The sequence below is a fragment of the Nomascus leucogenys genome, chromosome 8, assembly GCF_006542625.1.
Source record: "Nomascus leucogenys isolate Asia chromosome 8, Asia_NLE_v1, whole genome shotgun sequence".
NCBI classification, from domain to species: domain Eukaryota; kingdom Metazoa; phylum Chordata; class Mammalia; order Primates; family Hylobatidae; genus Nomascus; species Nomascus leucogenys.
Window position 1 is genome coordinate 898,972 of NC_044388.1, and position 51,427 is coordinate 950,398.

The 51,427-nt window shown below is 47.0% G+C and overlaps 2 protein-coding genes across 3 annotated transcripts; one reads left to right on the plus strand and one right to left on the minus strand.

Moving 5' to 3' along the window:
- The first annotated feature begins 8,346 nt into the window (after window positions 1-8,346).
- Window positions 8,347-33,361, plus strand: SMAGP (small cell adhesion glycoprotein). The gene is made up of 4 exons (XM_012508401.2): window positions 8,347-8,992; window positions 9,936-10,007; window positions 31,884-31,964; window positions 32,590-33,361. Exons 2-4 carry the CDS (start codon window positions 9,974-9,976, stop codon window positions 32,766-32,768), a joined length of 294 nt encoding a protein of 97 aa, XP_012363855.1. The 5' UTR covers window positions 8,347-8,992; window positions 9,936-9,973; the 3' UTR covers window positions 32,769-33,361.
- Window positions 33,362-34,920: 1,559 nt separating this feature from the next.
- On the minus strand, window positions 34,921-40,568 carry DAZAP2 (DAZ associated protein 2). Of its 2 annotated transcripts, none has more exons than XM_012508399.2 (4): window positions 39,952-40,568; window positions 38,411-38,529; window positions 37,833-38,001; window positions 34,921-36,380 (listed from the first exon to the last, which is right to left on the minus strand). In XM_012508399.2, the coding sequence occupies exons 1-4, from the start codon at window positions 39,962-39,964 to the stop codon at window positions 36,058-36,060; spliced, it is 624 nt and encodes a 207-aa protein (XP_012363853.1). In that variant the 5' UTR covers window positions 39,965-40,568; the 3' UTR covers window positions 34,921-36,057. The 2 variants fall into 2 exon arrangements, with proteins under 2 accessions (XP_012363853.1, XP_004088659.1); XM_004088611.3 differs by having other exon boundaries at window positions 37,756-38,001.
- Window positions 40,569-51,427: the final 10,859 nt, after the last annotated feature.

Genomic DNA, 51,427 nt, shown 5'->3' on the forward strand with positions numbered 1-51,427 from the left:
AGTAGAGACGGGGTTTCACCGTGGTCTCGATCTCCTGACCTCATGATCCGCCCGCCTCGGCCTCCCAAAGTGCTGGGATTACAAGCGTGAGCCACCGCACCCGGCCCTTCTTATTTTTAAAAAAAATTTTAAAGGCTGGATGTGGTGGCTCACACCTTTAATCCCAGCACTTTGGGAGGCTGAGGCGGGAGGATAACTTGAGCCCAGGAGTTTTACACCAGCCTGGGCAACATAGACCCCCATCTCTACAAAAAATTTAAAAACTAGGCCAGGCATGGTAGAGCGCACCTATACTCCCAGCCACTTAGGAGGCCGAGGAGGGAGGGTCACTTCAGCCTGGGAGATTGAGTCTGCAAGGAGCAACGATCATACCACTGCACGCCAACCTGAGTGACAGAGGGAGACTCTGTCTTCAAAATAAAAATTAAAAAAAGGCCAGGCACGGTGGCTTACACCTGTAATCCTAGCACTTTGGGAGGCCGAGGCGGGTGAATCACAAGGTCAGGAGTTCAAGACCAGCCTGGCCAACATGGTGAAACCCCGTCTCTACTAAAAATACAAAATTAGCCGAGCGTGGTAGCGCACACTTGTAGTCCCAGCTACTCAGGAAGCTGAGGCAGGAGTATTGCCTGAACCCGGGAGGCGGAGGTTGCAGTGAGCCAAGATTGCACAGCCTGGGTGACAAAGCAAGACACTGTCTCAAAAAAAAAAAAAATTAAAAGAAGTCTTGGATTCAAGTCCTATCATTACTTTATATGAAAATATTTGTGACAACATTTTCAAAATAGCTCTGAAGTCCTACCACCTTGATAAATGCCACATAAATGCCAAAACCCTTCCATCCTTGCTCTTGTTTTTAGAGGTGATGATATCACCATTCGTTCAGTCATTCTGCAAGCATTTACTGAGCATCAACCGTCTACCAAGCACTGAGTACTAGTACTAGGAACGAGGGAAACAATGATGAGGGGGGTTAAAAATAAGATATTTAACAAGACAGAATATTGAGCAGGGAGCAGAATGGGCAAGATTTAGTGATGGGCTAGAAGGGGACACATGATGAAAAGTGAGGTGTTTTTGTTTTGTTTTGTTTGAGATGGAGTCTCGCTCTGTTGCCCAGGCTGGAGTGCAATAGTGCAATCTCTGCTCACTTCAACCTCCGCCTCCCTGGTTCATGTGATTCCCTGCCTAAGCCTCCAAGTAGCTGGGATTACAGGCACACACCACCACGCCCTGCTAACTGTTTGTATTTTTAGTAGAGATGGGGTTTCACCATGTTGGCCAGGCTGGTCTCGAACTCCTGACCTCAGGTGATCCATCCGCCACGGCCTCCCAAAGTGCTAGGATTACAGGTGTGAGCCATTGCACCTGGCCAGGAATTATTCTAAGTTAGGCTTGAGAGACTAGAACTTGGTGGTGTCTTTCCCTTTAACACTGACTGCAGAAAGATGTTTATGTGTGTTCTCTGGTTGCAACCAACAAACTGACAAAATTAAGCAATAAAGGATATGTTGGGGCTAAGCGTGGTGGCTCTCACCTGTAATCCCAGCACTTTGGGAAGCAGACGCTGGAGGACTGCTTGAGTTCAAGAGTTCAAGTCCAGCCTGGGTAACATAGTGAGACCCCATCTCTACAAAAAATTAGCCAGGCCTGGTGGCATGTACCTGTGGTCCCAGCTACTTGGGAGGCTGAGATGGGAGGATCGCTTGAGCCTGGAAGGCGGAGGTTGCAGTGAGCCATGGTTGCACCACTGCACTCCAGCCTGGGCAACAGAGCGAGACTCTGTCTGAAAGAAAAGGATATGTTGGGGCAGGGCACAGTGGCTCATGCCTGTAATCCCAGCACTTTGGGAGACCGAGATGGGCAGATGGCTTCTGATCTCATGGCAAAGCCCAGGAGTTTGAGACCAGCCTGGGCAACACGATGAAACCCCGTCTGTACCAAAAAATAACAAAAATTAGCTGGGCATGGTGTCGTGAGCCTGTAGTCAGCTAATTTGGAGGCTGAGGCACTGAGAATTGCTTGAATCTGGGAGCCAGAGGTTGCAGTGAGCTGAGATTGCATCACTGCACTCTAGCCTGGGCAACAGAGTGAGACCCTGACTCAAAAAAAAAATTTAAAAAGGATAAGAGGATATGTTGATATTAGACAGCTCATAGAGCCAAAAGAAGAACCAGGCTGTGGGAAGGACAAGAGCCAGCCCCTGGATGTCTGCAGCAGGAATGTGTGGACAGCCCCTCCAGCAGCTGCCACCTTCTGCCACTGTGTTCTCTCCAGATCCACATTCCCTAGAGAAAATTCAACTGGCCCAATTTGCATGATGTGTCCATCCTATGGCCAGGGAAATGGCGAACTGTGATTGGCACTATTACCAGACATGTTAGTGCCTATGACGGGAAGAAGACCAGTGATAGGAGGGGATCATGGTAAGGAGGGTGAATTTTTTATTTTTTTTTATTTTTTTTGAGACGGAGTCTCACTCTGTTGCCCAGGCTGGAATGGTACTATCTCGGCTCACTGCAACCTCCGCCTCCTGGGTTCAAGCGATTCTCCTGCTTCAGCCTCCCGAGTAGCTGGGATCACAGGCATGCGCCATCATGCCCGGCTGATTTTGTAGTTTTAGTAGAGATGGTGTTTCTCCGTGTTGATCAGGCTGTTCTCGAACTCCCGACCTCAGGTGATCCACCCGCCTCGGCCTCCCAAAGTGCTGGGATTACAAGCGTGAGCCACCGCGCCCGGCCAGAAATGTTCTTAATTTTAATTATGGTGATAGTTTTATGGGTATATACATGTGTCAAAGCTTATCAAATTGTATATTTTATGTGCAATTTACTGTGCATCAATTATGCCTTGATTAAGCTATAAAACAAACTCTAGGTGTCCCCTACAAGCATTGGATGCAAGGAATTTGTAGTCCTTGCAGGATGTTCCAGTAGATATGTTCGTTAAGGAGCTGGAAATACATGTTTATATTTGGGAGTCATTTTTTCTAAAATCTAATCCTGTTACTCCTTTTTCTTTTTTCTTTTCTTTTCTTTTTTATTTTTGAGACGAGGGCTCATTCTTGCCCAGACTGGAGTGCAGTGGCACCATCTCAGGCTCACTGCAACCTCTGCTTCCTGAGCTCAAGTGATTCTCCCACCTCAGCCTCCTGAGTAGCTGGGGCTACAGGTACGTGCTACCATGCCCGGCTAATTTTTGCGTTTTTTGTAGAGATGGGATTTCGCCATGACGGCCAGGCTGATGTTACTCTTTAAAAAGCATCATCTGGCCAGGCACAGTGGCTCACGCCTGTAATCCCAGCACGTTGGGAAGCTGAGGCAGGCAGATCACAAGGTCAGGAGTTCAAGACCAGCCTGACCAACATAGTGAAACCCCGCTTCTACTAAAAATACAAAAAATTAACTGAGTGTGGTGGCACATGCCTGTAGTCTCAGCTACTCGGGAGGCTGAGGCAGGAGAATTGCTTCAACCCAGGAGGCGGAGGTTGCAGTGAGCCGAGATCGCGCCTGACCAAGCAAGACTCCATCTCAAAAATAAATAAATAAGATAAAATAAAAGATGTTCCTCTCCCTTGGCATTCAGAATCACTGCTGGGAGTGATACAGGGAAAATGCTGGGAACAGAGGCCCCTAGCTGCACAAGGCCCTCAACCCTTTTCTCCAGGGCTTTCCCTCCTCTCCTCAGGAGACTGATCCTCTTTGGCGTGAGCCAGAGACTTCTAGGCACTTACAGTCTGGTGAGGCAGACAAGCAGTAACTGCTGCAATAGAGGCACACCTGAAGTGGAAAATTTTACTGAATTGTGAAGTTGGCACTTTGTTTGCATAGAACCCTACTGAGAGCTCCAAGGAGACAGGGGAAAGTGCCCATATGCTTACCTACGGTGAATAGTGCCATTTGGGGAACAGCTTGTTTACCCTAACTGACAAAATGGTAATGTTCCGGGGAAAGACTGCCATCCTGGCAGCAGCACAAGGTGGGGCTGAAGGCCAATAAAATTGGGTGGAGATGAATGTCTCCTGTCCCCTCCCCTAAGGCCTCTGGAGGTCTGTTGATCCTTGGAGAACACTGGTAGTTTACTACCACCAGGCTTCATTCATCATCTATCTGTATGCCTCTCTACATAGAATTAATTGCAAGAACATCCTCCAGTCTCTGCCCGCCAGCAGTTTGAAGGATATACTGACAGACTAGGTAAGACATGCAGAGAGCTCGAGACATGACATATCCAGATAAACAGCACACACACCAGAGAGCATAATACGCACACTGCTTACAATAGTATTTATTTTACACCAAACTGGGTGCTGAGCCTGTGCATACTGGATCTATTTTTCTAAATGACTACACTTTTAAAATGAAGTATGTTGGCCGGGAGCAGTGGCTCACGCCTGTAATCCCAGCACTTTGGGAGGCCGAGGCGGGTGGATCACTCAAGGTCAGGAGTTTGAGACCAGCCTGGCCAACATGGTGAAACCCTGTCTCTACTAAAAATACAAAAGTTAGCCAGGCATGGTGGTGCGGACCTGTAATCCCAGCTACTCCGGAGGCTGAGGCATGAGAATCACTTGAACCCGCGAGGTAGAGGCTGCAGTGAGCTGAGATGGAGCCACCGCACTCCAACCTGGATGACAGAGTGAGACTCCACCTCAAAAAATAAAATGAGCTATGTGACTACATAAAAAAAATAAATAAATAATGTATCAAGCCAGGCGTGGTGGCTCATGCCTGTAATCCCAGCACTTTGGGAGGCTGAGGCGAGTGGATCACCTGAGGTCAGGAGTTCGAGACTAGCCTGGCCAACATGGCAAAACTCCGTCTCTACTAAAATACAAAAGATTATCCGGGCCTGATGGCAGATGGATGTAGTCCCAGCTACTTGGGAGGCTGAGGCAGAAGAATTGCTTGAACCTGGGAGGCAGAGGTTGCAGTGAGCCGATATCACGCCATTGCACTCCAGCCTGGGTGATAGAGCAAGACTCTGTCTCAAACAAACAAACAAACAAAAAATCAAGTATCAGCAAACCTTCCAAGGTTACATTTTATTTATTTTTATTATTATTTTTTTTATTTTGAGACAGTCTCACCCTGTTGCCAGGCTGGAGTGCAGTGGCGCGGTCTCTGCTCACTGAAACCTCCGCCTCACAGGTTTAAGCGATTCTCCTGCCTCAGCATCCTGAGCAGCTGGGATAACAGGCATGTGCCACCATGCTCGACTAATTTTTGTATTTTTATTAGAGTTGGGGTTTCACCATGTTGGCCAGGATGGTCTCAATCTCTCAACCTTGTGATCTGCTCGCCTTGGCCTCCCAAAGTGCTGGGATTACAGGCGTGAGCCACTGCGCCTGGCCTATTTTTATTTTTTTAATGTTTAGTTTTTGTGGGTTCATAGGAGGTATATAAATCTATGGGGTACATGAGATTTTTTTTTTTTTTTTTTGAGACACAGTCTTGCTCTGTTTCCCAGGCTGGAGTGCAGTGGTGCAGTCTCGGCTCACTGCAAGCTCTGCCTCCCGGGTTCATGCCATTCTCCTGCCTCAGCCTCCGGAGTAGCTGGGACTACAGGTGCCTGCCACCACGCCCGCCTAATTTTTTGTATTTTTAGTAGAGACGGGGTTTCACCGTGTTAGCCAGGATGGTCTTGATCTCCTGACCTTGTGATCCGTCCGCCAAAGTGCTGGGATTATAGGCGTGAGCCACCACGCCGGCCTCATGAGATGTTTTGAAACAAGCATGCAATGCATAATAAAATCATATCACGGAGAATGGAGTAATCCCCTTAAGCATTTATCTTTTGTGTTAAAAACAATCCAATTATACTATTTTAGTTATTTTTAAATGTACAATTAAGTTATTATTTATAGTCACCCTGTTGTGCTACCAAATAGTAGGTCTTAAAGTCTTATTCATTTTTTTTTTGTACCCATTAATCATCCCCACCTCCCTCCCTAAGGTTACTTTTTTTTGGTTGAGGGGAAAGGGTCTTGCTATATCTCCCAGGCTGGAGTGCAGCCTTCACCCCCAGGGCTCAAGTGATCCTCCCACCTCAGCGTCCCGACTGGCTGGGACCACAGGTGCATGCTACGACTCCTGACTAACTTTTTTTGTATTTTGTAGAGACAGGGTTTCAACATGTTGCCCAGGCTGGTCTCAAACTCCTAGGCTTAAGTGATCTGCCCACCTTGGCCTCCCAAAGTGCTGGGATTATAGGTGTAAGGTTACTTTTTTTTTTTTTTTTTGAGTCAGAGTCTCACTCTGTTGCCCAGGCTGGAGTGCGTTGGTGCGATCTCAGCTCACTGCAACCTCCACCTCCAGGGTGCAAAGGGTTCTCCTGCCTCAGACTCCCAAGTAGCTGGGATTACAGGCGCCCACCACCACACTCGGTTAATTTTTGTATTTTTAGTAGAGACGTGGTTTTGCCATGTTGGCCAGGCTGATCTCAAACTCCTGACCTCAGGTGATCTGCCTGCCTTGACCTCCCAAAGTGCTGAGACTACAGGCATGAGCCACTGCGCCCTGCCAGTTACATTTTAAAGAGAAAAAAAAGATGCTTATTGAGAGAACATTATTAACAACTGTCGAAATTGTGAAAGTGACAGTAAATCAGTAGAGTCAGTCAGTTGAGCCAGATAGCCTCTGAGTCTGTAGTTCTTTTTTTTTTTTTTTTTTTTGTCACCCAGGCTGGAGTGCAGTGGCACAATCTCGGCTCACCGCAACCTCTGCCCTCCAGGTTCAAGCGATTCTCCTGCCTCAGCCTCCCCAGTAGCTCGGATTACGGGCGCCTGCCACCACATCCAGCTAATTTTTGTATTTTTAGTAGAGACAGGGTTTCACTGTGTTGGCCAAGCTAGTCTCGAACTCCTGAGCTTGTGATCCACCCGCCTCGGCCTCCCAAAGTGTTGGGATTACAAGTGTGAGCTGAGTCTGTAGGTCTAAACAATCTTCAACACATAATAGAAAATGTGAAAGAGACAGACCCACGTACAAGAATGATCTGAACTTCTCCTGGAATTCATGATCAAGGTGGACAGCTAGAGTATGTCAATGCCAGCAATTGTCCTCCTTTGGATTTAGCCCTCTAGGATTTTAATTTCCTTTTCTCTTGGATATTCTCTTATCTAAGGACAAGCCAGGCTCACCTTTCTTTTATTAAGTTACAAATGCATAGCTGGCATGTCACTTTCTTTGCCTTTCTTGGTTGGATTGGCATTTTCCCATGCATATATTTACATATATTTCTCACAATATATTTACATAAAATGAATTTCATCACTTTTTTATTGTTTGTTTTCCTCCTGTTTTTGTTTTGTTTTTCTTTTGAGACGGAGTTTTGCTGTTGTTGCTCAGGCTGGAGTGCAATGGTGTGATCTCACCTCACTGCAACCTCTGCCTCCCAGGTTCAAGCAATTCTCGTGCCTCAGCCTCCAGAGTAGCTGCGATTACAGGTGTGCGCCACCACGCCCAGCGGATTTTGTATTTTTAGTAGAGACAGGGTTTCACCTTGTTGGCCAGACTGGTCTCAAACTACTGACCACAAGTGATCCACCCGCCTCCCGAAGTGCTGGGATTACAAGCGTGAGCCACAGTGCCCTGCCCTCTGGTTTCTTTTATAACGAACACTTTAGGAATAAAAGCAACTACTCTTGCTTTGCTTATGACTTTGTTTTGTTTTCTCCCTTTATGACTCTTTCCTCTGAGACCTTCCCTTTCAGTCCGTTTCCGGATTAACTGCACAATCTGATGATGCCTGTCTTTCTATAGAAAGTATTTCTGTATAAATACTGGTTTACAAACCTACAGAACGCACAGGAGTGCGAAGTAAGCACAGAAGTCTATCACTGGGAGGGAAAGAATAATCACAAGGGTTCCAATCCTAAACGGGAAGCCAAGGTAACAAGAGCTAGCGTTTATTGAGCACTTACTACGTGCCAGGCAAGGTTCTAATGCCTTACAGTACATATTTACTAACTTATTTCGTCCCAACAGTCACTCTATCAGACAGGTATTGCCCCAGATAAGAGAAACGAAACAAGCAACTTGTCCAAGATCACACAGCAGAGCTGATTCCAGTGCCTGAGTTATACACTATTACATCCTCTTAGTCACTGAATTCTTCTGATTAATTTGGGAACATTTCCTGCCACAAACGAGTGAGTCAAGAGGCAGCTAAAGCATGGCACTGATTATTCAAATTGAGGTGCTCACCATGCTCTAGAACCATGGATATGAGATGGCTTTACAGGCAGGATCACTTTCAGCCCCGCATTTTAGGAATGAGGAAACAGATTTTCGAGATGTTAATTTGCCCAAAGTCACCCAGCTAGCAAGCAGAGGAGCTAGGGCTGTTTGAATCCAAAGTCCACGACACTCCTAACCGCTGCCCAACGCTGCCCCACAAGAACGTCCAGCTGGCAAGACCCGGGTGGGGCTCGTTGCTCTCCCCGCTTCCCCTCCCTGCTTCACGGCCGGGGGTGTGCTGGCTAAGTTCGCTCATCTGCCAAGCTTCGGGACACAGACCTATGTGGGCAAGCGATAAACAAATGCAAATAAATGTAACTTTCCACATTAGCTAAAAATTCAGAGAACTTCAAGCCCAGGGAAATGGGACGGATCCCAGTTAGCCCGCGGCTCCAATCTGGTCCCCCCACCTACCCCGCCAACCCCGAGCCTCGGGGCGAGAGAGGAAGCGGCTCCGGATGGAGAGTAAAGTGACAATCGGAGAAGGGCAGGCTGCCTTTCCTCCCGGGGGAGCCGAGGGGACCTGCAGAGGGCGGTTTCTCTCCGCTTTTCCTGTCCCACCCCGTCGGCCTGCCCCCCCACCCCCTCCGGCCTCTGCGCCAACCCCGCGCGCCACCCGCGGCTTCCTCCGCTCGGGGTCCTCGTTCGGCCTCTGCCGGCCTCGGCGACTCCGCGGTGCCCGCCCCCGTTGAGTTCAAAAGGACGCGCGGAGCCGCGCCGGCCCTTCCCCTGCAGCCCGTCGGACTGGAAAGGTGAGCACGAGGGGAGGGCGGGGGCGCCGGAGAGCCGGGTCGCCCACACTCGCCGCAGCCACCTCGGCCGCGGCAGGAACCGAAACCCGGAGCGGCCGAAGCTCAGCGCTCCGCTGGGGCAGAGGGTCGCGGTGGCTGGGAACGCGGCTTTCCGACGCACCGGCCGCCCCCAGCGCAGCGCGCTCCGCCGAGTGCTGGTAACGCGGGGGGCTCGGGGCGGGGGCGGGGGCGGGGACGGGGCCGCGGGGCGAGAACCAACCCAGCCCGCCGCGTCCACCCCGCGTTCGCAGGGGCGTCGAGGGTCTCCCGGGCGCGGGGCGCGGGCTGGGGCCCAGTGAGGCTTGGCAGGCTGTGCGCGGACCGCGCGCTGGACGGCGAAGGCAGGCCCGGAGGGGGCGGCCAGTCCGGCGTCCCAGCGTCCGAGGCGGGCCAGAAGGCGGCCCACGGCCCTCGCCTCCCGGTCCTGGCCCGGCTGCCGCGCCGCGCCCACTCCGCTCCGGAGCCTGGGCGCGGGTCCTGACCTTCCCGGCCCTCTCCTGACACCTGGTGGATGGCGTCACCAGAACTCCCAGCTGTGGAACCCTAGGGTACCTGTTACCGCGCTTTGGCGAAACTGGGTTCGCTGCTGATTTGCGAACCTTTGCCTGACCTTCTCAGGCCTTGAGAAATCTCCTAAGTAAATGTGGTGGCCCGTTGAAAGGATCGGGAGAGAGCGTATGAAGGTAACACCCCGTCAAACTGCATGCGACCTCAGACCTGCTCCTGTGGAGAGCTTTTGGTACCTGGAGCCTGAGGGAGATACTCAGGGAAACCAGAAGAGGACAAGAGGAAAAGGGGAAGGAACTTGGGAGAACCTGGCACCAGAGGCTTTCCTGGGACTTCCAGGACTCGAAGCCCCAGGGACCCACCCGCTACATTCCTGTCTTTGCCCCTCTTCCTACAGGTCTGCCTCTTCTCCAAGGAACTCAACCACTAGTGACAATGACCAGCCTCCTGACCACTCCTTCTCCAAGAGGTAGGTGAAGGCCTTTCCTAATCCCAGTGAGAAAGAATTGTTCAACATCCCCTTCCCCAGACCAGTCGTGGAAGCCTCAGCCCAGGTGGGAAGACTCCCACCTCTCTCTGCCTGCCTCACACGGGAAGGGCCTGGGAGGAAGCAGGAACTAGAGTGTGCCCCTTAGTACGGTTTTAATCTGAAGTCACATGGACATGGTGACTTCACAAAGCTTTGTAACCTTGGTTTATCAAATGATTTTATGTCAGTAATCCCAGGACTTTGGGAGACCGAGACGGGGATCTCCTGAGGCTAGGTGTCTGAGACCTGCCTGGGCAACATAGTGAGACCATATTTATAATTCAAAAGAAAGAAAGAGGCCGGGCGTGGTGGCTCATGCCTGTAATGCCAGCAGTTTGGGAGGTCGAGGTGGGCGGATCATCTGAGGTCAGGAGTTTGAGACCAGCCTGGCCAACATGGTGAAACCCCATCTCTACTAGAAATACAAAAAAAATTAGCCAGGCATGGTGGTGCACGCCTGTAATCCCAGCTACTCAGGAGGCTGAGGCATGGGAATCGCTTGAACCTGGGAAGCACAGGTGAGCCGAGATTGTGCCATTGCACTCCAGCCTGGGCAACAAAGTGAGACCCGTCTCAAAAAATAGGAAGGGAGGGAGGAAAGGAAGGGAAGGAAGGAAGGTTGATTATTTTATAAGCCTAAAGGAAGGGCTTTACATTCATCTGTCTAATAATTTATAGCTATGGCAAAGAATGTAGCAGAAACCCTTATAGTTAAATGTGGAAAAGGAATCTTCAAAGATAACAGGGAAATAGTTTCTTAAAAACCTGCTAAAGATAGTATTTCTAACCTCTAAGCTCCAGTTTCATCATTCACAAAATAGGGAAAACAGTACCTATCTTATGATTTATGAAGATTAAATGAGACAACCCATATAAAACACCTAGAAGAGTGTGTAGTATCTCGTAAGCACTCAGTCACATTGGTTATTAGCACTGAGTGCTTGTTAGAAACCCATCTTTCCCTTGAAAGGGATTTTGCTGGCTTTTTTTTTTTTTTTTTTGAGACGGAGTCTCGCTCTGTCGCCCAGGCTGCAGTACAGTGGCGCGATCTCGGCTCACTGCGAGCTCTGCCTCCCGGGTTCATGCCATTCTCCTGCCTCAGCCTCCCGAGTAGCTGGGACTACAGGCCCCCGCCACCACACCCAGCTAATTTTTTGTATTTTAGTAGAGACGGGGTTTCACCGTGTTAGCCAGGATGGTCTCGATCTCCTGACCTCGTGATCCACCCACCTCGGCCTCGGAAAGTGCTGGGATTACAGGTGTGAGCCACCGCGCCCGGCCTAAGGGATTTTGCTGGCTTTCTAATTCCACTCCTCTGATGATACAGACCCAGCATCAAAACCCCATTGTTCCCTGAAGGTGTGCGGAGGCCGGGCACTACTGCTCAGCACTCTGAGAATGGATGCCCACCTTTTAGTTCATCATCAGGCTGGGCCGGACAAACTATCAGTTATTTATTGACTGTTTTCAGCATGTGCTAGTCAGGGAGAGAGAGGAACAAACCCTTGGTTGGTCTATACACCTTTGTCTTCCTATACACAGTCACATTTGTCGTTAGGACAGGCATTCCCTGCTTTTACTGATGTGGAAACAGGTGAGTGACACCACCAGCGGAAGTCTAAGACAGTGTCCCCTGTGACTGCTGGTGAGAAGAGATAAAAGAGAAATGGCCGGGTACGGTGGCTCACGCCTGTAATTCCAGCACTTTGGGAGGTTGAGGCAGGTAGTTTGAGCTCAGGAGTTCGAGATCAGCCTGGGCAACATGGCGAAACCCCGTCTCTACAAAAAAATTAAAAAATTAGCCGGGCTTGGTGGTAGACACCTGTGGTTCCAGCTACTCCAAAGGCTAAGGTGGGAGGATCCCTTGAGCCCAGGAGATGGAGGTTGCAATGAGCCGAGATCATGCCACTGCACTCCGGCCTGGGTGACAGAGCAAGACCCTGTCTTAAAAAAAAAAAAGAGTTGGGGGGCACAGAGTAGGAGGGAGAAATGGGTCAGCAAAGGCTTCATGGGTGGGTGAGGAAGGGGATCTGAGTCTTGCCCTTGAAAGACAGGCAAGGTTCATACAGGCAAAGGGGTGCAGCAGGTATCTTAAAGAAAGGTAGAATACCTTTTTCATGTGTACCTGCTCTAGATAAAGGTAGAATACCTCATACCATGTGTGAAGCTACAGAGACGATTTACCCTGGAGGATGTTCAGGAAGTGGGCGGGCAAAGGACCTCCAGAATAAGCCTGCCCACAAGGGAAAAAAGGCGATACCTTGGCAGCTAGCTGAGGGATTAGAACCTCGGCAAGGGGGAGCTGTTTACATTTTTAAAATTTTATTATTTATTATTGTTATTATTTTTGAGACCAAATCTTGCTGTGTCACCCAGGCTGGAGTGCAGTGGCTTAATCTCAGTTCACTGCAACCTCCGCCCCCTGGGGTCAAGCAATTCTCCCGCATTAGTCTCCCTAGTAGCTGGAATTGCAGGCGTGCGCTACCACACCCGACTGATTTGGGTACTTTTAGTAGAGATGGGGTTTCGCCGTGTTGGCCAGGCTGGTCTTGAACTCCTGGCCTCAAGTGATCTGCCCGCCTCGGCCTCCCAAAGTGCTGGGATTACAGGCATGAGCCACCGTGCCCGGCCATTTTTTCTTTTTTAAAATTTGTGGTAAAATAAACATAGTACAGGTATTACCATTTTAGCCGTTTTTTCACAGACAATTCAGTGGTAGCGTAGTCCCCGCTTATCCACAGGGGATTCATTCCAAAAGCCCCAGTGGATGCCTGAAATCTCAGATAGTACTGAACGCCATCTATACTGTTTTTTCCTGTACATACATATGATAAAGCTTAACTTGTAAATTAGGCACAGTAAGAGATTAATAATAATAAAATAGAACAACTATAACAATATACTGTAGTAAGAGTTATGTGAAAATGGTCTCTCACTTAAAATGTCTTATTTACTATAGATCTTAGAAACCTCAGTACACAGTTCTTTTTTTTTTCTTTATTAAGTCAAGAACTTTCACCTTTTCACTTAAAGGAAGCACTTCTTGTTGGCATGTCCAAATTGCATCACTATTCTTGTGCTTTGGGGCCACTGTCATGTAAAATAAGGGTTACTTGAACACAAGCACTGTGATACTGTGACAGCCATCTACTAAGCATTTATAGCATGGACACAAAAGGATGATTCACTTTCCAGGCAGGATGGAGCAGGGTGTGAGATTTCATCACGCTACTCAGAACGGCACATAATTTAAAATGTATGAATTGTTCCTTTCTGGAATTTTCTTTTTCTATTAAATTTCTATTTAATGTTTTCGGACTGCAGTTGACCACGGGTAACTGAAACCTGGGAAAGCAAAACCACAGATAAGGGGGGACTCCGGTTTTTTTTTTTTTTTTTTTGAGACGGAGTCTCGCTCTGTCACCCAGGCTGGAGTGCAGTGGCGCGATCTCAGCTCACTGCAAGCTCCGCCTCATGGGTTCATGCCATTCTCCTGCCTTAGCTTCCCAAGTAGCTGGGACTACGGGCACCCACCACCACGCCCGGCTAATTTTTTGTATTTTTAGTAGAGACGAGGTTTCACCATGTTAGCCAGGATGGTCTTGATCTCCTGACCTCGTGATCTGCCCACCTCGGCCTCCCAAAGTGCTGGGATTACAGGCGAGCGCCTGGCCTGGGGGGACTACTGTATTAAGTAATTCATGTTCCTCACCACCATCCATCTCCAGAACTTTACCTTCCCAAACTGAAACTTGACACCCATTAAACACTGATTCCCCATTCCCCTGGCAAACACCGTTCTATTTTCTGTCTATGTGAATTTGACTGCTCTAGGTACTTCATGTAAATAGAATCGTACAATAGTCTTTCTGTGTCTGGCTAACTTCACTTAGCATAATATTCTCAAGTTTCATCCATATTGTAGCATGTCACAATTTCCTACCTTCTCAAGGCTGAATAATATGGTTGTATGTGTATATTACATTTTGTTTATCCATTCATCTGTGATGGACAGTTGAGGTGCTTACACCTTTTGGCTATTGTGACTGATGCTGCCATAAACATGGGTATAGAAATATCTTCTTGAGACCCTGCTTTCAGTTGTTTGGGATGTGTGCTCAGAAGTGGAATTGCTATATCATGTGGTAATTCTGTGTTTAAGTTTTTTGAGGATCCACCATATAGGTTTGCACAGCGGCTGCACCATTTTATATTCCTACCAGCAATGCATAAAGGTTTCAGTTTCTCTACAACCTTGCCAACACTTGTTACTTTCTGTTAATAGTAGTCATCATATTGTGTGTGAAGTGGTATCTCATTGTGGTTTTGATTGGCATTTCCCTAGTGATGGTGACGTGGAGCATCTTTTCATTTTTTTTTGAGACGGAGTCTCGCTCTGTCCCCCAGGCTGGAGTGCAGTGGCACGATCTCAGCTCACTGCAGACTCTGCCTCCTGGGTTGAAGCGATTCTCCTGCCTCAGCCTCCCGTGCCCAGCTAATTTTTGTATTTTTTAGTAGAGACGGGGTTTCACCATGTTGGCCAGGCTGGTCTCGAACTCCTGACCTCATGATCCACCCACCTCAGCCTCCCAAAGTGCTAGGATTACAGGCCTGAGCCACCACGCCCGGCCAACATGGAGCATCTTTTCATGTACTTATTGACCGTTTGTATATCTTTGGAGAAATGTCTGTTCAAGTCTTGTCCCATTTTTTAGTTGAGTCGTTTTGTTCTTGTTCAGTTGTATATTTATATCCTTAAAAAAATTTTTTTTAAAAAATTGATTGTTGAGTCAGCCCTCTCTCTCTCTCTTTTTTTTTTTTTTGGAGACACAGTCTTGCCCTGTCACCCAGGCTGGAGTGCAGTGTCGCCATCTCGGCTCACTGCAACCCCCACCTCCTGGGTTCAAGCAATTCTCCTGCCTCAACCTCCGGAGTAGCTGGGATTACAGGTGCACGCTGCCACGCCTGGCTAATTTTTTGTATTTTAGTAGAGACGGGGTTTCACCTTGTTGCCCAGGCTGGTCTCAAACTCCTGAGCTCAGGCAGTCCACCTGCCTTGGCCTCCCAAAGTGCTAGGATTACAGGCATGAGCCACTGTGCCTGGCCATTTTTTTTTTTTTTTTAAGAGATGGGATCTTACTCTGTTGCCCAGGCTGGAGTGCAGTGGCACAATCCTAGCTCACTACAGACCCAAACATCTGGGCTTGAGGGATCCTCCCACCTCAGACTCCTGAGCAGCTGGGACTGCAGGCATGCACCATCACGCCCAGCTAATTTTAAAATTTTTTGTAGAGATAGGGTCTTGCTATGTTGCTCAGGCAACTCTCCTGGCCTGAAGCCATGCTCCTTCCTCTGCCCCGAGTTGTTGAGATTATAGGCGCAAGCCCCGTCACCTGGCTGCATCCTTGATCCAGTGAGTGACATGAGTGAAGTAGTGTTTTAGGACAGTCTCCTATCCACTGGGTCCAAGCAAATGTAAGTTCAGAGACAGCAATGGACAAAAGAATAGAAATCACAGATAGGAAGAAAGCTTATACTTTAAATGATGGGATCACTAAGGGTCAGCTCTTCTCTTCTACCCCGTCTTGCATTTCTCTTCCCCCACCTTCCCACCTGTTCCTCCCTCACAGTCTGTAAAGACTTCCTAGAGGAGATGGCCTCCAGGAGCCTTGAAAGGAAGGGCCACATGATGACTTTCCTGAGCCCTGGGCACTTTTGTCTTCGTGGGCTCCTCCTTCACTTAAAAAAATATTAAAAATCATATTTTACAACCGCATCAGTGTAAGGAAGAATATGATGATACAATTAATATTTATAATTGGTAATTGAATGGTATAACAACCTTAATATTTCTTTGACCTAAAATTTTGTTTCTTTTCCTTCTAATTATAAAAGAAATGAAAATCATTTAAAACATTTTCGTGGGCCTTTCGAAGCATTGTGGGCCCAGGGCACTGTGCCTGTTGTGCCTAGTGCGTAAGTCAGCCCTATCGGAAGTAGGGCAGAGTGGAACTGTGCCTTGTGGGCTTTGCCCACCCTGCCAGGTAAAGCTCATCTCTTGCCCCCAAATGATCACACCAGCTACCGCGTAGGTTGTCCTCACCCTGTATTAGACACTTAGTATTTTTCTTTATTTTATTTTTAAAATAATTTTTTGTAGAAATAAGGTCTTACTATGTTGCCCAGGCTGGTCTCAAACTCCTGGCCTCAAGTGATCCTCCCATCTCAGCCTCCCAAAGCAGCATTTTTCATTGCACTTATTCCTCACCACAACCCAATGAAACAGGTTTTAGTCTCATTTTACAGAAGGAAAAACTGAAGTTCAGGGAAGTTAAGGAATTTTTTTTTTTTTTTTTTTTTTGAGATGGAGTTTTCCACCTGTCACCCAGGCTGGAGTGCAGTGGCACAATCTCGGCTCACTGCAACCTCCGCCTCCCGGGTTCAAGCAGTTTTCCTGCCTCAGCCTCCCGAGTAGCTGGGACTATAGGCACCCACCACTATGCCCAGCTAATTTTTGTATTTTTAGTAGAGACGGGGTTTCACCATGTTGGCCAGACTGGTCTCGAACTCCTGATCTCAAGTGATTCACTCACCCCAACCTCCCAAAGTGCTCGGATTACAGGCATAAGCCGCCGTTAAATTTTCAAAGATTAAAAAAACTTCCCAAGGTCACGCATCTAGTAATGGCAGAGGCAGGATTTTGCGCCATGTCTGATTTACTGCAAGCCTGTGTTCTTTCTGTCATGGTGTACTGCTCGCTCCCAAGGTCTCACTCCACCCACCTGGCTGGTGCACATGAAAGAGAAGGCAGAAGAAAGGGGGCCGAGTTCCAGGGTGGCTTCCCATGGAAAGAACTCGGGGAGCCGCCCTTTGTTGGGCAGGTCTAGAGCAAATAAGTAGGCTGGCAGACTCAGGTGGCAAAAGATCTGATGCCTCAGTGATAAGAGATTTAGCTCAGCCTGGGAACAAGGACCACAAAGAAGCCAGCCAGTATCTGGGTTAACAAAAAAAAGAGGAAGTGAACAGAATAGATCTTGAAGGTCATTTGCTATTGGTTAGGACTTGGGTGGGGCCTTCAATCTTATGAACCTGAGCAGGGAAGGTTTGGAAAGACTGTAGTGCTGTTTAATAATTATTCCTTTGTTTGGACAAAAAAATGGGGTAGAAACGGGAGAGAATGGGGGAAAAGCTATAAGCCATTTCCTCCTTTTATGCCAGCTTTCCTGAACTTAGTGTATTTTGTTGTTGTTTGTCCTTTTTTCTTTTTTTGAGACTGGGCCTCAGTTTCACCCAGGCTGTAGTGCAGTGTGGCTCAATCACAGCTCACTGCAGCCTCGACCTTCCCAGACTCAGGTGATCCTCCCACCTCAGCCTCCCAATAGCTGGGACCACAGGTGTGTGCCACCATGCCCAGTTAATTTTTGTATTTTTTGTAGAGACAGGGTTTTGCCATGTTGCCCAGGCTGGTCTTGAACTCCTGGACTGAAGTGATCCTCTGGCCTCAGCCTCCCAAATTGCTGGGATTATAGGTGTAAGCCACCTTGCCAAGCATGTTCTTTTATTTGAAAGGTAATACATGCCCCTCAGAGAATAGCTTTCTAGACCTTTTCTATGTACAAACATATATATGCATATTTATAGGGATTTTTAAAGTTACTTAAAAAAAAATATACAGAGAGACAGGGGTCTCGCTATGTTGCCCAGGCTGGACTCAAACTTCTGGCCTCAAGCAATCCTCCCACCTCAGCCTCCCAAAGTGCTGGGATTATGGGTGTGAGCCACTGCACCCTGCCAATTTACTTTTTTTTTTTTTTTTTTTTTTTAGCAAAGATGCAGTCCTACTACATACACCACCTGGCAGTTTGCTTTTTTCATCTAACCATGTATCCTGTCCCAGTAATATTGTAGATCTCATATTCTTTTTAGCAACTGTTTCCACAATGGATGGCCTGTAATTTATTTCATCATTCCTCTCCAGATAGACATTCTAAGTATGTCTGGATTTTTTATTTTAAAATTTGATTTTAATGAGAATCCTAATAGAACACTTCCCATTTATAAAAATTCAGAAATTAAGGCTGAGAGGGGTTCTGATGCTCAGCTAGTTCAACTAGCCATTCTGTCCTAGAATTCTCTCTCCAAGATGCTACATAGCTTTTGTCCAGTGTTGCTCTTCCTTCTGTTGGGGAGACATCTGTCCTTCCCAGTTTCTGCTGTTAGTTCTCTTGTACAGGTCATGCCTTGGCATATTAGAAGACAGAATTCAAGTTCTAGGCTCCCTTTTAAGTTTTTTTTCTCTGGGCTTTCTCTTGCAAGCTTTCCTTGTCTGATATGGTTTCCCTGCTCACCTCAAAATTGTGACACCCAGGCCGGGTGTGGTGGCTCATGCCTGTAATCCCAGCACTTTGGGAGGCTGAGGTGGGCAAATCATAAGGTCAGGAGTTCGAGACCAGCCTGGCCAACATGGTGAAACCCTGTGTTTACTAAAAATACAAAAAATTAGCTGGGCATAGTGGCGGGTGCCTGTAATCCCAGCTACTTGGGAGGCTGAGGCGGGAGAATCGCTTGAACCTGGGAGGCGGAGGTTGCAGTGAGCCAAGATTGAGCCACTGCACTCCAGCCCAGGTGACAGAGCGAGACTCCATCTCAAAAAAAAAAAAAAAAAAAAATTAGCCAGGCGTGGTGGTGCACGCCTGTAACTCCCAGCTACTTGGGAGGTTAAGGCAGGAGAATCGCTTGAACCCAGGAGGCAGAGGTTGCAGCGAGCCAAGATCTGCAGTGAGCAGACATCCTGTCTCAAAAAAAAAAAAAAAGAAAGAAACCATGACACCCAGGTGAACTCAGCAGTCTAGGAGTGGTACAAAGTAGAGCAGTACTATGGCCTCCATTATTAGACCATATTTATATTGCTGGTGCCTAAAATAACGCAATTTTTAATTTTTTATTATTATAAAAGTAATTCTTTATCATTGTGAGAAATTCAGAATACAAAGGAAAGCATATAAAACGACATAAAATTCAGGCACACACCTGTAATCCAAGCACTTTGGGAGGCCAAGGTGGCAGGATCCCTTGAGGCCAGGAGTTCAAGACCAGCCTGGGCAACATAGCAAGACTCCGTCTCTACAAAAAACTTTAAAAATTAGCCAGGCATGGTGGCACACACCTGCAATCCCAGCTACTCAGGAGGCTGAGGTGGGAGGATTGCCTGAGCCCAGGAGTTCAAGGTTGCGGTGATCTATGATTGCATCACTGCATTCCAGCCTGAGTGACAGAACAAGACCCTGTCTCTAAGAAAAAAAGAAAATTAAAATCATTGGGAATTCCACAACCTGTCTGTAACTCCTGCTTTTGTTTTGGAGCATATCCTTCCAGTGTCAGTGGTTTTTTTAGGGACCCCCCCCATAAGTACTTTATATATGATGTTGCTGAGCCATAGCTTCCCCATTCTTTGTGAGTAGTTGGCTTCCTGAACCTAAGAGCAAGGAGTGTGTTAAGTTCTCATCTTGTTCAGTTTGGTGCGTTTCTTCAGTCATTGGAAATGTGCCTGTGTTTATCAGTTTACTAGTTGCCCGTCTACTAGTTGAGGCCTTTAACAAATTTGTCAGGGCCGGGCGCAGTGGCTCACACCTGTAATCCCAGCACTTTGTGTTGTTCAGGCAGGAGGATCGCTTGAGCCCAGGAGTTCAAAACCAGCCTAGGCCACACAGTAAGACTCCATCTGTACAAAAATTTTAAAATTGCCGAATCTTCCCTGGGTCTGCAGGATCTGCATCTACCCCAAGGGCATTCAGCTCAGCCTTTGTAGAAGGCACCAATAAAGCATAAGACCAAAAATATATAGGTATATATCTTGCAAAGAATTTGAAGTTCAATATATATTTTTTGAGACAGGGTCTTACTCTGTCAGCCAGGCTGGCATGCAGTGGCACAAACATGGCTCACCGCAGCCTCAACTTCTCAGACTCAAGTGATCCTCTAGAATCCTCCTCAGGGTTCAACTATCAGCTATTTTTTTTGTTTTTTTTTGGTAGAGACAGGGTCTCCCCATGTTGCCCAGGCTGGCTTTGAACTCCTGGGCTCAAGCAGTCCTCCTGCCTCAGCCTCCCAAATTTTTGGGATTACAGGCATGAGCCACTGCCCCCAGCCTTGGACTTTCTTATACTTGCTTTATGGTTTAATATTTTTATTTTGAATTACATAAACGCCTAATTTTGGCCCTTGCATGGTTTGACATAACAATATCAATTCAAAAAGGACTAAGGTTAAACCACAGTGAAAGAGTCTCTGTCTAGACTGGCATCACTTCATCCCTTAACAACCCATTACTGCCTCACTTAGGCCTTATAGCCAGGCTGTATTTCTCTACCTTGTCCACAAGGATATTAAATAATCTTTTCTCTTTTTTTTCTTTTTTTTTTTTTTTGAGATAGAGTCTCATTCTTGTTGCCCAGGCTGGAGTGCAATGGTGTGATCTTGGATCACTGCAAGCTGTGCCTCCCAGGTTCAAGTGATTCTCCTGCCTCAGCCTCCCAAGTAGCTGGGATTACAGGTGCCCACCACCATGCCCAGCTAATTTTTCTTTTTAGTAGAGATGGGGTTTCACCATGTTGGCCAGGCTGGCCTCAAACTACCAACCTCCATCACCTCAGGTGATCCACCTGCCCTCAGCCTCCCAAAATGCTGGGATTACAGGCATGCACCACTGTGCCCGGCCTATAAATAATGTTGTTGTATGTTTTCTGATGCTACCTACTCTTGCAGCACCTTCAGTTCTCCTTAAGCCACTCCTACCCTCACTCTCAACTGATTATCTTACATCCTATTTTGTAATTATTAATTAATTTATTTTTTGAGAGACAGGGTCTGTTACCTAGGCTGGAGTGCTATGGCACAATCATAGCTCACTGCAGCCTTGAACTCCTGGGCTCAAGGAATCCTCCCACCTCAGCCTTCCAAATTGCTGGATCTACAGGCATGTGCCACCATGCCTGGCTATTGCTTTTTTTTTTTATTTTTGTTTTTTTTGTAGAGATGGAGGTCTCACTATGTTGCTCTCAGCCTGATCTCAAACTCCTGACCTCAAGCGATCCTCCCACATTGGCCTCTCAAAGTGCTGGGATTATAGGTGCAAACCACTGGGTCCAGTTAAGATCTTACTTTAGAACGGGTAGGCTGGGCACAGTGGCTCACACCTGTAATCCCAGCACTTTGAGAGGCCAAGACAGGCAGATCACCTGAGGTCAGGAGTTTGAGACTAGCCTGGCCAACAGGGTGAAACACCATCTCTACTAAAAATGCAAAAATTAGCCAGGTGTGGTGGTGGATACCTGTAATCCCAGGTACTTGGGAGGCTAAGGCAAGAGAATCATTATAACCTGGGAGGAGGAGGTTACAGTGACCCAAGATGGCACCACTGCACTCCAGCCTGGGTGAACAGAGCAAGACTGTCTCAAAAAAAAAAAAAAAAAAAAAAAAAAAATTTATATAAAGCTCTCACTATGTTGCCCAGGCTTGTCTTGAACTCCTGGCCCTGGCCCCAAACAATTCTCCCAACTTGGCCTCTCAAAGTGCTGGGATTATAGGCACAAGCCACTGGGCCCAGTTAAGATCCTATTTTCTTGAGCAAATTAAAGTTATCAGAAGAGAACTGCCAAAGGCCCCCACCCCCACCATCAACCTGCCGCCTGCATTTGTGCCCATATACTCTGCTTTTCCTCCTATTCCAATGGCACTGTCTCTGCTGCTGTCTGCAGCCAGCCCCCCTGTGCTCTAGATCTCATCACTTCAAGGACTCTTGTGCATCAATTGTCCCTCTCATCTGAGTCATTCTTATCTGGATGCAAACATGCTGGCATTTCTCCCATCAGAAAAACAAACAAATTTGAACTCCCTTTCCCCTCCAGTCACAGCCTTTCTCTACTCACCTCTACAGAGAAATTTTATGTAAGCGTTTATTTATATTCTGCCTTCAGTTCCTCTCCTTCCATTTCTTCCTTGAACCCACCCTAAATTACGGGTTTGTATCCAGCACTTCACCAAAACTTCTCTTGTAAAGGTCATTTGTGATCTCTGCGTGGCCAAAGCTGTTTGGCTGCTACTCCCCAGTTTCCTTGGGTTCTCTTTGTCTTGGATTCTCTTTATCTGCACTTACTCCTGGGTGATCCCACCCAGTCTATGGTCTTAAATATCTAATGACTTTTCAACCTCCAGTACCATATGTATAAATATATATATATATATTTTGGAGGGTGGGGGGAGGTTTTGTTTGTTTGTGTTTTTTAAAGGGAGCTGAGGTCTCACTATATTGCCCAGGCTGCTCTTGAACTCCTGAGGTCAAGTGATCCTCTGGCCTCAGCCTCCCTAAGTGCGGGAGCCACCGCACCTGGCCTCCAAATTCTAATCTTGACATCTGAACTTTGATATCTAGTAAGCAATCATGTTTCTTCCAGATTTGTTCCTCCTGCAGGCTTCCCCCTCTGACATAACTCCACGCCTTCATCCTTGACTCCACCCCACATCCAATCCTGTCCGTCTTTGCTTCAGGTTATATTCAGAATCTCACCACTTTCTCACTGAGCTGCTGCAAAAGCAATCAATGCTGTCGTGGAAATTAGAAAAAGGGGCTGGGCACGGTAGCTCACACCTATAATGCCAGCACTTTGGAAGGCCAAGGTGGGCAGATCACTTGAGGTTAGGAGTTCAAGACCAGCCTGGCCAACATGGTGAAACCCCGTCTCTACTAAAAATACAAAATTAGCCAGGCATGGTGGTGCACGCCTGTAATCCCAGCTACTTGGGAGTCTGAGGCAGGAAAATTGCTTGAACCCGGGAGGCGGAGGCTGCAATAAGCTGAGATCACACCACTGTATTCCAGCCTGGACAACAGAGCAAGACCCTGTCTCAAAGAAAAAGAAAAAGGCACACCCTTTGGCAGATGCAACTGTGCACTTGTGCAGGGTACGACCTGCTTCTACACGTGTCCCACCTTCCCACAGCCTATTGTCCATACTGTAGTCAGATGGATCCTTTCAGATCAATCCCTGTTTCAATCATGTATTGCTGCTGGAAGGTCTGCTAGACTAGAAGGGCCAAAATGGTCTCCCTCACATGTCTGGCAGTCAGCTGAGCCTGGGGTGCTGGGTTTTCCTCCATATGGCCTCTCATCCTCCAGCAGGCAGGATTGGGGTTCCTCTCAACATGGTGGTCTCAGGGTTTCACAAGTGTGGTCTTTGGAAATCAGGCCCCACCCCAGATCTCCTGAATCAGAATCTGCATTTTAACGAGATCTGTAGGAGATTGTTATGCACAACAAAGTTTGAGAAGCACAAACCTAGGCCAGGCACAGTGGCACATGCCTGTAATCCCAACACTTTGGGAGGCCAAGGCGGGAGAACCATTTGAGCCCAGGAGTTTTGAGACCAGCCTGGGCAACATAGCAAGACCCCGTCTCTCCAAAAAATAACAAAACTAGCCAGGCGTGTTGGTGCACACTTGTAGTCCCAGCTACTCCAGAGGCTGAGGCAGGAGGATCGCTTGAGCCCGGGAGGTGGAGGCTGCAGTGAGCCATGATCTCCAGCCTGGAGGACAGACTGAGGCCCTGTCTCAAAAATAAGTGAATAAATAATAAAATAAAAATCTGATCAGTCTCTGCCCAAAAACCTGTAAAAGCTTCCCACCTTACTCACTGAAAAAGCCCTTGCCTTGGCCTACAAGGCCTGTGTTGTACAGGCCTCTTTGACTTTCTCTGCTCCTCCTCTCCCCGTTACTCCCACTCAGGGGCCTCCATACTGTGCATTTAACAGGCCAAGCATGCCTGGCCCCAGGGTGTTTTTCAGTGCTGTGGACAGCCCTCCTGTGAACTTGCTGTCCCCTCTGCCTGGAATGTTCCTCAATCAGCTCTTTGCATGGCTGCCTCCCTCACCTTCTTTAGGTCTTCACTTGTCACCTCATCAGTAAAGCTTCGCCTGACAACCTTCTCTAAAACCACACCTCCAACCACATCCCAGCTTTCCATCCTCTTTTCTGCTTATTTTTCTACATAGCGCTAATTAACATCTAATATAGCATATCTTTTATTTATTTATTTATACTTTTTTTTTTAGATGGAGTCTCTCTCTGTCACCCAGGCTGGAGTGCAGTGGTACGATCTCGGCTCACTGCAGCCTCCGCCTCCTGGGTTCAAGTGATTCTCCTGCCTCAGCCTCCTGAGTAGCTGGGACTACAGGCGTGCGCCACCACGCCCAGCTAATTTTTGTATTTTTAGTAGAGACGGGGTTTCGCCATGTTGGTCAGGCTGGTCCCAAACTCCTGACCTCATGATCCGCCCGCCTCGGCCTCCCGAAGTGCTGGGATTACAGGCATGAGCCACCGTGCCCGGCCTTGTTTTATTTATTGTCTGTCTTCCCCCTCTAAAAATGTAACTTATATAAAGAGAGGGTTTTTTTATTGTGGTAAAATTATACATAACATAAAATTGACCATTTTAACCATTTTCAAGTGCACAGCCCAGCAGTATTAAGTACATTCATGTTGTTATACCTTCACCAACACCACTATGCATCTCCAGAACTTTTTCATCCTCCCAAACTAAAACTCTACACTCATTAAACAGTAACTCCCCATTTTCCCCTTCTCCAGCCCCTTACAATCTCCTGTAGTACTTTCTGTCTCTATGAATTTGATTGCTCTAAGCACATCATATAACTGGAATCATACAATGTTTGTCCTTTTTTTTTTTTTAGACAAGAGTCTCGCTCTGTTGCCTGGGCTGGAGTGTGCAGTGGCATGATCTTGGCTCACTGCAACCTCCACCTCCGGGGTTCAAGTGATTCTCCTGCCTTGGCCTCCCAAGTAGCTAGGGTTACAGGCACCTGCCACCACGTCCGGCTAATTTTTGTATTTTTAGTAGAGACGGGGTTTCACCGTGTTGGTCAGGCTGGAGTGTTTGTCCTTTTGTGCCTGGCTCATTTCACTTAGTGTCATGTCCTCAAGGTTCATCCATGTCGTAGTATATGTCTGAATTCCTTCCCTTTTTTTTTTTTTTTTTTTTTTAGAATTTCCTTCCTCTTTAAGGATATGTATATACCACATTTTGTTTATCTGTTTATCTATTGTTGGACATTTGGGTTGTTTCACCTTTTATTTAGCTATTGCATAATGCTCCTACGAACATAATATACAAGTGTCAGCTGAAGTCCATTCATTTCTTTCGGGTATATACCTAGAAGTGGGATTGCGGGACCATACCCAGCCAGCAGTCAGATTGCTGGGTAATTCTGTTTAATCTTGGCAGGAACGCTAAAGGTAAGAGTTTTTGCCTGTGTTGTTCACTGATAGAAGCCCAGAGCCTGGCATAGAGTACACACTCAGTAAATTCTCGTTGAACTAACTGTTTAATTTCCCTATCTAGGAACCTGGAATCTCAGTCTAAGAAGGCCGTGCAGCTTATCTGACCCAGCTTGCTCTCAGTAGTCCCATTCTGACTTCTAATGCTTGCTGTTTCAAGTTCAAAGCCCCCCAAACAGGCCATAATAATGTGTTCTAGAACTTTGCTGGGAATTACGGACTCCACCTTCCTTCCATGGCCCCTTCAGGTTCCCGACCCCTTTCTCTTTCTCAGAAGCTCCTATGTCACCAACAGAAATCCCATTTACAAGTTCTTGCAGTGCCCTTGGCTGTCATATCTGGTCCCTTTTAGATTAGTCTGGTGCTTGCTGGGTTTCTTTGCTTCTCTTGAGCTCACTTCCCCCATGTCCCCAAAGGCTCCACTGCACCTTAGTGCAAAAAAATGATTCTCTTTGGTAGGAGACAGAGGTGAAAAGGCCTGAGGGAATTCTGCTTTCTCTGTTACCTCCAACCTGACCCCTCAGGCCCAAACAGGCCTAGCTTTTTCTTTGTTCTTGTTCCAAATATAATGCCTTTTAAATTGTCCTTCAGGGGGCGCCGTGGCTCACGCCTGTAATCCCAGCACTTTGGGAGGCTGAGGAAGGCAGATCACCTGAGGTTAGGAGTCTGAGACCAGCCTGGCCAACATGGCAAAACTGTCTCTACTAAAAAATACAAAAATTAGCCGGGTGTGGTGGCACACGCCCGTAATTCCAGCTACTTGGGAGGCTGAGGCAGGAGAATTGCTTGAACCCAGGGGGCGGAGGTTGCAGTGAGCCAAGATCAAGCCACTGCATTCCAGCCTGGGCGCCACAGTGAGACTTGGCCTCAAAAATAATAATAATAGGCCAGGAACAGCGCTCACACCTGTAATCCCAGCACTTTGGGAGGCCGAGGCGAGTGGATCACGAGGTCAGGAGATTGAGACCATCCTGGCTAATATGGTGAAACCCCGTCTCTACTAAAAAATACAAAAAATTGGCCGGGCATGGTGGCACGCGCCTGTAGTCCCAGCTACTCGGGAGGCTGTGGCAGGAGAATCGCTAGAACCTGGGAGACAGAGGCTGCAGTGAGCCAAGATCGTGCCACTGCACTCCAGCCTGGGTGACAAAGTGAGACTGTCTCAAAAAAAAAAAAAAAAAAAAAAATCTGATGTAGAGTCTGCCTTCTTGCCATCGTTTAAATATTGAGGTAAATTTCTTTGCATCTTTCTTCATCTGCACTTTCTGCTTCACCAGATGGCTTCATATAAGTGGAAACCGACCAATAGCTGCATCCCAGCAAGGCATTCTGTAGAATTTTTTTTCTTAAGGTCTTCCTGTATGGCTAAAATATTCTCCAGTTATGAGAAAGCTTGCTTCTGATCATGTTAAACATTAAAGCTAAAGAGGGTGGGGAGTCCTGTGAACCTCTTTTGGTTCTAGGGGCTGCTCAATTTAAAAAAATTAAAGAATAGATAACTGAAAATAAACTAAAAATAAAGAAGTCACATATAAACCAACATGACTTCTGCATTACACTGACATCATTCCCTTAAGTTACCTATCACCAGTGAGCCAGTTCATGTTAAAGAAGCACTTTGTAGCACAACTGTCTGTATTTAATTGTGATCATCTGGTTTCCTCCCACCTTTATCTCTTTTTTTTTTTTTCTTTTTTCCTGAGACAGGATCTCACTGTGTCACCCAGGCTAGAGTACAGTGGCACAATCACAGCTCACTGCAGCCTGGACCTCCTGGGCTCCAGTGATCCTCTCACCTCAGTTTCCCAAGTAGCTGGGACTACGGGTGTGTGCCACCATGTCTGGCTAACTTTTTTTTTTTTTTTTTTTTTGTAGAGATGGGAGTCTAGCTACGTTGCCCAGGCTGGTCCCCAGCTCCTGGGCTCAAGTGATCCCCCTGCCTTGGCCTCCCAAGGTGCTGGGATTATAGGCGTGAGCCACTGCACCCAGCCTCCTCCATATATTATTTTTAAAAAATAAATAGAGATGGTGTCTCGCTATATTGTCCAGATTAGTCTCAAACTCCTGGCCTCAAGCAATCCTCCTGCCTCCGCCTCCCAAAGTGTTGGGATTACAGGTGTGAGCTACCACACTAAGCCTAATGTACAAAGTAAGTTACTGTTGATGATTGAACAGAAATTACTCATCTTCAAGCTTCTGACATACATTAATCTTCTCAGTGCTTTGTACATCCTAAATTCTCAAAACGTTTAAAGAAAGCAAAACTAGGAACAACTGTATAGAACTCTAGATCCATGGTAGGAAAATGGATTGCAGCCCTGGGCGATTTGGGGAGGAAAGTGCATGGTGAAAGGTGTGAAGTCATGACCAGGTAGATAAACTTCAGGGCTTCCCTTTGATGGGAGTAACAGTGTTGTATAACCTAATCTCAGAAGTTACATGCCATCATTTTTGCCATCATCTGTTAAAAGCAAGTCACCAGGTTCAACCCATATACCACAGGAGAGGCATGCTCAAGGATGTCAATACCAGGAGGCAGAAATCATTGTGAGCCATCTTAGAAGCTGTACGCCACACTCCCATTTCACAAATCAAGAAACTGAGGTACTGCCAGGCGTGGTGGCACATGCTTGTAATCCCAGCATTTTGGGAGGCCAAGGCAGGAAGATTGCTTGAGGTCAGGAGGTTGAGGCTGCAGTGAGCCAAGATTGCACCATTGCACTCCAGCCTGAGCAACATAGTGAGATCCTTGTCTCAAAAACAACAGCAACAACAACAACAACCAGGTTCAGAGAGGTTTAGTAACTTCCTCAAGGTCACCTGGTAATATGCTTAGGCAGGATTCAAACCCAGAGCAACTCTCCCTTTAATTAATTTATTTTTTTGAGACAGGGTCTCACTACTCTGTTGCCCAACAATTCAGTAATGCAGTGCTGGCTCATTGCAGGCTTAACCCCCTGGGCTCACGCAATCTTCCCACTTCAGCCTCATGAGTATCTGGGACTACAGGCACATACTACCACACCTGGCTAATTTTTACATTTTTTTTTTTTTGTAGATAGAATCTTAGCGTGTTGCTCAGGCTGGTCTCAAACTCCTGGCCTCAAGCAATCCTCCCACCTTGGTCTCCCAAAGTGCTGAGATTACAGGCATGAGCCACCATGCCTGGCCCTTTTAATCACTAAGCATATTAACAAAGTCACCTTAAATAATATTTAAGTAGTAGCTACTATATGATACTTACACGTTCTCTCATTTAATCTTCACAATAGAACTACAATGTTGGTTAATATAGTTCCTATGGGTAACAGATGAGAATGGATGAATGAATCCATATGTATAGGCCAGGCACAGTGGCTCACACCTGTAATCCCAGCACTTTGGGAGGCTGAGGCAGGTGGATCACTTGAGGCCGGGAGATCGAGACCAGCCTGGCCAACATGGTGAAACCCTGTCTCTACTGAAAATACAAAACTTAACCGGGCGTGGTGGCGCATACCTGTAATCCCAGCTACTCAGGAGGCTGAGGCAGGAGAATCCCTTGAGCCAGGAGGTGGAGGTTGTAGTGAGCCGAGATCGTGCCACTACACTCTAGCCTGGGCAAAGGAGCAAGACTCCATCTTAAAAAAAAAAAAAATGTATAACTGTTCTAGACAAACTCTAAAACCATTTTTCCTCAGCTCTCACAACAGTTGACACAGAAGACTTCTGTGACCCCAAAATATTTGAGAATTTCTCTGCACCAGCAAGCAAGCAATCAGTTCTGCAGCAGACACCAAGTGGGTGTCTTCCAATTCAATTCCGACGCTGTCTACCTAGAGATAGTGTCAGATACCACAGGCCAAGGGCTGGGTCCCCAAGGCTGCACCTCCCTTCAGACACTAGTCACAAGTCCAGGCCTCCAAAACTTGTGACCAACCAGCTTCAAGTTGGAGTTCCCACCCCTGCCAACCCCTGCTTTGGAGTTCAATTAATTTGCTGGAGTAGCTCACAGAACTCAGGGAAACAATGTGTTTACTGGTTTATTATAAAGGATATTGCAAAGGATACAAATGAGGACATGTGCAGGGTGAGTTGGGTGGAGGGGGGCGGAGCTTCCATGCCCTCCCTGGGTGCGCCACCCTCCAGGAACTTCTGCATGTTCAGCTAGTTGTTTTTTGGGGGTTTTGTTTTTGTTTTTGTTTTTAGATTGGGTCTCATTCTATCACCCAGGTTGGAGTTCAGTGGTGCGATCTCAGCTCACTGCAACCTCCACCTCCTGGGCTCAAGCGATTCTCATTCCTCAGCCTCCCAAGTAGCTGGGATTACAGGTGCACACCACCATACCTGGTTTTTTTTTTTTTTTTTTTGGTATTTTTGGTAGAGACAGGATTTCGCCATGTTTCCCAGGCTGGTCTCAAATTCCTGGGCTCAGGAAATCACCCACCCTGGCCTCCCAGTGGGCTGGGATTCAGGCATGAGCCACCAAGTCCAGCCATGTTCAGCTATGCAGAAGCTTTGTGAGGCCAGTCCTCTCGGGTTTTTAATGGAAGCTTCATGATGTCAGCATTCCCTTCCCAAATTCTCCCTCTGGAATGAGGATCTTATGACCCACTATCGGAAAGGCAGGCGAAGATTAGAGTCCTGCCTTGGGCCAGGTGAAGGGAAGGGCAGGAGAAGGCCAGAGAGATGCTGTTTCCTGAGGCCTGCTCCTGCGGTCTGACACACCCACATCATAACACAAGACTAACAGGGGCTGTGGGAATTAGGAGCCAGGAACTGTAGATGAAAACTTAGAGTGTGTGTGTGTGTGTGTGTGTGTGTGTGTGTATGTATATATATGTGTGTGTGTGTGTATATATATATATATGTGTGTGTGTGTGTGTGTGTGTGTGTGTATATATATATATGTATAAAACACCACAGTAACCATTTGCCCAAGGCCACAGAGTGGTTGAGGGTACTACCATTCCAAGACAAAGAGTGGGGACCAGTGGAGAAAGGTTTGGCTTGGCCTTGGGAGGGGAAGCGCTCTGGACAGCCTGCCTCTGCTTTCTGTATTGTGGGACGAGGATGGCTCATCAGGTTCCCCTGGGTCCGCATGGAAAGACCCCTCAACACTCTTGGCCCATCTTAGCACAGGCGCACCAGACCACCACTGATACCCTCATTTCACTTGCTGTGGATGGAAACCTGAACGTGTCAGGCACTGGACGGGAGTCATGCTCACACCACGCTCCGGCCACGCTGGCCTTTGAGTCCCCCAGTCTCAGAGCTTTGATCCACACTCTTGTCTCTGCCTAGTATGTGCCCCATCCCTGTTACCCGGTAAACTCTTACCCCTGCTTCAGCTCCCACATCAGATTTTCCTCCCTTGGGGGGTCGCTCCTGGCTGGAAGACTAGATCAGGCCCCTCAGCCACATGCTTTCCTAAGTGCACTTACAGCAGCTTCTCACAGTGCAAGCTGTAGGGTGCAGTGGAGGGTGAGCCCCGGGAAGCTGGCCCGTGTCTGTTTTGCTCGACCTTTCATCTAGCACAGGGCCTAGCAAAGAGGAGGCAGTGGGTGAGTGTTGCTATTTATGGGATGCCAGTCAGGTCGGGGTGCCTCCTGTGGGTGATGCCAGGATCAGCCAGCCGGTTTTCCCCAGGAGACCTCTATCCTGCAGTAACCTCTACATTAAAATGCTAATAGGAAATAATGGAAGGGCTTCCTGACTTCCTGTGTAAACACTTAAAAGGGACTTCTGGAGACCACTCATTTTGTCATGTTCTGTCCTTGAGTAATGACTTTAGGGTGGGACTTTCATGCTCTGAAGGATAAATAAACCCATAGCAGGAGGGGGTGCAGGATCTATTTTAGGGTAGAGGGGAGGCCTGTTTCAGAACCTTTCAAATTGCAGGGCCTATCCTGGAAGTGTAGAAAAGAGTTTTTAATAGGAGAGGAGCACATAACATTCATTATGTTAAAATAATGTTTACAAAGAGTTTGTAAGAATGCTGCAAGAAAATGCACATGCTATATAATATAATGTAAATATATACACGTACATCTCATTTTATCTCACTTATGTAAAAATATGCATTCCTAATAATGGCTTATCCTTACTGAGTGACTTATTAAATGTCACAACAACCTTTTAAAGTAGGTACTCTTACCTCCATTTTGCAGATAGAGGTTAGGTAATTTTCCCAAGGTCACACAGCTAGTAAAGGACAGAGTTCATATTTGAAACCCAGTCCGTCAGGCTCTATAGCCCCTACTCTTAACCACTGTATTATGCAGGGAGAAATCCATCAACATATTGTCTTTGGGTGGTGGTTTATTTTCTTCTCTATTCTCCAGGATTTTCTATTTGGATTTACTATAGGAGTTAAATGATAAACTTTTGAATAGGGAAGAAGGTGGGGTGGTGAAATTTGAAGGCCAAACATGCTTTCAAACAAAAGAATTCACCCCATTTCCTTTTCCATTTTTCTACATTTTCTAGAAGAACTGATGACCACCCCAATTTTACGGCCCACTGAGGCCCTGTCCCCAGAAGATGGAGCCAGCACAGCACTCATTGCAGGTAATAGACTCTGAGCCAACTCCAAGGGACCTTCTGGATCAAGGGCATCTCTCTCCAGAGAAAGCCTGACCAAATCCATTAATGGGCTCACTCTGGCATGTAAGTTGTATTACACACACACACACACACACACACACACAGCTATAAAAGACTCAGAGGCTTCTGTCAGAAGCACTACCAGTAAATGACAGGTTGGGAGGTGGCCGCAAATAGATACGCATACGGATGTAACACTTGAGTACGTGGGTAGGGATGAGGATATATGTGGTTGGTTGAGTGGCTGAGGAAGAGGGGGAGGATCAGAGAAACCACTTCCTGTTAGGATAAGCCATTTCCTGTTCCCTCCTTCCCGTTTCTATAAGAATCGGGAACTGGTTTGGGAGGGAGTTCACTTTGTCAGAAATCAAAAGCATGTGTCCTTAGCTTAAGCATCAGGAGACTCCAGGTATTATGTGCCATGGAAATTGGGGTTGGTGGGAGAACATGGGTTTGGATGGAAGTGGACACTAGTTAATGAAAACAAGAGGATCTTTATGAAAACAGTGACTAAATCAGATGACTCCAGGAATTACGGAGACATCCTCAATCCTGAAACATCTCTACATTTTTCCCTCTCCTTTCCAAGTTGTTATCACCGTTGTCTTCCTCACCCTGCTCTCGGTCGTGGTCTTGATCTTCTTTTACCTGTACAAGAACAAAGGCAGCTACGTCACCTATGAACCTACAGAAGGCGAGCCCAGTGCCATCGTCCAGATGGAAAGTGACTTGGCCAAGGGCAGCGAGAAGGAGGAATATTTCATCTAATGATTCCCAGGCCCCAAGGAGCTTATTCCTGGCTCCAGTGCTAACACGTTGACTGCTTATTACGGGAAAGTTTTCTCTGAAGCCAGGGAGAAGCATTGATAGATGTGGGCAAATCCAAGCTCCAGCCAGGTCACAGTCCCAAATGCCGACATCACTGACTCCAGGGACCAGGGACATGGAGAAAGCTGTTTATGGTATCTTTAACCAGGCCCTCTTATTAGAGCCGGTGTTTGTGACTGGCCAACAAGATGTGGCTATGCCAGGGGACATCTGAGTATGTGCCCAGTCACCTTTTTGCACAGGTTGAAGGGAGAGAAAAGATTTTGAGTTAGGGTCATTGGCTGCTCTACTCTGTCCCCTACCTGGTCACCTAGTGATAGCCCCAGTGGAGATACTGTCCATACAAGGTCTTCCCAGAGGCTGGATCCCACAGTAAAAGGCCAGGCCAGGAGGGGTAGGACACTATGGAGATCTTACCTCCTGATAAATGTGCTACATCCCCTAATCTGAGCCCTTCCTTTCTGTGTTCCCCAACAACCTCATGCTTACGTGATTTTTATCCAAATTAAAAGTTTTCATTGCTACAGAAATCAGATTCTCATGTGCAAGAAGTAACTACATTTTGGCTTATTTTTGCTTAAACATTTTTGACATTTTCTTTTCCCTATTTAACGCCTTTACGTATGTTCTCTTCCAAGCAATAAGAACCCTAGGAAAGTTCTAGAAGTTTGCAGAACTATCTCAGGGATTTGAGACAAAGATGGTGCAGGAAAACTTGTTCCAGGGGAACATCATTAGAAACACACCCTGGGAGGGCCGGGTGCGGTGGCTCACGCCTGTAATCCCAGCACTTTGGGAGGCTGAGGTGGGGGGATCACAAGGTCAGGAGATGGAGACCATCCTGGCTAACATGGTGAAACCCCATCTCTACTAAAAATACAAAAAAATTAGCCAGGCGTGGTGGCGGGTGCCTGTAGTCCCAGCTGCTCGGGAGGCTGAGGCAGGAGAATGGCTTGAACCCGGGAGGCGGAGCTTGTAGTGAGCTGAGATTGCGCCACTGCACTCCAGCCTGGGCGACAGAGCGAGACTCCGTCTCAAAAAAAAAAAAAAAAAAAAAAAAAGTACCATGGGAGATGAGTTGTTTCAAGCCTCCATCCTGGCAAGGGCCAGAATTTCCCAGAATCCCTTCTACGTATATACAGAAGGAACCAGGAAAAATCAACCTACCACCTTTCCCAGTGTATCCTCAGAATCAAGCCAAGAAGCTTCTTGGATTTTAGTCTCAAGATGAGTTGTTTAAAAGGCACATTTTGGTATAAATTATTAGCTTGTCAGATATTGTTCACTTTAGAATTAAGCTAGATCTCCTTTGAAGTCTTAAGGCATTGCCTCTGTTGTCCAGGCTCAAACCCAACCAAGTTAAGATCAAGAGCTGAGGAATCTGGCCGGGTGCAGTGACTCACTGCCTGTTATCCCAATACTTTGGGAGGCCGAGGCAGGCAGATCACTTGAGGTCAGGAGTTTGATACCAGCCTGGCCAACGCAGTGAAGCCGTCTCTACTAAAAATACAGAAATGAACCCGGTGTTGTAGCAGGTGCCTGTAATCCTAGCTACTCAGGAGGCTGAGACAGGAGAATCACTTGAACCTGGGAGGTGGAGGTTGCAGTGAGCCGAGACTGCCACTGCACTCCAGCCTAGGAGACAGAGGGAGACCCTGTCTCAAAAAATAAATAAATAAAAGAGCTGAGGAATCTATCTTGGCAACCTAGATTCTATGAGTTTTCAGTATTTCTCCACATAGAACATTGGAGAAACTAAAGGTCATCCTCTGCGTATACAAATTGCTATACCAGAAACTTTTCTTCAAGCCAAACTTTAGAGCAAGTTAGGGGCATCAATAGTTCCCTCATTTCTAAGTTTAGGTCCTAAATTCCAAAATTTGTAAGAGGTTGGAGTAAAATGATGAAAAGTTGAACATCTGGAATGGAATTCATGAAAATGATCAAGTCTTAGGCTTGTGCTCCTGCCTTTATTCAAAGCATCATCAAAGGAAACAGAGCAGCAGCAGCACCTAGCTGAATTCTAGATGGGATATAAATAAAATATATATAGAAGAAATCTAACAACAAGCTAAGTAAAGAATCCTTGCAGTGAGGTGTAATGCAACTTCATCACTTTATTCAAATCTTCAAAATAGTCTTTATTCTACATTTTTAGTATAAAAATTCCACAAGTTAAGTGCACCACAGTGTAGAGAGAGACATACAACGCTGAACTTCCATAACAGTCAATGGTACAGTCAAACATCACATGTACAGAACACACAATTTAGATGAACTGAAATTATAAGATAAAATAAAATAAAATCCAATTTCAGAAAACAAAAATCAAAACATTAAGGATCCCTGAAATATTCTTAAACCCTAATGAGATTTCACTGGACTCAAGTTATTTTGTAGTGAGACATTCACAATATGACCCTATTAACCCGGTCTAGGAATTCTGGCGAGCCGAATGAGTGGCTGCATCAGACACTCTGACAAAAAATGGTAACCAATTTTTGATCTGAAAACTCCTCTTAATTTAGCTCTAAACACATCAATCAAGCTTCTGAAATTCATCCTCCTCCTTGCCCCTCATATTTTAAACCAACTGCTGTTCACAGTACAGTTTGCACGATATCTTTGTTCAAACATAGCTCAGTTTTTCTGGCACCAAAGCAAATTTGGGTTAGGTTCGTGTATGCAGAGACAACCTATGAGGAGGGCCCAGAAGGCACCCTCCACTTTTGCCTGAGGAGATACGAAAGCAGAAGTAATGGGATCTGTGCTTGGGGCACAGAGAGGGTTTCAGAGGATCCTTGTGAAATACTAGTTAAAAGATGACAAGTGGGGAGAAGTGCGAGGAAAGAAGGAAATTAGTCTGACTGGCTTTCTGTCCTGCACCATTGATTCAATGGAGACTGGCGGGAGGAAATGAAGACTAGGGTTGGAGATGGGATGGGTGGGGCAAGGGATGGAAAGGAAAAGGCAGACAACTAATGCGTTCCATTTATAACAAGTAATATAAATCAAAGACTTAAAGGAGATTAAAGACCAATCAGAATAATTTGGCAACTTTAATTCTTAGGAAGATCAAAGTTCCCTCCAAACCTAATTTGATGTTTTATTACTAAAAGCAAAGACCAGTATGGTACAGTATTACTCCAGAGAAATTAAAGGAAAATCCTTAGGGCGGCTTCACCCACATTCATTTTATGAATGGATACCTCCCCTACCTCAAAATGCTTTAGGGAGGTACTGCTACCATTACATGGTTCCTTATTAAATTTGAAAAGTGCCTGAAAGTTTGGGCACCAGAAAGACACCCCAACAACATGTGTCTAAACTGCAACTTCAGGTTAATATGACTAAAGCAGTTACATTGTGAGAAGTGCTGAAGGTATGTGATGTCTTTCCCGGCACAAAGGTGGCCTTGGTTCCTCACCAGATGGTGTAGCCACCATCTGAACCACCCATGAAGAAGTTCCCCTTCCGCTGAGTTACGAGGACGTTGGCTCCCTGCATGACTGCAAGCTGAGCAGCATTGGGAGGGCATCCAGGAGGTGGAGGCTGAAAGGAAAGGACATGATAGAATGGGCACAGGGCAGCTAATATAAGCAAAGGGGACATAGGGGAAGCAGAGGCCTGTTGGGATGAGGCAATGTGCTAACCAGCTGCATTTTAAGGAGCTAGTTCTGCCATCAATTTGAGTTCTAAAGTAGGTCTATACTTTATGTGAACCCAAAGATACAAACAGGAAAGGGAGCCTACCACTCATTCAAAGGGTTCCAGCTCTAAGATGAAGCCTATGGCTACCTTCTGAACATGAACAGGCCAGACCAACAGTCATTTTGAGGGTGGGGAACCTCTGTCCTACCTCACATTCCCAAGACAGGGACAGGGTGCCAGTCCATGTATGAATCCCACACGGTCCCTACATGGTTTTTAATTTTTAATTTTTTTTTTTTTGAGACAGAGTCTTGCTCTTGTCGCCCAGGCTGGAGTGCAATGGTGGGATCTCGGCTCACTGCAACCTCCGCCTCCCAGGTTCAAGTGATTCTCCTGTCTTAGCCTCCCAAGTAGCTGGGATTACAGGTGCCCGCCACGACGCCCAGCTACTTTTTTTTCTTTTCTTTTTTTTTGAGACAGAGTCTGGCTCTGTTACCTAGGCTGGAGTGCAGTGGCGTGATCTCGGCTCACTGCCACCTCCACCTCCTGGGTTCAAGCCATTCTCTTGCCTCATCCTCCCAAGTAGCTGGGATTACAGGCGCCTGCCACCATGCCTGGCTAATTTTTGTATTTATAGTAGAGTCGGGGTTTCACCATGTTGGCCAGCCTGGTCTCGAACTCCTGACCTCAGGTGAGCCACCATGCTTGGCCCTTACATAGTGTTCGAATGAACTACTGGATAACTGAAGGCTCGCTAATGACACATATTCACTTCATCTCTAGCATGTAGTTACTGAGTAGTCATTTGGACTCTAAATCCCATGCACTGGGGAATTAAGTAGGAAAAAATGATAGCTAAAATTGTTAGTATCTTTCTAAAAGCTACTTACTAGGGATTATACATTCTACTTTTTTAATTATCAGGGTTCCTAGTGCAACACCATGCTGATGGCAAATATTGAGTAAATGCTTACGGAATGAATAAGGAGCATTACTAGACCAACCAGTTCAGTGTACCACAATGAACTGGAAAAGCAGCAAGCAGGACTCGATGGGCATGAAAACAAAAGAATCTGGTTAACTCAGCCCCCAGTGAGATGCTACTCACTTGCCACAGTTCTGCCCCCTCAAACACTTTCTGCCTGAGTACTGGATGTCAGTAGTTGCACCAACACTGGCAACTATCCTCCAGAAATGGTAAGAGAATGAATATGAAGTCATTTCATAAAGTTAAAATACACAAGGGCTGAGATTTTTCTGATGAGGTCATACTCACAGGAATGTTGCCAGCAGTAGCCCCAGCTCCAAATCTGGCACCTGCATCATACCCTCCTTCCACCAGCACTGTGGAGCCAGGTGGATAGATGGGACCGACTGGATAATAAGCCATGGGGATTGTGGAACCTAAAGGCCCAACAGCTACAGACTGGGGCATGGGAAGATACAGAGAGGCTCCAGGAAATGCGGCTGACATGGTGGGGACTGTGGCAGCCCCTGGGTGCACAAAGCTCGGACGATAGAGCTAGAAGAGGCAGAAGAGAGGGCAAAATGTTACTTTATGACATTCCTATTTGAGATCTCTTTAATGAGCTAATTCTTGATTCTCCTTGTGCAGGATATACTTTTTGTAAGATTATACAAGTTGCCTTTCCACTGGTCTTCAATATTCTCCTGGATCACTTCCTGCTATAGCTAATGTTGGGCTCACAGAACGCAAATTCATCTTCTGCACCTCAGCCTGTGCCAAGTAACACAAAATAATCAAATAACGCACTTTCAACTCCGACAAAAATTGCCAGATTATATAGTGTTTTAGATTACTCATGTGAGCATTTGTGAAGAGTAAATATGTGAAGTCAGATTTAGCTAAGGACTAAAGGACCACTCTAAGAGTATTCTCGGCTAGTTCAAATCTGGCAAACTGGAAGCACCTCTGAGTAGGCAGGTGGAGCATCAGTATAGGGTGGAGCCTGAGGAAGATGCAAGGTCTGAGGGTATACGGGATTCCCAGGAGGCTGCACAGGGTAGGTTGGCTGTGTTGGATATTGACCTGAAAGACAAGAAACAAATGCAGGTTGCCTACTACACAGAGCTACCAAAATGAGGCAGGTCATATCGGGTAGCTAACTCAGTGGGAGCAAGCAGCAGGGGATTTGCAAATAGCCTGCTCCAGAGGGCCTGATTTCTGGAACTAAGAAAATAATGCATTGTCTTTGCACCTTTAAAATGGAAGGTGCTGGATTCTGACGGGACAGGAAAGGCACTGCTCACTGCTCCTACTAACATACCAAAGTAAGGGGTTAAGTCTAGGTGGGCCCAAGTTCCCTCCGGAATGCAGGACAGGTCTGGGGTTCTGGCCTGCTGCTGTTCTGGCTTACCAAGGGTGCCTCTGCTCTAGGTAGTCTCCACAGCCTGTCTACAACCAGCCCAGACTTCGTGGGTAACAGTAGTTCTGATTTTCCTTACAGATTACTATTCAAGGTCGACTTCCAAACAAAGGGTGTGAATGATGGAAGTGAACCGTGAGACCAGGAAAAGGGTGCAGGGCTGAGGGGTGAGGAGGAATATCCTCACTGGAAACGCGGGGGATCAGGTTTGGTTTTTTTTTTTGTTCTGAGACGGAGTCTCGCTCTTTTGCCCAGGTTGGAGTGCAGTGGCGCGATCTCGGCTCACTGCAACCTCCGTCTCCTAGGTTCAAGCAATTCTCCTACCCCAGCCTACCGAGTAGCTGGGATTACAGGCGCCCGCCACCACGCCCAGCTAATTTCTGCATTTTTTAATAGAAACGGGGTTTCACCACGTTGGCCAGGCTGGTCTCGAACTCTTGACCTCAGGTGATCCGCCCGCCTCGGCCTCCCAAAGTGCTGGGATTACAGGCGTGAGGAACCTCGCCCGGCCTTTTTTTTTTTTCTTTCTATTCCTTTTTTACCCCCTCAACCTATTCCTGGGTTATGGGAATCATGTTCCGACAGACACACTGGTACAACCACAGAAAGAGGGAGAAGTTCTGATCCCGTCAGCGAAGGGCGAGGGGGTGCGAAGGGAAGGAGAAGAGACCTCACAGGCCCCGGCCCACGAACCAACTCCAGCAATTCACTAGTTAAGTTCGGCCCTGCCGGGGGTTCCGGAGCGCGGCGCCCCGCCTCCGCCGGCTCTCCATTGGCCTACGCGAATGCCTGCGCTAGCGCTCTATTTGCTCCTGCGGCTGCCCATCATGTCAAGCCCCCCCACCACCCGAGCCCGCAGCTCCAAACTGCGCCACAGAGTTTACGGAGGAAAGGGCCTGGAGGCAGCAAGCTGCCGTAATTTGAGTATGACGAAGGCGTCAGGCGCAGCGCCCTGGACTGCAGCCGGCCAAGGAGCATGGCGCAGCCCACCCCAAACCTGGCGTTTGGTGACCCTGGGCTCCGGATCCGCTCACTCTGGGCCAGCAGTACTCCCCCCGACGGCCTCTGCCACCCTCGGTCCTTGCCTTTGCTGTTCATGGTGGCTGCGGGTCCGGTTCGTCTCGGCGTCGCGGACGGTTATTTTTTTCGTCCTCTTCCTGTTCGGGGCTACTTCCGTGTCACGTGATGGTCCGTCCGCCTAGCGTCACCCGACGCCCGAGTGGCGCTGCCGCCGGAAGCTCCGCCCCTGCTCGGGGCCTCCAGTCGGCCGCGGGAGGGTCCGCGCGGTCCCGCCCACTCGCCTTGGCCCCACCCCCTGCTCGTTCCTGTCCTCCACCCCCTACCGGTGTCCCTCAGCTGGAGAAAAAACAAACGCAGGTATTGTCTGGAAATAGGATCTTTTCTCTGTGGGACGCTCGGCGGCAGAACGATGCAAGCATTCCCCGGAACCTTTTTCCACCTACAAGCATTCACTCAAGGTCACCTCACCTTGGCAACCTTCCACGAGGGGCTTAGATTTCTGCAAATGTGTCGCACTGCCTGAAATCGGCTCCCCACACCTTAGTTTATCGTGCGTCCCTCCCCACCAAGCCCAACTTAAGCTTCAGCTCTGTTAAAATTTATTTTGCCAGCTCACATGTATCCTTTCCTGAATGAGACCTGCACCGGAGTCTTCGCCGCCCTGTCTGCTCCAGGACAGTCGTTGCCTTTCTCACGTACAGGAAGGAGTTATGTTTTCCGTGCCGTACGCAACACCTGGCACTGAAACTGACATACCTGCACTACCCATGGAGTGCTTGTGGCCCTGCCCTTTTTTAGCACCTGTTGCAGGTGACCTGTATGGTACCTCTATTTTTCTCTGTGCATGGCTTTTCTTTCTAACTTAATTATCCTTCAGGGCAAAGATGGCATCCTTTAGGGCAGCGATTAAGTGTTTTCCTTTCTTTTCTTTTTTTCTTTTTTTTTTTGAGACGGAGTCTTCCTCTCTTGCCCAGGCTAGGGTGCAGTGGCATGATCTCGGTTCACTGCAACCTCCGCCTCCCGGGTTCAAGCAATTCTCCTGCCTCAGCCTCCCGAATAGCTGGGATTACAGGCGCCCGCCACCACGCCCGGCAAATTTTGTATTTTTTAGTAGAGACGGGGTTTCACCATGTTGGCCAGGCTGGTCTCAAACTCCTGACCTCAGGTGATCCACCTGCCTCGGCCTCCCAAGGTGCTGGGATTACAGGCGTGAGCCACCGCGCCGAGCCTTATTTTTATTTATTTATTTATTTATTTATTTATTTATTGAGACAGAGGCTTGCTCCGTCGCCAGGCTGGAGTGCAGTGGCGCGATCTCGGCTCACTGCAACCTCCGCCTCTAGGGTTCTAAGCGATTCTCCTGCCTCAGCCTCCCGACTAGCTGGAATTACAGGCACGTGCTATTCATTTTTTAATACAGAGATGGGGTTTCGCTGTGTTGGCCAGGCTGGTCTTGAATTTACAGCCTCAAGTGATCTTTCCACCTCCATTGTCCAATGATTAAAGGGTTAACTCTTAAGACCCAGGAACTCTCCTGGGCCTACCTCCTGCTCATGTAAGCTGCCCTCAGCTTGGTCAGGCCTACTTTACAGGTTGTTGGGTATTTTGCTTGTCACAGTGGGACCTGGGCATTGGGAAAACCAGGGCAGAGCCAAATGAGATTACTAACAACAATGAAAGAGTTGCAGGCCAGTGCTTTCTCTGGCAGGTGGAATTAAGAAGTAAATGGTGGCTGGATGCAACAGCTCACACCTGTAATCCCAACACTTTGGGCAGCCTAGGCAGGAGGATCGCTTGAGCCAGGAGTTCAGAACCAGCCTAGGCAACATAGTGAGACTTCATCTCTACAAAAAAAAGTAGTAGTAACTAGCTACCTTCATGGACAGGATCGAACTTTGGCATTGTCTTCATTCTTGTAGATTCCCCAGTGAGATGAAGATGTTTATTTGGTCATTTATCAAACATTCTTTCTTACATTAACAAATATTTTTTGAGCACCTATTGTGTGCCAGGCCCTGTGACAGGCACTAGGGAAATAATAACGAAGAGACAGGCACAGTCCATACTCTTATGGAATTTATGGTCTACCTAATGGGAGAGACATAAAAGTGAACATATAATATGATTAGTGCTGACATAAAGACAGCATGGAGTGTTAGGAGAACACGTAGGTGAGGCACCTACTCTATTCTGATGTAGTCAAGGAAGGTTTCCTGATGCAAGTGATGTTTGAGATGAGATCTGAAGGGTGAGAGCAAGTTAAGCAAGTGAGGTGGGTTCCTGGAACAGGGAACTGCTTATGCAAAGGCCTAGAGGTGAGAAGGGTTATAGAGGGGGAGGGCATGAAACAGTTTGGTGTAGCCAGAGCATACTGGTAAGGGGACTGATAAGAGATGACGCTGAAGATCCGGGCGCAGTGGCTCATGCCTGTAATCCCAGCACTGTGGGAGGCCAAGGCGGGCAGATGACTTGAGGTCAGGAGTTCGAGACCAGCCTGGCCAACATGGGGAAACCTCGTCTCTACTAAAAACACAAAAATTAGCCGGGCATGGTGGTGTGTGTCTGTAATCCCAGCTACTAGGGAGGCTGAGGCAGGAGAATCGCATGAACCTGGGAGGCAGAAGTTGCAGTGAGCCGAGATTGTGCCATTGCACTCCAGCCTGGGTGACTGAGCGAGATTCTGTCTCAAAAAAAAAAAAAAAAAAAAAAAAAAGACGCTGAAGAACTGTGAGCCAGACCTTGCAGGGACGCCTTAGAGCCCATGTAAGATCCCACGTGAAGATACTGGATTCTATGTTAAAGGCACTAGTTAGCCACTGAAGAATGTTAAGCAGGAAAGTGATATGATCTTGTTTTTGTTTGATTGATTGATTGATTGATTGATTGAGACAGGGTCTTGCTCTGTCACCCAAGCTGGAGTGCAGTGGTGCAATCACAGCTCACGGCAACGTTGAACTCCTGGTCTCAGTTCATCCTCTCACCTCAGCCTCCCGAGTAGCTGGGACAGTGGGTGCTTGCCACCATGCCTGGCTAATTTTAAATTTTTTATAGAGACAGAGTCTCACTTTGTTGCCTAGAGTAGTCTAGAACTCCTGGCCTCAAGCAGTCCTCCTGTCTCGGCCTCCCAAACTATTGGGATGACAGGCATGAGCCACTGCTCCTGGCTTGTGTTTTTATTTTAGAAAAATGCTTCTGGGCCAGGCACAGTGGCTCATGCCTGTAATCCCAACAATTTGGGAATCCAAGGCGGGAGGAATGTTTGAGCCCAAGAGTTCAAGACCAGCCTATGCAACATGGTGAAACCCCATCTCGGCAAGAAATTTCTAAAAAATTATCCAGGCATAGAGGCACGCACCTGTGATCCCAGCCACTCGAGGGGTTGAGATGGGAGGACTGCTTGAGCCTGGGAGGTCAAGGCTGCAGTGAGTCATGGTCACACCACTGTACTCTGCCAGCCTCGGCGATAGAGGCTATCTCAAAAAAATAAAAGAAAAGGAAAAATCCCTCTGGTGGCGAAAGAATATAGAATAGGTTAGAGAAAGGGCAAGAGTGGAGGTATGTCTGAGATACCACTAGAATCAAATTTAGTCATTTAGGTGTGATGATGGCAGACTGGCCTAGGGAAGAGGCAGTACGGTAGAGAGAAATGGGGGGATTCCAGAAATATTCAGGAAGCAGAAACAACTGGACTAGTTCCAGGACTAATGTCAGGGAGAAAAACTCTACAAAGTCAAAACTCCATATAGTAAAATGACAAATTGGAAAAATATATTTGTAATGTACATCACAAAGGGCTAATCTTCCTGCATGTGAAGAACTCTTAGACCTCAGTAAGAATATGATCAACCATTAGAAAAAAATGGCAAATGACATTTACAGACAGACAGTTCACAGAAGAGGAAAAACAAATGACTCCCTAACACATGAAATGATGTTCAGCCTGGGTCCTAATCAGAAGGCAGATTAAACCCCACAGATATCATTATCAGATTGGCGAAAATCCAAACATTTGCTAACATTACTCTATTTGCAGGGCTGTGGATAAGCAGGCATTCTAATTTATTGTTGATGGGGGTGAAAATTGGTACAAATCCTATAAGGTTAATTTGGCAATATCCATCAAACTTGGAAACATACCATTCCCACTAATGGGAGTGATTCTACAGATATATTTGCACTCACAAGAAATGTATGTATAAGGCTATTCATTGCAGCTTTTCTGTAACAGCAAAAGATTAGAAATAACCCATATTTCTATCAATAGGAAACAGAAAAAATAAATCTTGATACATCCATACAATAAAATACTATGTGGCTGCAACAGAGAATGAGAAAGTACTCCAAGGTGTTCTTTAAATAAAAAAGGGAAAGATTCAAAACCATATATTTAGTGTGATACATTTTATTTATTTTATTTTATTTTTTATTTTATTTTGAGACAGAGTCGCACTCTTGTCACCCAGGCTGGAATGCAGTGGCATGATCTCAGCTCACTGCAACCTCCGCCTCCCAGGTTCAAGTGATTCTTGTGCCTGAGCCTCCCAAGTAGCTGGGATTACAGGTGTGCACCACCATGCCTGGCTAGTTTTTGTATTTCCAGTACAGGTGGGGTTTTGCCATGTTGGCCAGGTTGGTCTTGAACTCCTGGCCTCAAGAGATCCACCCGCCTCGGCCTCCCAAAGTGCTGGGATTACAGGCGTGAGCCACCGCACCTGGCCAATATGATACTTTTTATGTCAAAGAGCAGGGAAACCAAGAATATTCATTAGAATTTGAGTAAAGAATTCTGGAAGGATACACAAAATACCTATAAAAGTGGTTACATAAGGGGGAGAGGGAGTGGAGGATGTGAGACAAAAGTGGAAGTGACTTTCTACTATATACTTTTTATATGTTTAAAAACATTTGAACCTATAATCCAAGCACTTTGGGAGGCCAAGGCAGGAGGATCGCTTGAGGCCAGGAGTTCGAGACCAGCCTGGCAACATAATGATACCCCATCTCCACACACACAAAAATACATCAATTAGCCTGGTGTGGTGGCACATACCTATAGTCCCAACTACTTGGAAGGCTGAGGTGGGAGGATCACTTGAGTCCAAGAGTTTGAGGCTGCAGTGAAGATAATGGCACCACTGGGTTCCCGCCTGAATGACAAAGCAAGATCCTGTCTCAAAAACAAAAAAAAATTGAGGCTGGGCGCAGTGGCTCACGCCTGTAATCCCAGCACTTTGGGAGGCCAAGGCAGGCAGATCACCTGAGGTCAGGAGTTTGAGACCAGCCTAGCCAAAATGGCGAAACCTCGTCTCTACTAGAAATACAAAAATTAGCCAGGTGTGGTGGCACGTGCCTGTAATCCCAGCTACTTGGGAGCCTGAGGCAGGAGAATCGCTTGAATCTGCAACAGAGGTTGCAAAGAGCCGAGATCAAGCCACTGCACTACAGCTTGGACGATGCTCAAAAAAAAAAAAAAAAAGTTGAACCATGTGAATGCTTACCTAGTCAAAAAATTAAAACGATGTTGGCTTCGCTGTTACAATGGCTAATATTAAGACTGGACAGGGCGCAGTGGCTCACACCTGTAATCCCAGCACTTTGAGAGGATCACTTGAGCTCAGGAGTTCAAGACTAGCCTGGGCAACATGGTGAGACCCCATCTCTGTTTAAATTTTAAAAAATAAAAATAAATAAAAGAAGACTGACCACATCAAGTGTTGGAGAGGACGTGGAGGAACTGGAATTCTCACGCACTTCTGGTTAAAATCTTAAATGGTGCAGCCTCTGTCAGGGCAAACTGCTGGTCACAATAAGAAAGAAAATGGTGCAACCACTTTGGAAAACAGTTTGGCAGGATCTTTAGAAGTTAAACATCCATATACCATATGATCTAGCCATTCCACTTCTAGGTATTTACCCAAGAGAAAAGAAAGCACATGGGTACACAAGGACTTATACGTGGATATTTATAGCAGCTTTATTTGTCATATCTAAAAATCAGAAGCAATGAAAGTGTCTACCAACAGGTAAATGGATAAACAAATTTAATGCCATACAGTAGAAGGGAATAAAGTATGGATCCACAAAACAACATGGATAATCTATGCTCAGTAAAGGAAGCAGATTTTTAAAATAAGAATACATACTATAGAATTTTTTTTTTTTTTTAGATACAGGGTCTTGTTATATTGCCCAGGCTGGAGTGCATAGGCATGCTCATAGTTCGTTGCAGCCTTGAACTGGGCTGAAGGAATACTCCCACCTCAGCCTCTCAAGTAGCTGGAACTACAGGCATGTGTCACTGTGCCTGTTGGATTCCATTTATATACAATTCTAGGAATACAAACTATAGTGATAAGGAGCAGATCAATGGTTGCTGTGAAGGGAAGCAGAAGGGGAAGGAAGGAGATGGTAAATGGAATGTAGGAAAGTTCTGGGACTGATGAATATAGACTCATTGCCTTGATTGTGATGATGGTTTCATGGGTGTGCCTTTTTTTTTTTTTTTTTTTTTTTTGAGATAGAGTCTCGCTTCGTTGCCAGGCTGGAGTACAGTGGCGCAATCTCAGCTCAATGCAACCTCCACCTCCCGGATTCAAGCGATTCTTCTGCCTGCCTCAGCCTCCTGAGTAGCTGGGATTACAGGCGCCCGACACCATGCCTGGCTAATTTTTGTATTTTTAGTAGAGGTGGGCTTTCACCATGTTGACCAGGCTGCTCTCGAACTCCTGATCTCAGGTGATCTGCCTGCCTCGGCCTCCCAAAGTGCTGGGATTACAGATGTGAGCCACCGCGCCCAGCTGGGTGTATAGTTTATTTTGTTCATTTATTTATTTGAGACGGAGTCTCACTCTGTTGCCCAGGCTGGAGTGCAGTGGCGCGATCTCGGCTCACTGCAACTTCCACCTCATGGGTTCACGCCATTCTCCCGCCTCTGCCTCCCGAGTAGCTGGGACTACAGGTGCCCGCCACCACGCCCGGCTAATTTTTTGTATTTTTTATTAGAGATGGGGTTTCACCGTGTTAGCCAGGATGGTCTCGATCTCCTGACCTCGTGATCTGCCCACCTTGCTCTCCCAAAGTGCTGGGATTACTGGCGTGAGCCACTGCACCCGGCCGGCTGGGTGTATATTTTAAACATGAGCAATTTATGTCAACTAACAATACCTCAATAAGGCTGTTTTTTTTTTTTAAATAATAATAATAATGTTGGGGTGAGGAAAAGGGAAAACCCAAGGATGATGGCTAATGAATTTTTTTGTTTGTTTGTTTTTTGAGAGGGAGTCTTGCTCTGTCGCCCAGGCTGGAGTGCAGTGACATGATCTCTACCCACTGCAACCTCCACCTCCTAGGTTCAAGTGATTCTCCTGCCTCAGCCTCCCAAGTAGCTGGGACTATAGGTCTCACCACAACACTGGTTAATTTTTGTATTTTTAGTAGAGACAGGGTTTCACCATGTTGGTCAGTCTGGTCTCAACTCCTGACCTCAAGTGATCAGCCCACCTTAGTCTCTCATATTTTTGGGATTACAGGCTGAGCCACTGTGCCCAGGCTTTTATTTTTTTATTTTCATTTTTTTTGAGACAGGGTCTCACTTTGTCACCCAAGCTAGAATGCAGTGACACGATCATGGTTCATTGCAGCCTTGCTCTCAGAAGCTCAGGCCATCCTCCTGCCTCAGCCTCCTGAGTAGCTGGGATTACAGGCGCATGCCACCATGACCAGCTAATTTCTGTATTTTTTGTAGAGATGGGGTGTCGCCGTGTTGCTCAGGCTGGCCTCAAACTCCTGGGCTAAGGGATTAGCCTGCCTCGGCCTCCCAAAGTGTCGCGATTACAGGTGTGAGCCACTGTGCCCGGTCGACAGCTAATGAATCTTAATGTGCCTTGGGCAAGACAGATGCTAAAAGGAAAATTACAGCAGCACTTGGTAAGTGCCACACTGGAGATGGGTAAGCTGTGATGTGAGGACTCACAGAATGATAGTGACTCTTCCTGCTGGGCCCCCTAGTCCAGGGGTGTCCAATCTTTTGGCTTCCCTGAGCCAAGTTGTAAGAATTGTCTTGGGCCACACATAAAATACACTAACACTAACGATAGTTGATGAGCTAAAAACAAAACAAAAAAAATCACCAAAAAAATCTCATAATGTTTTAAGAAAGTTTACGAATTTGTGTTGGGCTGCATTCAAAGCCATCCTGGGCCACATGTGGTCTGCAAGCCGAGGGTTGGACAAGCTTACCCTAGTCCCAGTTAATTAGGTTGACTATAGTTGTTTATGTACCTTTATTCAACACCTACTGCGTGTTGTGCTCTTCACTCATGTAACCAGAAGAACAAAACAACCTATTTCCCAGCCCAAAGAAGGAGTTGGAGCTTTGTGAAAGAATCCAGTCTCTCTCTGAAGCAACTTTTTTTTTTTTTTTTTTTTTTTTTGAGACGGAGTCTCACTCTGTCACCCAGGCTGGAGTGCAGTGGTGCAATCTTGGCTCACTGCAACCTCCACCTCCTGGGTTCAAGCGATTCTCCTGCCTCAGCCTCCCGAGTAGCTGGGATTACAGATGCATCCCACCATGCCCGGCTAATTTTTGTATTTTTAGCAGAGATGGGGTTCACCATGTTGGCCAGGCTGGTTTTGAACTCCTGGCCTCAAGTGATCCGCCCACCTTGGCCTCCCAAAGTGCGGGGATTACAGATGTGAGCCACTGTACCCAGCCTCTTTGAAGCAACTTTTTCAAAGCTTTATCTAGTCCTTGTGTAACTAAGGGAACAGCTATTATAAGATATATGGCTTAGGCCGGGCACAGTGGCTCACGCCTGTAATCCCAGCACTTTGGGAGGCTGAGGCGGGCAGATCACTTGAGGTCAGGAGTTTGAGACCAGCCTGGCCAACATGGTGAAACCCCGCCTCTACCAAAAATACAAAAAGTAGCCGGGTGTGGTGCCATGCACCTGTAATCCCAGCTATCTGGGAGGCTGAGGCAGGAGAATCGCTTGAACCTGGGAGGCGGAGGTTGCAGTGAGCAGAGATCATGCCATGCCAGTGCACTCCAGACTGTGCAACAGAGTGAGAATACATCTCAAAAAAAGAGAAAAAAAGCACCCTCATTTCTTATTCCTGGCAAGCCTTGTAGGAGAGTCACTAACACTGCTCTGCATAATAAATGTAAAACAGTTAGCCAAGCATGGTGGCACAGGCCTGTAGTCCCAGCTACTAGGGTGGCTGAGGTAAGGATTGCATGAACTCAGGAGTGCAAGGCTGCAGTGAGCTATAATCGCATGACTGCACTCCAGCCTGGGTGACAAGTGAAACCCTGACTCTAAAAAAATTAAACATTAAAAAAGGTAAAAAAAAAAAAAAAAAAAGGCCAAGCACAGTGGCTCATATCTGTAATGTCAACATTTTAGGAGGCTGGGGCAGGAGGATTGCTTGAGGCCAGTAGTTTGAGACCAAAGGTTACCCAGGGCACTCAGAAGAGCAGAGCTTCATCTGTGTCTTAGTCGGACTGGAGGGGATACCAGCCTCCCCAAGACAGTCCTACTTAGAGGGACTATATGCCAAAGCTCATTCACACAAGGCTGCTGTGCCACCTTCTCCCTGTTGCAGTGGGCCCCACGCACATACACACTCACTGACTCACTCTCACCCCTCTAGCCTTAAATCCAGAATCTAGACTGAATATGGACTGAATGGGTCAGATTTGGGGAAATGTGTTTCTGGGGACAGCTGAGGGACCAGAGAGAGGCAGCGCCTGGGGCTTCCCAGGAAGGAATGGAGGGTTGAAGATGTTCCTAGTGAGGGAAGCAGACCTGAGGACAGGGAGCCAGGGTAGACTGGACACTCCCTAATAAAGGTTAAACTTCTTGGCAGCTTTTCACTTAGATGATAGGGAAAGTTAAAACCAAAGTTTAGCTGGGCATGGTGGTGGGCACCTGTGGTCCCAGCTACTCGAGAGGCTGAGGCAAGAGGGTCGCTTGAGCCTAAGAGGTCAAGGCTGCAGTGAGCCGCAGTCATGCCACTGCACTCCAGCCCAGGTGACAGAGCAAGACCCTGTCTCAAAACAAACATGGCGAAACCCCGTCTCTACTAAAAACAGAAAAAATTAGCCGGGTGTGGTGGCGCATTCCTATAATCCCAGCTACTCGGGAGCCTGAGGCACGAGAACTGCTTGAACCTGGGAGTTGGAGGTTGCAGTGAGCAGAGATCGCGCCACTGCACTCCAGCCTGGGCGACAGAGTGAGACTGTCTCAAAAAACAAAAACCCACAAAGTTTTAATACTTTCCACTATTGTAATTCTCTTTAGTTGTTCCCCCCCCGCCCCACACTTTAGTAAAGAACAACCTTGTGGAGTCATGATGCAAAGAATTCACACCTGTGTCCCACTGTGAATATAGGGGCCTTTCATGTAGAGGAACCACACCAGGAGTTCTAAGCTGTGACCAACAGGCAAGTGAGTGGCCCAAGGCAGAATGGAAGAGTGTGTCAAGCAGAAGACTCGAGGGAAAGGCATGAGACAAACCTTGCCTCCCATCCCGCTTCTTCAAATATACTCAAGAAAAATAACCCTTAAAATGGAGGAAAATGCTGACACCTGGATTTTATATACATTATCTCACTTAACACAAAAACCTCAAGAGTAGGCATTAGCCCCATTTTACAAATAAGGAAATGATGGCTTAAAGAGGCTAATTTGCCCAACATTATATACCAGTAAGTGACCATGCCCAGATCTCAACCTGTATCTGTGGGTCTGACCTGATCACAACATCTCCCACTTTTTCCTATGGAAGTGGAGGTGCCTGTAGACATTGGCAGTCACAGCAGTCCATATGCTGCCTGTCAATAGCTGGGACATTTGTTATTTTCTATTCTACAGAAATTTGTATTGTTTAGTGCTTTCAAGCTTATATTGCTTTTGTATTCCACAGAAATAATAAAGATATTAAAAAAGGAAAATAAATCAGTGGTTCAGAGAACAGAATGAAATACCTGTTATCTTGGAAATGGTGGGTTTTACCATCCAGAGGACTTAGTAAGACAGAATATTAAGAATACGGGATGTGGGCCTGGCACGGTGGCTCACGCCTGTAATTCTAGCACTTTGGGAGGCTGAGGTGGGCACATCACCCACCTGAGGTCAGGAGTTCGAGACCAGCCTGGGCAACATGGTAAAATCCCATCTCTACTAAAAATACAAAATTAGCCGAGTATGGTGGCTCATGCCTATAATCTCAGCTACTTGGGAGGCTGAGGCAGGAGAATCCCAGCTACTCAAGAGGCTGAAGCAAGAGAATCACTTGAGCCCAGGAGGTGGAGGTTGCAGTGAGCCTAAATTGTACCATTGCATTCCAGCCTGGGTGACAAGAACGAAAGTCTGTCTCAAAAAAAAAAAAAAAAAAAAAAAAAAAAAAAAAAAAAAAAAAAAAAAAATATGGGATGTGGACCAGGCATGGTGACTCACACCTGTAATCCCAACACTTTGGGAGGCTGAGGCAGGGAGGATTGCTTGAGGCCAGGAGTTTGAGACGAGCCTACATTGTGAC

Excerpts from the sequence above, each read along its gene's own strand:
- SMAGP (XM_012508401.2), top strand. The coding sequence starts at position 9,974 with ATGACCAGCCTCCTGACCACTCCTTCTCCAAGAG. Across the intron at positions 10,008-31,883 it reads GACCACTCCTTCTCCAAGAG|AAGAACTGATGACCACCCCA; the intron begins GTAGGTGAAGGC and ends TACATTTTCTAG. Across the intron at positions 31,965-32,589 it reads CAGCACAGCACTCATTGCAG|TTGTTATCACCGTTGTCTTC; the intron begins GTAATAGACTCT and ends CTCCTTTCCAAG.
- DAZAP2 (XM_012508399.2), bottom strand. Across the intron at positions 38,002-38,410 it reads CTCCACCTGCCTACTCAGAG|CTCTATCGTCCGAGCTTTGT; the intron begins GTGCTTCCAGTT and ends TGCCTCTTCTAG. Across the intron at positions 36,381-37,832 it reads CGGTCCCATCTATCCACCTG|CCTCCACCTCCTGGATGCCC; the intron begins GCTCCACAGTGC and ends CTTTCCTTTCAG.